The 72,089-nt window shown below is 43.3% G+C and overlaps 2 protein-coding genes across 2 annotated transcripts; both read right to left on the bottom strand.

The window, feature by feature from the left end:
• Positions 1–20,736: 20,736 nt before the first annotated feature.
• LOC308323714 (MAPK regulated corepressor interacting protein 2-like) lies at positions 20,737–32,154 on the bottom strand. The gene is made up of 5 exons (XM_080775504.1): positions 31,612–32,154; positions 31,362–31,431; positions 30,543–30,685; positions 24,046–24,153; positions 20,737–20,829 (listed from the first exon to the last, which is right to left on the bottom strand). The coding sequence occupies exons 1-5, from the start codon at positions 31,664–31,666 to the stop codon at positions 20,759–20,761; spliced, it is 447 nt and encodes a 148-aa protein (XP_080631630.1). The 5' UTR covers positions 31,667–32,154; the 3' UTR covers positions 20,737–20,758.
• A 2,507-nt stretch (positions 32,155–34,661) lies between these two features.
• Positions 34,662–39,905, bottom strand: LOC308323905 (glycerophosphodiester phosphodiesterase 1-like; the record flags this gene model as incomplete). The annotated part of the gene is made up of 6 exons (XM_080775769.1): positions 34,662–34,809; positions 35,966–36,177; positions 36,836–36,928; positions 37,297–37,402; positions 38,775–38,950; positions 39,645–39,905. 6 exons carry the CDS (start codon positions 39,903–39,905, stop codon positions 34,662–34,664), a joined length of 996 nt encoding a protein of 331 aa, XP_080631895.1.
• Between the last annotated feature and the right edge of the window lie 32,184 nt (positions 39,906–72,089).

Raw genomic sequence — 72,089 nt, forward strand, 5'->3', positions numbered from 1 at the left:
GGGCTATAGCCCATATCGTACGGCATACTATAGCGCGCCGCTTTTCATCATTTTTGAGGATTTGAAAAAAATTACGAAATGACAAAAACGATGGGTTATAGCCCATGTTTTTTGAAATTTTGAAAAAAAAAGTTAGCCTCGTTTCTCATCATTTTGGACCGTGGGCTATAGCCCATATCGTACGGCATACTATAGCGCGCAGTTTTTCATCATTTTTGAAGATTTGAAAAAAATGACGAATTGACAAAAACGATGGGTTATAGCCCATGTTTTTTGAAATTTTGAAAAAAAAAGTTAGCCTCGTTTCTCATCATTTTGGACCGTGGGCTATAGCCCATATCGTACGGCATACTATAGCGCGCAGTTTTTCATCATTTTTGAAGATTTGAAAAAAATGACGAAATGACAAAAACGATGGGTTATAGCCCATGTTTTTTGAAATTTTGAAAAAAAAACTTAGCCTCGTTACTCATCATTTTGGACCGTGGGCTATAGCCCATATCGTACGGCATACTATAGCGCGCAGTTTTTCATCATTTTTGAAGATTTGAAAAAAATGACGAAATGACAAAAACGATGGGTTATAGCCCATGTTTTTTTAAATTTTGAAAAAAAAAGTTAGCCTCGTTTCTCATCATTTTGGACCGTGGGCTATAGCCCATATCGTACGGCATACTATAGCGCGCAGTTTTTCATCATTTTTGAAGATTTGAAAAAAATTACGAAATGACAAAAACGATGGGTTATAGCCCATGTTTTTTTAAATTTTGAAAAAAAAAGTTAGCCTCGTTTCTCATCATTTTGGACCGTGGGCTATAGCCCATATCGTACGGCATACTATAGCGCGCAGTTTTTCATCATTTTTGAGGATTTGAAAAAAATTACGAAATGACAAAAACGATGGGTTATAGCCCATGTTTTTTGAAATTTTGAAAAAAAAACTTATCCTCGTTACTCATCATTTTGGACCGTGGGCTATAGCCCATATCGTACGGCATACTATAGCGCACAGTTTTTCATCATTTTTGAAGATTTGAAAAAAATGACGAAATGACAAAAACGATGGGTTATAGCCCATGTTTTTTTAAATTTTGAAAAAAAAAGTTAGCCTCGTTTCTCATCATTTTGGACCGTGGGCTATAGCCCATATCATACGGCATACTATAGCGCGCAGTTTTTCATCATTTTTGAAGATTTGAAAAAAATTACGAAATGACAAAAACGATGGGTTATAGCCCATGTTTTTTGAAATTTTGAAAAAAAAAGTTAGCCTCGTTTCTCATCATTTTGGACCGTGGGCTATAGCCCATATCGTACGGCATACTATAGCGCGCAGTTTTTCATCATTTTTGAGGATTTGAAAAAAATTACGAAATGACAAAAACGATGGGTTATAGCCCATGTTTTTTGAAATTTTGAAAAAAAAAGTTAGCCTCGTTTCTCATCATTTTGGACCGTGGGCTATAGCCCATATCGTACGGCATACTATAGCGCGCAGTTTTTCATCATTTTTGAAGATTTGAAAAAAATTACGAAATGACAAAAACGATGGGTTATAGCCCATGTTTTTTGAAATTTTGAAAAAAAAAGTTAGCCTCGTTTCTCATCAATTTGGACCGTGGGCTATAGCCCATATCGTACGGCATACTATAGCGCGCCGTTTTCATCATTTTTGAAAAAAATGACGAAATGACAAAAACGATGGGTTATAGCCCATGTTTTTTGAAAATTTGAAAAAAAAAGTTAGCCTCGTTTCTCATCATTTTGGACCGTGGGCTATAGCCCATATCGTACGGCATACTATAGCGCGCAGTTTTTCATCATTTTTGAAGATTTGAAAAAAATTACGAAATGACAAAAACGATGGGTTATAGCCCATGTTTTTTGAAATTTTGAAAAAAAAAGTTAGCTTCGTTTCTCATCATTTTGGACCGTGGGCTATAGCCCATATCGTACGGCATACTATAGCGCGCAGTTTTTCATCATTTTTGAAGATTTGAAAAAAATTACGAAATGACAAAAACGATGGGTTATAGCCTATGTTTTTTGAAATTTTGAAAAAAAAAGTTAGCCTCGTTTCTCATCATTTTGGACCGTGGGCTATAGCCCATATCGTACGGCATACTATAGCGCGCCGTTTTTCATCATTTTTGAGGATTTGAAAAAAATGACGAAATGACAAAAACGATGGGTTATAGCCCATGTTTTTTGAAATTTTGAAAAAAAAAGTTAGCCTCGTTTCTCATCATTTTGGACCGTGGGCTATAGCCCATATCGTACGGCATACTATAGCGCGCAGTTTTTCATCATTTTTGAAGATTTGAAAAAAATGACGAAATGACAAAAACGATGGGTTATAGCCCATGTTTTTTGAAATTTTGAAAAAAAAACTTAGCCTCGTTTCTCATCATTTTGGACCGTGGGCTATAGCCCATATCGTACGGCATACTATAGCGCGCCGTTTTTCATCATTTTTGAGGATTTGAAAAAAATGACGAAATGACAAAAACGATGGGTTATAGCCCATGTTTTTTGAAATTAAAAAAAAAAAAGTTAGCCTCGTTTCTCATCATTTTGGACCGTGGGCTATAGCCCATATCGTACGGCATACTATACCGCGCAGTTTTTCATCATTTTTGAAGATTTGAAAAAAATTACGAAATGACAAAAACGATGGGTTATAGCCCATGTTTTTAGAAATTTTGAAAAAAAAAGTTAGCCTCGTTTCTCATCATTTTGGACCGTGGGCTATAGCCCATATCGTACGGCATACTATAGCGCGCAGTTTTTCATCATTTTTGAAGATTTGAAAAAAATGACGAAATGACAAAAACGATGGGTTATAGCCCATGTTTTTTGAAATTTTGAAAAAAAAAGTTAGCCTCGTTTCTCATCATTTTGGACCGTGGGCTATAGCCCATATCGTACGGCATACTATAGCGCGCCGTTTTTCATCATTTTTGAGGATTTGAAAAAAATGACGAAATGACAAAAACGATGGGTTATAGCCCATGTTTTTTGAAATTTTGGAAAAAAAAGTTAGCCTCGTTTCTCATCATTTTGGACTGTGGGCTATAGCCCATATCGTACGGCATACTATAGCGCGCAGTTTTTCATCATTTTTGAAGATTTGAAAAAAATTACGAAATGACTAAAACGATGGGTTATAGCCCATGTTTTTTGAAATTTTGAAAAAAAAAGTTAGCCTCGTTTCTCATCATTTTGGACTGTGGGCTATAGCCCATATCGTACGGCATACTATAGCGCGCAGTTTTTCATCATTTTTGAAGATTTGAAAAAAATTACGAAATGACAAAAACGATGGGTTATAGCCCATGTTTTTTGAAATTTTGGAAAAAAAAGTTAGCCTCGTTTCTCATCATTTTGGACCGTGGGCTATAGCCCATATCGTACGGCATACTATAGCGCGCCGTTTTTCATCATTTTTGAGGATTTGAAAAAAATGACGAAATGACAAAAACGATGGGTTATAGCCCATGTTTTTTGAAAATTTGAAAAAAAAAGTTAGCCTCGTTTCTCATCATTTTGGACCGTGGGCTATAGCCCATATCGTACGGCATACTATAGCGCGCAGTTTTTCATCATTTTTGAAGATTTGAAAAAAATGACGAAATGACAAAAACGATGGGTTATAGCCCATGTTTTTTGAAATTTTGAAAAAAAAAGTTAGCCTCGTTTCTCATCATTTTGGACTGTGGGCTATAGCCCATATCGTACGGCATACTATAGCGCGCCGTTTTTCATCATTTTTGAGGATTTGAAAAAAATGACGAAATGACAAAAACGATGGGTTATAGCCCATGTTTTTTGAAATTTTGAAAAAAAAAGTTAGCCTCGTTTCTCATCATTTTGGACCGTGGGCTATAGCCCATATCGTACGGCATACTATAGCGCGCAGTTTTTCATCATTTTTGAAGATTTGAAAAAAATGACGAAATGACAAAAACGATGGGTTATAGCCCATGTTTTTTGAAATTTTGAAAAAAAAAGTTAGCCTCGTTTCTCATCATTTTGGACCGTGGGCTATAGCCCATATCGTACGGCATACTATAGCGCGCCGTTTTTCATCATTTTTGAAGATTTGAAAAAAATTACGAAATGACAAAAACGATGGGTTATAGCCCATGTTTTTTGAAATTTTGAAAAAAAAAGTTAGCTTCGTTTCTCATCATTTTGGACCGTGGGCTATAGCCCATATCGTACGGCATACTATAGCGCGCCGTTTTTCATCATTTTTGAGGATTTGAAAAAAATGACGAAATGACAAAAACGATGGGTTATAGCCCATGTTTTTTGAAATTTTGAAAAAAAAGGTTAGCCTCGTTTCTCATCATTTTGGACCGTGGGCTATAGCCCATATCGTACGGCATACTATAGCGCGCAGTTTTTCATCATTTTTGAAGATTTGAAAAAAATTACGAAATGACAAAAACGATGGGTTATAGCCCATGTTTTTTGAAATTTTGAAAAAAAAAGTTAGCCTCGTTTCTCATCATTTTGGACTGTGGGCTATAGCCCATATCGTACGGCATACTATAGCGCGCCGTTTTTCATCATTTTTGAGGATTTGAAAAAAATGACGAAATGACAAAAACGATGGGTTATAGCCCATGTTTTTTGAAATTTTGGAAAAAAAAGTTAGCCTCGTTTCTCATCATTTTGGACCGTGGGCTATAGCCCATATCGTAGGGCATACTATAGCGCGCAGTTTTTCATCATTTTTGAAGATTTGAAAAAAATGACGAAATGACAAAAACGATGGGTTATAGCCCATGTTTTTTGAAATTTTGAAAAAAAAAGTTAGCCTCGTTTCTCATCATTTTGGACCGTGGGCTATAGCCCATATCGTACGGCATACTATAGCGCGCCGTTTTTCATCATTTTTGAGGATTTGAAAAAAATGACGAAATGACAAAAACGATGGGTTATAGCCCATGTTTTTTGAAATTTTGAAAAAAAAAGTTAGCTTCGTTTCTCATCATTTTGGACCGTGGGCTATAGCCCATATCGTAGGGCATACTATAGCGCGCAGTTTTTCATCATTTTTGAAGATTTGAAAAAAATGACGAAATGACAAAAACGATGGGTTATAGCCCATGTTTTTTGAAATTTTGAAAAAAAAAGTTAGCCTCGTTTCTCATCATTTTGGACCGTGGGCTATAGCCTATATCGTACGGCATACTATAGCGCGCCGTTTTTCATCATTTTTGAGGATTTGAAAAAAATGACGAAATGACTAAAACGATGGGTTATAGCCCATGTTTTTTGAAATTTTGAAAAAAAAAGTTAGCCTCGTTTCTCATCATTTTGGACTGTGGGCTATAGCCCATATCGTACGGCATACTATAGCGCGCAGTTTTTCATCATTTTTGAAGATTTGAAAAAAATTACGAAATGACAAAAACGATGGGTTATAGCCCATGTTTTTTGAAAAAGTTAGCCTCGTTTCTCATCATTTTGGACCGTGGGCTATAGCCCATATCGTACGGCATACTATAGCGCGCCGTTTTTCATCATTTTTGAGGATTTGAAAAAAATGACGAAATGACAAAAACGATGGGTTATAGCCCATGTTTTTTGAAATTTTGAAAAAAAAAGTTAGCCTCGTTTCTCATCATTTTGGACCGTGGGCTATAGCCCATATCGTACGGCATACTATAGCGCGCAGTTTTTCATCATTTTTGAAGATTTGAAAAAAATGACGAAATGACAAAAACGATGGGTTATAGCCCATGTTTTTTGAAATTTTGAAAAAAAAAGTTAGCCTCGTTTCTCATCATTTTGGACTGTGGGCTATAGCCCATATCGTACGGCATACTATAGCGCGCCGTTTTTCATCATTTTTGAGGATTTGAAAAAAATGACGAAATGACAAAAACGATGGGTTATAGCCCATGTTTTTTGAAATTTTGAAAAAAAAAGTTAGCCTCGTTTCTCATCATTTTGGACCGTGGGCTATAGCCCATATCGTACGGCATACTATAGCGCGCAGTTTTTCATCATTTTTGAAGATTTGAAAAAAATGACGAAATGACAAAAACGATGGGTTATAGCCCATGTTTTTTGAAATTTTGAAAAAAAAAGTTAGCCTCGTTTCTCATCATTTTGGACCGTGGGCTATAGCCCATATCGTACGGCATACTATAGCGCGCAGTTTTTCATCATTTTTGAAGATTTGAAAAAAATTACGAAATGACAAAAACGATGGGTTATAGCCCATGTTTTTTGAAATTTTGAAAAAAAAAGTTAGCTTCGTTTCTCATCATTTTGGACCGTGGGCTATAGCCCATATCGTACGGCATACTATAGCGCGCCGTTTTTCATCATTTTTGAGGATTTGAAAAAAATGACGAAATGACAAAAACGATGGGTTATAGCCCATGTTTTTTGAAATTTTGAAAAAAAAAAGTTAGCCTCGTTTCTCATCATTTTGGACCGTGGGCTATAGCCCATATCGTACGGCATACTATAGCGCGCAGTTTTTCATCATTTTTGAAGATTTGAAAAAAATGACGAAATGACAAAAACGATGGGTTATAGCCCATGTTTTTTGAAATTTTGAAAAAAAAAGTTAGCCTCGTTTCTCATCATTTTGGACTGTGGGCTATAGCCCATATCGTACGGCATACTATAGCGCGCCGTTTTTCATCATTTTTGAGGATTTGAAAAAAATGACGAAATGACAAAAACGATGGGTTATAGCCCATGTTTTTTGAAATTTTGGAAAAAAAAGTTAGCCTCGTTTCTCATCATTTTGGACCGTGGGCTATAGCCCATATCGTAGGGCATACTATAGCGCGCAGTTTTTCATCATTTTTGAAGATTTGAAAAAAATGACGAAATGACAAAAACGATGGGTTATAGCCCATGTTTTTTGAAATTTTGAAAAAAAAAGTTAGCCTCGTTTCTCATCATTTTGGACCGTGGGCTATAGCCCATATCGTACGGCATACTATAGCGCGCCGTTTTTCATCATTTTTGAGGATTTGAAAAAAATGACGAAATGACAAAAACGATGGGTTATAGCCCATGTTTTTTGAAATTTTGAAAAAAAAAGTTAGCTTCGTTTCTCATCATTTTGGACCGTGGGCTATAGCCCATATCGTACGGCATACTATAGCGCGCAGTTTTTCATCATTTTTGAAGATTTGAAAAAAATTACGAAATGACAAAAACGATGGGTTATAGCCCATGTTTTTTTTAATTAAAAAAAAAAAGTTAGCCTCGTTTCTCATCATTTTGGACCGTGGGCTATAGCCCATATCGTACGGCATACTATAGCGTGCAGTTTTTCATCATTTTTGAAGATTTGAAAAAAATTACGAAATGACAAAAACGATGGGTTATAGCCCATGTTTTTTGAAATTTTGAAAAAAAAAGTTAGCCTCGTTTCTCATCATTTTGGACCGTGGGCTATAGCCCATATCGTACGGCATACTATAGCGCGCAGTTTTTCATCATTTTTGAAGATTTGAAAAAAATGACGAATTGACAAAAACGATGGGTTATAGCCCATGTTTTTTGAAATTTTGAAAAAAAAAGTTAGCCTCGTTTCTCATCATTTTGGACCGTGGGCTATAGCCCATATCGTACGGCATACTATAGCGCGCAGTTTTTCATCATTTTTGAAGATTTGAAAAAAATGACGAAATGACAAAAACGATGGGTTATAGCCCATGTTTTTTGAAATTTTGAAAAAAAAACTTAGCCTCGTTACTCATCATTTTGGACCGTGGGCTATAGCCCATATCGTACGGCATACTATAGCGCGCAGTTTTTCATCATTTTTGAAGATTTGAAAAAAATGACGAAATGACAAAAACGATGGGTTATAGCCCATGTTTTTTGAAATTTTGAAAAAAAAAGTTAGCCTCGTTTCTCATCATTTTGGACCGTGGGCTATAGCCCATATCGTACGGCATACTATAGCGCGCCGTTTTTCATCATTTTTGAAGATTTGAAAAAAATTACGAAATGACAAAAACGATGGGTTATAGCCCATGTTTTTTGAAATTTTGAAAAAAAAAGTTAGCTTCGTTTCTCATCATTTTGGACCGTGGGCTATAGCCCATATCGTACGGCATACTATAGCGCGCCGTTTTTCATCATTTTTGAGGATTTGAAAAAAATGACGAAATGACAAAAACGATGGGTTATAGCCCATGTTTTTTGAAATTTTGAAAAAAAAGGTTAGCCTCGTTTCTCATCATTTTGGACCGTGGGCTATAGCCCATATCGTACGGCATACTATAGCGCGCAGTTTTTCATCATTTTTGAAGATTTGAAAAAAATTACGAAATGACAAAAACGATGGGTTATAGCCCATGTTTTTTGAAATTTTGAAAAAAAAAGTTAGCCTCGTTTCTCATCATTTTGGACTGTGGGCTATAGCCCATATCGTACGGCATACTATAGCGCGCCGTTTTTCATCATTTTTGAGGATTTGAAAAAAATGACGAAATGACAAAAACGATGGGTTATAGCCCATGTTTTTTGAAATTTTGGAAAAAAAAGTTAGCCTCGTTTCTCATCATTTTGGACCGTGGGCTATAGCCCATATCGTAGGGCATACTATAGCGCGCAGTTTTTCATCATTTTTGAAGATTTGAAAAAAATGACGAAATGACAAAAACGATGGGTTATAGCCCATGTTTTTTGAAATTTTGAAAAAAAAAGTTAGCCTCGTTTCTCATCATTTTGGACCGTGGGCTATAGCCCATATCGTACGGCATACTATAGCGCGCCGTTTTTCATCATTTTTGAGGATTTGAAAAAAATGACGAAATGACAAAAACGATGGGTTATAGCCCATGTTTTTTGAAATTTTGAAAAAAAAAGTTAGCTTCGTTTCTCATCATTTTGGACCGTGGGCTATAGCCCATATCGTAGGGCATACTATAGCGCGCAGTTTTTCATCATTTTTGAAGATTTGAAAAAAATGACGAAATGACAAAAACGATGGGTTATAGCCCATGTTTTTTGAAATTTTGAAAAAAAAAGTTAGCCTCGTTTCTCATCATTTTGGACCGTGGGCTATAGCCTATATCGTACGGCATACTATAGCGCGCCGTTTTTCATCATTTTTGAGGATTTGAAAAAAATGACGAAATGACTAAAACGATGGGTTATAGCCCATGTTTTTTGAAATTTTGAAAAAAAAAGTTAGCCTCGTTTCTCATCATTTTGGACTGTGGGCTATAGCCCATATCGTACGGCATACTATAGCGCGCAGTTTTTCATCATTTTTGAAGATTTGAAAAAAATTACGAAATGACAAAAACGATGGGTTATAGCCCATGTTTTTTGAAAAAGTTAGCCTCGTTTCTCATCATTTTGGACCGTGGGCTATAGCCCATATCGTACGGCATACTATAGCGCGCCGTTTTTCATCATTTTTGAGGATTTGAAAAAAATGACGAAATGACAAAAACGATGGGTTATAGCCCATGTTTTTTGAAATTTTGAAAAAAAAAGTTAGCCTCGTTTCTCATCATTTTGGACCGTGGGCTATAGCCCATATCGTACGGCATACTATAGCGCGCAGTTTTTCATCATTTTTGAAGATTTGAAAAAAATGACGAAATGACAAAAACGATGGGTTATAGCCCATGTTTTTTGAAATTTTGAAAAAAAAAGTTAGCCTCGTTTCTCATCATTTTGGACTGTGGGCTATAGCCCATATCGTACGGCATACTATAGCGCGCCGTTTTTCATCATTTTTGAGGATTTGAAAAAAATGACGAAATGACAAAAACGATGGGTTATAGCCCATGTTTTTTGAAATTTTGAAAAAAAAAGTTAGCCTCGTTTCTCATCATTTTGGACCGTGGGCTATAGCCCATATCGTACGGCATACTATAGCGCGCAGTTTTTCATCATTTTTGAAGATTTGAAAAAAATGACGAAATGACAAAAACGATGGGTTATAGCCCATGTTTTTTGAAATTTTGAAAAAAAAAGTTAGCCTCGTTTCTCATCATTTTGGACCGTGGGCTATAGCCCATATCGTACGGCATACTATAGCGCGCAGTTTTTCATCATTTTTGAAGATTTGAAAAAAATTACGAAATGACAAAAACGATGGGTTATAGCCCATGTTTTTTGAAATTTTGAAAAAAAAAGTTAGCTTCGTTTCTCATCATTTTGGACCGTGGGCTATAGCCCATATCGTACGGCATACTATAGCGCGCCGTTTTTCATCATTTTTGAGGATTTGAAAAAAATGACGAAATGACAAAAACGATGGGTTATAGCCCATGTTTTTTGAAATTTTGAAAAAAAAAAGTTAGCCTCGTTTCTCATCATTTTGGACCGTGGGCTATAGCCCATATCGTACGGCATACTATAGCGCGCAGTTTTTCATCATTTTTGAAGATTTGAAAAAAATGACGAAATGACAAAAACGATGGGTTATAGCCCATGTTTTTTGAAATTTTGAAAAAAAAAGTTAGCCTCGTTTCTCATCATTTTGGACTGTGGGCTATAGCCCATATCGTACGGCATACTATAGCGCGCCGTTTTTCATCATTTTTGAGGATTTGAAAAAAATGACGAAATGACAAAAACGATGGGTTATAGCCCATGTTTTTTGAAATTTTGGAAAAAAAAGTTAGCCTCGTTTCTCATCATTTTGGACCGTGGGCTATAGCCCATATCGTAGGGCATACTATAGCGCGCAGTTTTTCATCATTTTTGAAGATTTGAAAAAAATGACGAAATGACAAAAACGATGGGTTATAGCCCATGTTTTTTGAAATTTTGAAAAAAAAAGTTAGCCTCGTTTCTCATCATTTTGGACCGTGGGCTATAGCCCATATCGTACGGCATACTATAGCGCGCCGTTTTTCATCATTTTTGAGGATTTGAAAAAAATGACGAAATGACAAAAACGATGGGTTATAGCCCATGTTTTTTGAAATTTTGAAAAAAAAAGTTAGCTTCGTTTCTCATCATTTTGGACCGTGGGCTATAGCCCATATCGTACGGCATACTATAGCGCGCAGTTTTTCATCATTTTTGAAGATTTGAAAAAAATTACGAAATGACAAAAACGATGGGTTATAGCCCATGTTTTTTTTAATTAAAAAAAAAAAAGTTAGCCTCGTTTCTCATCATTTTGGACCGTGGGCTATAGCCCATATCGTACGGCATACTATAGCGTGCAGTTTTTCATCATTTTTGAAGATTTGAAAAAAATTACGAAATGACAAAAACGATGGGTTATAGCCCATGTTTTTTGAAATTTTGAAAAAAAAAGTTAGCCTCGTTTCTCATCATTTTGGACCGTGGGCTATAGCCCATATCGTACGGCATACTATAGCGCGCAGTTTTTCATCATTTTTGAAGATTTGAAAAAAATGACGAATTGACAAAAACGATGGGTTATAGCCCATGTTTTTTGAAATTTTGAAAAAAAAAGTTAGCCTCGTTTCTCATCATTTTGGACCGTGGGCTATAGCCCATATCGTACGGCATACTATAGCGCGCAGTTTTTCATCATTTTTGAAGATTTGAAAAAAATGACGAAATGACAAAAACGATGGGTTATAGCCCATGTTTTTTGAAATTTTGAAAAAAAAACTTAGCCTCGTTACTCATCATTTTGGACCGTGGGCTATAGCCCATATCGTACGGCATACTATAGCGCGCAGTTTTTCATCATTTTTGAAGATTTGAAAAAAATGACGAAATGACAAAAACGATGGGTTATAGCCCATGTTTTTTTAAATTTTGAAAAAAAAAGTTAGCCTCGTTTCTCATCATTTTGGACCGTGGGCTATAGCCCATATCGTACGGCATACTATAGCGCGCCGTTTTTCATCATTTTTGAGGATTTGAAAAAAATTACGAAATGACAAAAACGATGGGTTATAGCCCATGTTTTTTGAAATTTTGAAAAAAAAAGTTAGCCTCGTTTCTCATCATTTTGGACCGTGGGCTATAGCCCATATCGTACGGCATACTATAGCGCGCAGTTTTTCATCATTTTTGAAGATTTGAAAAAAATTACGAAATGACAAAAACGATGGGTTATAGCCCATGTTTTTTGAAATTTTGAAAAAAAAAGTTAGCCTCGTTTCTCATCATTTTGGACCGTGGGCTATAGCCCATATCGTACGGCATACTATAGCGCGCAGTTTTTCATCATTTTTGAGGATTTGAAAAAAATTACGAAATGACAAAAACGATGGGTTATAGCCCATGTTTTTTGAAATTTTGAAAAAAAAAGTTAGCCTCGTTTCTCATCATTTTGGACCGTGGGCTATAGCCCATATCGTACGGCATACTATAGCGCGCAGTTTTTCATCATTTTTGAAGATTTGAAAAAAATGACGAAATGACAAAAACGATGGGTTATAGCCCATGTTTTTTGAAATTTTGAAAAAAAAAGTTAGCCTCGTTTCTCATCATTTTGGACTGTGGGCTATAGCCCATATCGTACGGCATACTATAGCGCGCCGTTTTTCATCATTTTTGAGGATTTGAAAAAAATGACGAAATGACAAAAACGATGGGTTATAGCCCATGTTTTTTGAAATTTTGAAAAAAAAAGTTAGCCTCGTTTCTCATCATTTTGGACCGTGGGCTATAGCCCATATCGTACGGCATACTATAGCGCGCAGTTTTTCATCATTTTTGAAGATTTGAAAAAAATGACGAAATGACAAAAACGATGGGTTATAGCCCATGTTTTTTGAAATTTTGAAAAAAAAAGTTAGCCTCGTTTCTCATCATTTTGGACCGTGGGCTATAGCCCATATCGTACGGCATACTATAGCGCGCCGTTTTTCATCATTTTTGAAGATTTGAAAAAAATTACGAAATGACAAAAACGATGGGTTATAGCCCATGTTTTTTGAAATTTTGAAAAAAAAAGTTAGCTTCGTTTCTCATCATTTTGGACCGTGGGCTATAGCCCATATCGTACGGCATACTATAGCGCGCCGTTTTTCATCATTTTTGAGGATTTGAAAAAAATGACGAAATGACAAAAACGATGGGTTATAGCCCATGTTTTTTGAAATTTTGAAAAAAAAGGTTAGCCTCGTTTCTCATCATTTTGGACCGTGGGCTATAGCCCATATCGTACGGCATACTATAGCGCGCAGTTTTTCATCATTTTTGAAGATTTGAAAAAAATGACGAAATGACAAAAACGATGGGTTATAGCCCATGTTTTTTGAAATTTTGAAAAAAAAAGTTAGCCTCGTTTCTCATCATTTTGGACTGTGGGCTATAGCCCATATCGTACGGCATACTATAGCGCGCCGTTTTTCATCATTTTTGAGGATTTGAAAAAAATGACGAAATGACAAAAACGATGGGTTATAGCCCATGTTTTTTGAAATTTTGGAAAAAAAAGTTAGCCTCGTTTCTCATCATTTTGGACCGTGGGCTATAGCCCATATCGTAGGGCATACTATAGCGCGCAGTTTTTCATCATTTTTGAAGATTTGAAAAAAATTACGAAATGACAAAAACGATGGGTTATAGCCCATGTTTTTTGAAATTTTGAAAAAAAAAGTTAGCTTCGTTTCTCATCATTTTGGACCGTGGGCTATAGCCCATATCGTACGGCATACTATAGCGCGCCGTTTTTCATCATTTTTGAGGATTTGAAAAAAATGACGAAATGACAAAAACGATGGGTTATAGCCCATGTTTTTTGAAATTTTGAAAAAAAAGGTTAGCCTCGTTTCTCATCATTTTGGACCGTGGGCTATAGCCCATATCGTACGGCATACTATAGCGCGCAGTTTTTCATCATTTTTGAAGATTTGAAAAAAATGACGAAATGACAAAAACGATGGGTTATAGCCCATGTTTTTTGAAATTTTGAAAAAAAAAGTTAGCCTCGTTTCTCATCATTTTGGACTGTGGGCTATAGCCCATATCGTACGGCATACTATAGCGCGCCGTTTTTCATCATTTTTGAGGATTTGAAAAAAATGACGAAATGACAAAAACGATGGGTTATAGCCCATGTTTTTTGAAATTTTGGAAAAAAAAGTTAGCCTCGTTTCTCATCATTTTGGACCGTGGGCTATAGCCCATATCGTAGGGCATACTATAGCGCGCAGTTTTTCATCATTTTTGAAGATTTGAAAAAAATGACGAAATGACAAAAACGATGGGTTATAGCCCATGTTTTTTGAAATTTTGAAAAAAAAAGTTAGCCTCGTTTCTCATCATTTTGGACCGTGGGCTATAGCCCATATCGTACGGCATACTATAGCGCGCCGTTTTTCATCATTTTTGAGGATTTGAAAAAAATGACGAAATGACAAAAACGATGGGTTATAGCCCATGTTTTTTGAAATTTTGAAAAAAAAAGTTAGCTTCGTTTCTCATCATTTTGGACCGTGGGCTATAGCCCATATCGTAGGGCATACTATAGCGCGCAGTTTTTCATCATTTTTGAAGATTTGAAAAAAATGACGAAATGACAAAAACGATGGGTTATAGCCCATGTTTTTTGAAATTTTGAAAAAAAAAAGTTAGCCTCGTTTCTCATCATTTTGGACCGTGGGCTATAGCCTATATCGTACGGCATACTATAGCGCGCCGTTTTTCATCATTTTTGAGGATTTGAAAAAAATGACGAAATGACTAAAACGATGGGTTATAGCCCATGTTTTTTGAAATTTTGAAAAAAAAAGTTAGCCTCGTTTCTCATCATTTTGGACTGTGGGCTATAGCCCATATCGTACGGCATACTATAGCGCGCAGTTTTTCATCATTTTTGAAGATTTGAAAAAAATTACGAAATGACAAAAACGATGGGTTATAGCCCATGTTTTTTGAAAAAGTTAGCCTCGTTTCTCATCATTTTGGACCGTGGGCTATAGCCCATATCGTACGGCATACTATAGCGCGCCGTTTTTCATCATTTTTGAGGATTTGAAAAAAATGACGAAATGACAAAAACGATGGGTTATAGCCCATGTTTTTTGAAATTTTGAAAAAAAAAGTTAGCCTCGTTTCTCATCATTTTGGACCGTGGGCTATAGCCCATATCGTACGGCATACTATAGCGCGCAGTTTTTCATCATTTTTGAAGATTTGAAAAAAATGACGAAATGACAAAAACGATGGGTTATAGCCCATGTTTTTTGAAATTTTGAAAAAAAAAGTTAGCCTCGTTTCTCATCATTTTGGACTGTGGGCTATAGCCCATATCGTACGGCATACTATAGCGCGCCGTTTTTCATCATTTTTGAGGATTTGAAAAAAATGACGAAATGACAAAAACGATGGGTTATAGCCCATGTTTTTTGAAATTTTGAAAAAAAAAGTTAGCCTCGTTTCTCATCATTTTGGACCGTGGGCTATAGCCCATATCGTACGGCATACTATAGCGCGCAGTTTTTCATCATTTTTGAAGATTTGAAAAAAATGACGAAATGACAAAAACGATGGGTTATAGCCCATGTTTTTTGAAATTTTGAAAAAAAAAGTTAGCCTCGTTTCTCATCATTTTGGACCGTGGGCTATAGCCCATATCGTACGGCATACTATAGCGCGCCGTTTTTCATCATTTTTGAGGATTTGAAAAAAATGACGAAATGACAAAAACGATGGGTTATAGCCCATGTTTTTTGAAAATTTGAAAAAAAAAGTTAGCCTCGTTTCTCACCATTTTGGACCGTGGGCTATAGCCCATATCGTACGGCATACTATAGCGCGCAGTTTTTCATCATTTTTGAAGATTTGAAAAAAATTACGAAATGACAAAAACGATGGGTTATAGCCCATGTTTTGTGAAATTTTGAAAAAAAAAGTTAGCTTCGTTTCTCATCATTTTGGACCGTGGGCTATAGCCCATATCGTACGGCATACTATAGCGCGCCGTTTTTCATCATTTTTGAGGATTTGAAAAAAATGACGAAATGACAAAAACGATGGGTTATAGCCCATGTTTTTTGAAATTTTGAAAAAAAAAAGTTAGCCTCGTTTCTCATCATTTTGGACCGTGGGCTATAGCCCATATCGTACGGCATACTATAGCGCGCAGTTTTTCATCATTTTTGAAGATTTGAAAAAAATGACGAAATGACAAAAACGATGGGTTATAGCCCATGTTTTTTGAAATTTTGAAAAAAAAAGTTAGCCTCGTTTCTCATCATTTTGGACTGTGGGCTATAGCCCATATCGTACGGCATACTATAGCGCGCCGTTTTTCATCATTTTTGAGGATTTGAAAAAAATGACGAAATGACAAAAACGATGGGTTATAGCCCATGTTTTTTGAAATTTTGGAAAAAAAAGTTAGCCTCGTTTCTCATCATTTTGGACCGTGGGCTATAGCCCATATCGTAGGGCATACTATAGCGCGCAGTTTTTCATCATTTTTGAAGATTTGAAAAAAATGACGAAATGACAAAAACGATGGGTTATAGCCCATGTTTTTTGAAATTTTGAAAAAAAAAGTTAGCCTCGTTTCTCATCATTTTGGACCGTGGGCTATAGCCCATATCGTACGGCATACTATAGCGCGCCGTTTTTCATCATTTTTGAGGATTTGAAAAAAATGACGAAATGACAAAAACGATGGGTTATAGCCCATGTTTTTTGAAATTTTGGAAAAAAAAGTTAGCTTCGTTTCTCATCATTTTGGACCGTGGGCTATAGCCCATATCGTACGGCATACTATAGCGCGCAGTTTTTCATCATTTTTGAAGATTTGAAAAAAATTACGAAATGACAAAAACGATGGGTTATAGCCCATGTTTTTTTTAATTAAAAAAAAAAAAGTTAGCCTCGTTTCTCATCATTTTGGACCGTGGGCTATAGCCCATATCGTACGGCATACTATAGCGTGCAGTTTTTCATCATTTTTGAAGATTTGAAAAAAATGACGAAATGACAAAAACGATGGGTTATAGCCCATGTTTTTTGAAATTTTGAAAAAAAAAGTTAGCCTCGTTTCTCATCATTTTGGACCGTGGGCTATAGCCCATATCGTACGGCATACTATAGCGCGCAGTTTTTCATCATTTTTGAAGATTTGAAAAAAATGACGAATTGACAAAAACGATGGGTTATAGCCCATGTTTTTTGAAATTTTGAAAAAAAAAGTTAGCCTCGTTTCTCATCATTTTGGACCGTGGGCTATAGCCCATATCGTACGGCATACTATAGCGCGCAGTTTTTCATCATTTTTGAAGATTTGAAAAAAATGACGAAATGACAAAAACGATGGGTTATAGCCCATGTTTTTTGAAATTTTGAAAAAAAAACTTAGCCTCGTTACTCATCATTTTGGACCGTGGGCTATAGCCCATATCGTACGGCATACTATAGCGCGCAGTTTTTCATCATTTTTGAAGATTTGAAAAAAATGACGAAATGACAAAAACGATGGGTTATAGCCCATGTTTTTTTAAATTTTGAAAAAAAAAGTTAGCCTCGTTTCTCATCATTTTGGACCGTGGGCTATAGCCCATATCGTACGGCATACTATAGCGCGCCGTTTTTCATCATTTTTGAGGATTTGAAAAAAATTACGAAATGACAAAAACGATGGGTTATAGCCCATGTTTTTTGAAATTTTGAAAAAAAAAGTTAGCCTCGTTTCTCATCATTTTGGACCGTGGGCTATAGCCCATATCGTACGGCATACTATAGCGCGCAGTTTTTCATCATTTTTGAAGATTTGAAAAAAATTACGAAATGACAAAAACGATGGGTTATAGCCCATGTTTTTTGAAATTTTGAAAAAAAAAGTTAGCCTCGTTTCTCATCATTTTGGACCGTGGGCTATAGCCCATATCGTACGGCATACTATAGCGCGCAGTTTTTCATCATTTTTGAGGATTTGAAAAAAATTACGAAATGACAAAAACGATGGGTTATAGCCCATGTTTTTTGAAATTTTGAAAAAAAAAGTTAGCCTCGTTTCTCATCATTTTGGACCGTGGGCTATAGCCCATATCGTACGGCATACTATAGCGCGCAGTTTTTCATCATTTTTGAAGATTTGAAAAAAATTACGAAATGACAAAAACGATGGGTTATAGCCCATGTTTTTTGAAATTTTGAAAAAAAAACTTAGCCTCGTTACTCATCATTTTGGACCGTGGGCTATAGCCCATATCGTACGGCATACTATAGCGCGCAGTTTTTCATCATTTTTGAAGATTTGAAAAAAATGACGAAATGACAAAAACTATGGGTTTATAGCCCATGTTTTTTGAAATTTTGAAAAAAAAAGTTAGCCTCGTTTCTCATCATTTTGGACCGTGGGCTATAGCCCATATCGTACGGCATACTATAGCGCGCCGTTTTTCATAATTTTTGAGGATTTGAAAAAAATGACGAAATGACAAAAACGATGGGTTATAGCCCATGTTTTTTGAAATTTTGAAAAAAAAAGTTAGCCTCGTTTCTCATCATTTTGGACCGTGGGCTATAGCCCATATCGTACGGCATACTATAGCGCGCAGTTTTTCATCATTTTTGAAGATTTGAAAAAAATGACAAAATGACAAAAACGATGGGTTATAGCCCATGTTTTTTGAAATTTTGAAAAAAAAAGTTAGCCTCGTTTCTCATCATTTTGGACCGTGGGCTATAGCCCATATCGTACGGCATACTATAGCGCGCAGTTTTTCATCATTTTTGAAGATTTGAAAAAAATGACGAAATGACAAAAACGATGGGTTATAGCCCATGTTTTTTGAAATTTTGAAAAAAAAAGTTAGCTTCGTTTCTCATCATTTTGGACCGTGGGCTATAGCCCATATCGTACGGCATACTATAGCGCGCCGTTTTTCATCATTTTTGAGGATTTGAAAAAAATGACGAAATGACAAAAACGATGGGTTATAGCCCATGTTTTTTGAAATTTTGAAAAAAAAAGTTAGCCTCGTTTCTCATCATTTTGGACCGTGGGCTATAGCCCATATCGTACGGCATACTATAGCGCGCAGTTTTTCATCATTTTTGAAGATTTGAAAAAAATGACGAAATGACAAAAACGATGGGTTATAGCCCATGTTTTTTGAAATTTTGAAAAAAAAAGTTAGCCTCGTTTCTCATCATTTTGGACTGTGGGCTATAGCCCATATCGTACGGCATACTATAGCGCGCCGTTTTTCATCATTTTTGAGGATTTGAAAAAAATGACGAAATGACAAAAACGATGGGTTATAGCCCATGTTTTTTGAAATTTTGGAAAAAAAAGTTAGCCTCGTTTCTCATCATTTTGGACCGTGGGCTATAGCCCATATCGTAGGGCATACTATAGCGCGCAGTTTTTCATCATTTTTGAAGATTTGAAAAAAATGACGAAATGACAAAAACGATGGGTTATAGCCCATGTTTTTTGAAATTTTGAAAAAAAAAGTTAGCCTCGTTTCTCATCATTTTGGACCGTGGGCTATAGCCCATATCGTACGGCATACTATAGCGCGCCGTTTTTCATCATTTTTGAGGATTTGAAAAAAATGACGAAATGACAAAAACGATGGGTTATAGCCCATGTTTTTTGAAATTTTGAAAAAAAAAGTTAGCTTCGTTTCTCATCATTTTGGACCGTGGGCTATAGCCCATATCGTACGGCATACTATAGCGCGCAGTTTTTCATCATTTTTGAAGATTTGAAAAAAATTACGAAATGACAAAAACGATGGGTTATAGCCCATGTTTTTTTTAATTAAAAAAAAAAAGAGTTAGCCTCGTTTCTCATCATTTTGGACCGTGGGCTATAGCCCATATCGTACGGCATACTATAGCGCGCAGTTTTTCATCATTTTTGAAGATTTGAAAAAAAATGACGAAATGACAAAAACGATGGGTTATAGCCCATGTTTTTTGAAATTTTGGAAAAAAAAGTTAGCCTCGTTTCTCATCATTTTGGACCGTGGGCTATAGCCCATATCGTACGGCATACTATAGCGCGCAGTTTTTCATCATTTTTGAAGATTTGAAAAAAATAACGAAATGACAAAAACGATGGGTTATAGCCCATGTTTTTTGAAATTTTGAAAAAAAAAGTTATCCTCGTTTCTCATCATTTTGGACCGTGGGCTATAGCCCATATCGTACGGCATACTATAGCGCGCCGTTTTTCATCATTTTTGAAGATTTGAAAAAAATGACGAAATGACAAAAACGATGGGTTATAGCCCATGTTTTTTGAAATTTTGAAAAAAATAGTTAGCCTCGTTTCTCATCATTTTGGACAATGGGCTATAGCCCATATTCAAATCTTCAAAAATGACAGAACACACGCTGCGTTGTGAGCTTGTACATCGAATATTTTGAAAAAACTAATCTAAATCACAGCTCTAGACTGCAACCTTGAGTAAAATAGACACAGACACACACACACACAGGACTTCTTGAAAACACAATTTTCACTGTATTTTAAAGCAGTATAGCCGACATCCTCTCACAGGCCAGGATCTCATCAGAGAAACGTATAACGTTCCAGTGTGCTGCCGTCTGTCCCAGACAGGGTGCTGTATAGTGTCACATGACAAGGTGTTTGTAGTAGTGTCACATGTGCAGTAGTTTAAAAAGGCTAAAAAAAAGGTTAGAGTTCAAGGGAAGCGAGTCTCTGCAGTGCTACGATGCCAGCGGCCCAGCGCTGCCCGTTCCATTTGTACCACATCACCACCCCTGTTGCTACCAGGCTTCCACTCCCCCCTCGTCTCAGCCCTAGACTTCTGGCCCCCCATCAGGCCAACAGCCCCCTCCCCCCCCCCCCCCCCCCCCAGCCCGGAGAATCCACTCAGGATAGCTTGTCTATGTTGGCCAAGAAGCGCTGAGCCCACCACTCGTCGAGGTCCATCGGCACAAAGCCTATAAAGAGGAAACGGAAATGATCAACAGATACAGAGACAAGGAAACATCCATATACGTTTTTCATATAGTTTTACCTTTTTACCAATAACGAAAATGAATATTCATTACTAAAGGTCTTTTCAGACATGGAGTGACTTCAACTTCAATGAGGGGCGTGCGTTTATTTTGGACGTGCATAAGTTGAGGAAAAAAGGTTATGGCCATTTTTGTATAACTTAATGACCAAGTGAATAGAAAAAATACAAATAAGAAGTATGTCATGACATCACAGGTCTTCTCAAATTTTGGATGGCTGGCTCCCCGTCTATAATACAGTATATTAAAGTTGCAACCTGGAATTTATATTGACGAATATACTTTTTGTTGTCCAATCTGTGGCCAATAACTCCCCCGACCAAGTGGGGTTGCATTATATTGGGGAAGTAATGTTACTTTTACAAATTACTTTTTGTAATTAATAGCGTTGTCATTCTAATGAATGATTTTAGACCTGGAATACGTTGTTATACCTTTCAAGCCGGGGATGTTTTTTCAGAAAACTGAGGTTAGGAAACGTTTTTAGGAAGGCATTTTTATACTCGGCATCAGTTCTAAATAGGTTAATTGTTCCACAAACAAGAGTAAAGCGTCACTTTTGCCAAACGTTATCTAATTTTGGAAACTTTTTTATTACACATATTGATGTCAGTATCATATCAGTATCACTTGGATACTGGATTAATTTGGCGATTCCAAATACTTAGACTGACTGTGATAGAATCATGTGGTAGCATGCTACATTTATATAGATAAAAAATAAAAGATTGACAAATTTTATTTGCCAAGATAAATAGACATGTCCTGTACTGTGTACATGTAAATCTGTCCTGGGAATGATCCAAAACAGAATCAATAGAGATGGGTAAATTTGGCACAAAACATCCAGGTTGTTGTGGAGACAGAATGACAGCAATATCCAACTACATTTCTCAATGGTGACCATGACACAGAATCATGTATCTAAATATAATGAGACAAAGTAGAATAATGGCTAATTAAAAGTGTTGAGATTGAAATAGCTACGAGCTGATTGAAGCCAGTTACAGTGAAGCTAAACTAAAAGGACCTTGCACATTGAGTCTGATGCATGCCTCTTCAAGAGGTTCTAGGTCTATGAAAGGTTCTGTGCCTTTCTTTGTGTCCGGAGGAATATGTCGCTTTCATTTTATAATGGATGGAAGTCAGTGGGGCCCTTATCCAGCTGTAACCTTTTTATAATGGATGGAAGTCAGTGGGGCCCTTATCCAGCTGTAACCTTTTTATAATGGATGGAAGTCAGTGGGGCCCTTATCCAGCTGTAACCTTGCCCAAATCTGGAGTCATACGTCCCAGATACGTCATAGAGCACTGACACCAAAATAAATCTTCAAAATCCTCCAGTTTAGCAGACCTACAAGCTCGTAGCGCTATGATCTTGTAGATCTGCTATTTTTCAATAGCTAAATTATAACATAATGTTTAAAACACCAAAAGGGGTTCCCGCCCCAAAATGGGCTAGACGTCACAGGATGGTCACATGAAGTCTGAGATGCCTTTCCCATGTGGATCCCAGGTTAATTATTTTTCTAGATATATATATATATATATATATATATATATATATATATATATATATATATATATATATATATATTTTTTTTTTTTTTTTATCCCACGATTTTGTAACCCAGTTTTCTTTTCACCCAGTGCCAATTATCTAATGTAATCCTGGGCGCTACACTTCCTCTGCCAACCTGGGGGGGCAGCGGACTGATCTCATGCCTCCTTCTATGGATGAGGAGTCCAAGCTGCTTCTTTTCACCTGACAGAGGGGAATTTCCCCGGCCGGACGTAGCGCGTGGAAGGGACACGTTATTCCGACCAGTTCCTTTCCCCTCCATCAGGCGCCCCAGCTGGCCAGGGGGAGGTAGTTTTAGAGACCAGGATTACTGCATGTTTTTGTGAGGGTATCTACCCTAGGGGACACAGGGAGAACATGCAAACTCCACACAGAAAGGCCCTTTCGCCAACCCCCGCCTCGGGTATGGGCACTGATGACGCGGAGGAGGGAACACGCCGCCAGTGCCCACAGCGTCCCCAGCGGGAATCAAACCCAGGACCTTCTAGCTGTGAGGCGACAGCACTACCAACTGTGCCACGTGCCCCGCTTTTTTCTAGATATATTTGAGGGGCGCTACAGGTTTGTCTTTAGTTCAATGTGTGTTTTGTAAACGCATTGACAATTAAGGGAAAATTTACGTCACATCATTTATGTCATATTTTCTCTTTATTGTTAATGGTGTTTAATGTTTGTGTTTGCACCGTTTGTTTTACATCACCATTACATCACCTAATCAACATGAGATAGGCCTGACTCACACCTTCGCAACACATTGATGTATGCTTGTTGTATGAGATGTATAGCTGATGCAAGCTCGCAATGCATTTATTTTCCAATGGGAGTCACATGGTTTGACACAACATTGTCATATTGTTGTATGAGGGGGTGGGGGGCAGTCGAAACACAGCCGAAAGCCGTACAACACAAATGTTGTGTCAAACCATGTGACTTCCATTGGATATGCATTGGGGCAAGATGTATCACACCCTTTGTATACATCTAGCATGCATCAATGTTGTATGCTAGATCGAAAGGTGTGAGTCAGGCCTTAGACTTTAATAGATTAGCGCCCCTCACTTCACACGGGTGTAGCTTTATTGATAGGGGACGGGAGTCGAACTCGCGGCACGCTGTCAGGCTGGCTCAGCAGCCTAGTCCAGGCCAGGTTCATTTTTATTGCATCCAAAAGAAACAAGATCGGACAGCCACACATCAGCCAGCCATTTCGGAGTGGGTGTGGCAGGTCATAGAGAAGCGTACAGTTTGTTGTATATTGTATATTTGTCATGCAAATAAAATGCACTGTGTACAAGGGGCTTAATCACTTAAACCCTACATACTTTCTTTACCGGGGTGCCCCATGGGTCTATATGCTGTACTAGGCCCCTTCCTTTTTCCCCTACACCAAAGTTGGCGATGATAGCCGATCTACATGCTCACAGCGCGTCGCAACACGAAGCATTGTAAGCTCGTAGATCAACAATTTTCGCCAAACAGTTGCCCCGGAATAAAGGCCCTAGGTTTCATGTGGTTACAGAACATATACAAACATAACAACGAAGAACATGACTTACTGTCCATGTGAGGGCTGGGGGTGGTCTCCGTGTAGTAGACAGGTCTTTGGGGCCCCTCTGGCCCCTGGCTGGGCTCCTCTTCCACCTGTTGCATGACCTCCTGCCAGGCTGACAAAGCAAACAGAATGACATTGTCACACGTGGTTGTCAGGGGTCAACAGGACAGGTGCCATCAAGGGTTGTCAAGTAATAGTGCCTGCTGGCACAGCGTTGCCCAAATAGATAGGCCCACTCATTTGAAAAGATGTTGTGCAAGGGACCCCGATTTCCAGATTTCAGAGTAGCATTTGGTTCCATTTGTACGCTCAGAGTAATTGGGGTCTTTGAACGTTTTGGAAGAATGTTTGAGACATAATATTCTAGTCTCCACTGCAACCACAATGTTTTGTGCCAAATTACCTGTCTTTATGGATGCTGTTTTGGATCACTCCCAGGATAGAATTGTGTCAGTGTAAATACTGACATGTCTATTTATCTTGGCAAATGATCTTTGATAATCTTTTTTGGGTTGATGATGCTACCACAGTCGACAAGTATTTGTATTTGCCAATTTAATCTTAACCCTTAAAGTCACTGTAATGTAAATTTCTCCACCGGGTGTACTGGACCAAGGTTCGGTTAGCCAGGATTTATGATAGTGTTGATCCAACGTGCGATAGATGCCACCAGGCTCCAGCTAATCTTCTTCATATGTTTTGGACCTGTCCAGCCTTACAGTCTTTTTGGTCAGCTATATTTCATACTATTTCAGATGTGTTACACTTACAGTTTCCCATAGAGCCATCCCCTATTATTTCCCTATTTGGCGTCCTTCCTGAGACTATCCCCCTGCCTAAATATCAATCTGACCTTGTCGCTTTTGTGACGCTTCTGGCAAGATGTCTTATTCTCATGCATTGGAAAAAAACATACCCGCCTTCACATTCCCGTTGGATATCTGACATACTGTATTTTTTTTAAATTGGAAAAAATTAAATATACATTGCGTGGCTCAATCTCCAAATTCAGTAAAACATGGCAGCCTTTTCTGTCTCATGTTGACCGCCTTACACATGTGCCCCCGATTGAACCTGTATAACTGTCGCCTGACTGGCCAACCTGTCTTGTCTGGATGATGTTTGTGACCATGATCTGCTATGTATATTGACTATATTGGATTTTTTTTTATATATATACTTTATATATTGTTTTTATTGTGTTTTGAATGTTCTTTGGTTGTCTTGATTTGGAGTTTGTGTTTTGTTATTGTGTGTGTTTTAGTTTTTTTGTATTTGTCACTGTTTTTATTTCTGAATTTACTTTAACCCATTGACGCCTGGTGCAACGTATACGTTGTTCTACCCTTGATGCCGGCCGTGCTCTCTGTGTCTCATCAGCTATTGCTATACATGTAGCAACATAACGATTAAAAAAAAAATCATCAGAATTTGAAGGTTTTCAGAAACCTTAGGTCAGGCCCTAGAAGGCGTTCCCAGATTCGGCCTCAGGCATCAATGGGTTAACAAAAAAAACCTTAAAGTCACTATGAAGTATAGGTATGGGTTAAAGTGGTTAATCTCCCTCAAGGACTCACCTGATCCCACAGATAACTACTGCATGATAGTTCACATCTGACATGATCAGATGTTATAGTATAGGGTTCAACGATATTGTAGTGGCTTGACAAGGTGAAATTATCAATAAAACATACTGTATGAACTGGCTGGGCATGATGAACCATTGAAAGAAGATCTGAATATGAAAATTCATTTGGGGAATAAATAAATAATAAATAAGGTCAAATGTTTAATTTAAGACTAGAATAGACTAACATCTTATCATTAATTCCTTTATTTAACAATTGAGCCATTCTGTATTTACCTCTCACTAATCCTACTACAATACTATATATCGACTGTAAACAATGTCAAGGATAGGATAAAAAGGCAAGGAAAATAATAAATAAATAGCGAGTGACTCTGCACGTCTTTAGGAACCTATTATTTTAATGGGTACCTGGTACCCGGCCGGCCCGGTAGCCAATCATGTTTGGTTCGTCACCTGCTTGGTCCCGAGGTTCGGGACCATCCCGAAGACTCAAAGCGTCTCCTAGAGACTACATTGGACCAGAGGCCTATCTACAATAAGGCGAGGACTGTCCAAATCCATTTTCTGCCTGCCCAAAATGCATACAATGAGAAAAAAGAGAGGACAAAAACAAGACCTGAGAACTATTAGTGGATAGCTGATTGGCCGTTGCGGTAGAGCGCGACCCTTAATCACCCATTGGAATGTAAATGCGTGCCTTTCAGCCTTTGTATCCCACTCGTCTGGCAGGTATATCTCTTTGAAAACCTTTAGTGCTACGATTGTGCGTGGGGAGACGACAATGAACACATCTTGCCTGTCCAAAATGTAACTCTTGGAAACGCCACTGCATTGGACATGTGTTTTATTGCTAATTTCCTAGAGTAGTTATATCCAAAGTTGGACTTTTATGCACCATACACTAGTGGTTTATTCAGAGCTTTACTGGAGAAGTGGCATTCTAACAATCAAAGTTGGACAACACTTTGTTGTTGAACATAGCCTTGTTTGAACACTTTCTACGTTATAACATGTTAACCACTTGACAATCTACAAGCATTACATCCACGGCGTGTATGGCTCTGGTATGTGCTTGGGTTTAGTCGGTCAGAACGCAGGTCATTTGTAAACAGCCTCAAAGCGAAATGAGGACTCCCTTTGTTTGGCCCTGCATACATTACTTAACCATTTCTGGTTAGTATTTGAGAACTTTTTGACTAGAGTTGATCATTGTTATTGCCATTGAACAGTCAGCTTTCTCACCCAACAATGATCGCCTGGGTTTCACCCTTTTCATTTCTTGTGTCTTAAAACCCATTTTGGGGCGGGAACCCCTTTTGGTGTTTTAAACATTATGTTATAATTTAGCTATTGAAAAATAGCAGATCTACAAGCTCATAGCGTGCCACTCGGTGGCGCGCTACGAGCTTGTAGGTCTGTAATTTTTTGAAAAATCTTGAAAATATGTATTTCCGAAAACTGAAATACATTTTGAGGTCAGGCCTAAACAGGTTAATACAGGTGGTCAAGAGTGAAGCTCTGTCTCCTCCACCACTCCTTGACCGCATTGAGCAGAGAATGGAGCCTGTCCCCTCTTGACACTGGGCAGCCAGGTCGTCAAATATTCTGCCATGGTGATTACTGTCTATATAGAGCCCAGAGAGCATTCAAGTGTACCATGTAATAGTGTATAGTATTGTATGACCATTAGGGATGTAAATGATGAATCAGAATCAATATGTATGTATGTATTAACCCACGGTGTAGGCTATATGGGAGGGCTATTATGCTAGGGCGGTCATAGAGGAGTGGTGGAAAGTACTGAAGTACATTCCAATACCTTTTCTTCTACTCCTCTTCTAATCTCAGAGGCAAATATTGTACTTTTACTCCACTACATTTATTTGAAAACTTTAGTTACTAGTTACTTTGATTCTTATTACAAAACATACATTAACCACTTCAGCACTATATACTGTACATTTCGGCCATTTGAAAATAGCCGATCTACAAGCTCACAGTGCGTCGCGATGTGAGAACTTGCAGTTGCAATTTTCAAAATATTTGTATACATTGGAAGACTTGAAACTGGACATTCTGCATTGAGTACTTTCTACTTTTGGTACTGTACATTTTGATGGCAATACTTTTGTACATTTTGAATTCTGACTAAAGAGTCAGAATGTATTGCAGTATTGATACTTCTATTTAAGTACAACATTCGAGTACTTTTTCAACCACTGGTAGAGAGGCTGGGAAATGGAAGGTCGACCCCTGGCTCGCCCAAGTGCCCCTGAGCAAGACACTTAACCCCTAACTGCTCCATGGATGCCATATGAATGGCGGCCACTGCTCCAAATACTTAGGAAGGGTAAAATGCATCTATCTATCTATCTATCTATCTATCTAAAAGGGATAGCAGCGGTCTTGTTTCCATTCAGGCCCTAGGCAATCAATTCATAGACATGACATGAACAATAACAACAAAATTCTATATCATCAAGGTAAAAAACAAAAAAATTATGAACGCAAAACACAGCGTGCAATTTACGTGAAATCTTTCACAGACTTTCCTGCTGGCTGAGGAATATATCCCACCCTTTTCACATTGGCCTGTTATAGTGGATTTGCCAATTGCCATCCAAGGTGTAAGAAGAAATGGCACCCTTTTCACATTGGCTTAATATAGCGCCACCAGGAGGCCACAACCTGACCTGCCCTGGCGGAGACCTGTGCCACGAGGGGCACTTTATCTACCCTATACAGTCCCATAGCGTCCTATATACCAGGTCAGACCTATAGTGTTAACCTGTTAAAAGTCCACTACGTAAACTGATACTAAGGTCACCCACCCCTGTCGAATGTTTGTATTTCAAATCATGCACCCTGCAAACACGTCAACTGTCACGTGTGTGGGGGCGGGCGTGTGTGTGTGTATATCCAGAGGCCGTAAATCCAATGGGACTGACTTCTGCAGGCACATGGCACTAGCGCGAGACTTTTATAAAAGTCAAGAGGTAACACGGTTATTTTAGGTCACGGAATGGGCCGTTTTCACAGGACAAGGTTTCCTAGATAAAACAGCAAAGGGGCGTATAGTTCTTGGACACAGAGAGAAGGACTGAGAAACAGAAGAGAGCCTGCATGCAGTGCATAGTGTGGAAAAACAACAATCATTCCATTCTCTGAGCTGCAGCATTAAACAGCCTGCATAGCAGGAGTTGGGCCTTGCTTTTTGTCCTTGTCCTCCCGCAACAAGGTTGTTTAAGCTGTTTATGGGCGGCCATGGCAGACCTTCAAACACCGACAACTCGTGACACGCCAGGCAGGGTCACCAGGAATACCAGAGACGAAAAGAAGTGGCATATAGTTGCCTGCAGAGTGACTCTCTGAATGCTAAAAGGGACGAGCGGAAAGCAAGAACTGGGTCAGGGAGTGGAGTTTGTTTCATGCAGACACAGCAAAACCTCTATTCTCTCCGCTTTTTCCTTTGTTGTGTTTGCACTCCGTGGACAGCCAATGACCGTGCCTCTTTCCCAGAGGTGATCGGTCGGTGCACATTAGGGTCAAAAGGTTGGTTTGCCTCACTGCCGCCACGTGGGCCTCCCGTATAGGCAACAAAGTTGTACAGTAGAGCGTACAGTATGTGGTGGCATGTGCAATGGTGGAAAACATACTCAGAATTCAAAATGTAGTTGAGTAAAACTATAAAAGTATTGGCATCAACATGTACTTAAAGTACCAAAAGTAGACAGTACTCATTATGCAGAATGTCCCGTTTCAAATTTTCACATCTTTTGAAAATACCAGATCTACAAGCTCACAATGTGTCACATCGCGACACATTGTGAGCTTGAAGATCGGCTATTTTCAAATAGGGCTGAAGTGGGTAAAGTATGTTTTGTAACAATAAACCAAATAAATCTACAAAGTAACTAAAGTTTTCAAATAAATGCAGTGGAGTAAAAGTACAACGTTTGCCTCCGAGGTGTAGTGGGGTAGAAGTAAAACCTCAAAATGGTCCTTAAGGGCAGTACTTAAGCAAACCTACTTGGTTACTTTACACCACTGGGCGTGTGTTTGAGCGCATGGGGCTGCTAGCGGTGATCATGCTATCAGTGACACGCAGAGCAGCTGTGCAGCACGCCAGGGCTGGGAGGGGTCACGTCACAGCCATTGGGACAGAGACAACATGAGGGGTGGTGGGTGGGTGGGGGCAGGGGAGAGGTGCCATTGTTTATTCTAGAACCCAGATAGTGATTAAACCCGCTAGTATAGCTACTGTAACTCAGCAAATGAGGTAGCTAAAATAGACTCTTAACCACTTGAAAACCCCCAGCATCCATATTTTCTTTTTTTGAGGGGTGCTAGCCTGTCCTATGAACAGCTATAGTGTAGATTATGTCTGAACACAAACACTAAATGCCATTGACAATGAATGGAGAATTTACGTCATATGTGTCTGAGCAAATAGGCTGGGTAGGTCGGTGGCCACCCTTGGCCAATGAGGGACCACCATTCTTGATGATGTATAACGATGATTAGAGCGCCCCTCACTTCACAGGGGTGTGATTTAAATTTATATATTATCACAATGCGTCGGTTTTTTTTGCAAAAAGTATACAGAGCTTTAAATGGTTAAAGGTGTGTGGATTGACATACTAACAGTCCGACAGGCATTAGTTTGACAACACTGTCGACATGTGCTGCCAGTTACCACTTACCACTAACCTGTGGCAGGTTAAAACTAACCCGTGGCTTCCTGTGAGGTTAGGTTTAGGGTTGGGTTTTGGGTAGGGTGTCAGACTCATGACTGTAGGACTGCGTCGGACCAAACACATGCACTGTGTGTGTTGACTGTGCTCAGAATAAGCTCTCACATCGCAGCAGCATTAAGCCTACTCGTATTTCCAGTCAGACTGTTCATTTACCTTCGTAGACGAACTTGACGTTCTCCTCGTGTGCCGGCGTGCCGCTCTCCTCTGGCTGGCTGTCTCTCTGCAGGGCTGGAGCTGATGGCTGGTGGTACTTCCTACCATTCAGCCGGTTGAACACGATCTTCGGTGCGGGAAGGCTGACGGACGGAGCATAAGACAATAAGACAAAACAGGCCTCATTATGTCTATGTTTTGACGATAATATACAACAAATAACACACCGTTAATACTGCAGTGTGACTTCTGTTGGCTCCTGCTGTTGTGCATTTCTATAGCGCTTTAATCCAAAGTGCTTTACATTTCACGTTTCCCATCTGGCCTCCCTATACCGGCCACTCTACCCCTGAGCCCCTGAGCTTTTTTACCTCTCTGATCTTTAGCGCCCAACCCAAGGCTGACTTTAGGTGTGAGTGGAGTGCACTGGAGCAGGGTTGGTCGGATGAGGCTGCAATTTGTTAACAGCTGAATGAAGGGCCATGTGCTTCCCTCGCCTCTCCACAAGGTCATCCTTAGTCTATGTTCAATGACATGCACTGTGACTAGACTTGGCTAGCGTGGAGGAGCAGTATATATAGATAGACAGGCTAGATAGAATTGGTAGACCTTTTCTATTTACTACTCTGCCATGATCGGCCATGCATGTCTGTCTGTGAAGCAGGCTGATGACGTGCACTGCTGCCGGGCGCATGTGAATAAGTTTGCCAGTACACTCTGTGATCATAGGATAATGGAGTTGGAGACATATGGGCCTAGCCTACTACAGTAGAACAGGTGTTTAAGTTGCCCCGATAGTTGAGTAGCTCCTATACTTACTCGGACATACACAAGGGTGTTTGTTTGTGCTTGAAGTCGTTTATTTTGTTGTCAATCTGTTGAGTGGGACCTTGGGAAAGGGAAAATAGAAATAAAAACACATAAATGTATAGCTATGCATTCTACTATTAAAAGACAGTATGTTGTTTCATGCACGTGTATCTATCTGTATAATAATGACAGTTATATGAAAGTTGCCTCTGTCAACTTGTGCGTGTTCAGATCTTAGACGCAGCACAAAGTGTCTCACCTGTTCGTCGCTGGGTAACAAGTTTGCTGGGTCCTCTTGTAATTGTGTACATCATGCGTGTCCAAAATCCACGTAAACTGAATATACTCCAGCACTTAGAAAGTGTCCCAAAAAAGCTTCAGTGCACCCTACAGTTAAATGTCAATTACAGCCAATATAGTTTGAGGTAGACCAACAAATGTAAATTAAAGTCCACTTTAAATTAAAAATGTTTGTAAATAACTCATATGTCCAAAGTCAGCAGCTTCAGAAGTCAAACACTTTCATTTCCAACCTATAAGTCCAGTGCGTTAACATGCAGCTTACACAACCCATAATAATACAAATCGAGCGATGGTGTGCTGCTGTCCTCTGCTCGGCGTAAAATCAGCCGCCCACTCCATATAGAGGTCCGCAGTCCCGGGAGGTTTGTTTGTTTGTTTGTTGTTGTTGTTGTTTAGTGTTGCTTTGCCCCTGATCGTCACAACGCGGTGGTGGTATAATATGCTGGCAATAACTTTTGGTCCCGAAGCGAAGCGTCCGACACCGTGCACTGTCTGTCATTCACAAGACATTGAACGGGTACGTCAAAAAAACGAACCACACACTTGTCTCGACGTCCAACACGCCTCCCTCTGCGTGTTAAAGAGACAGCGTCCACTAAGGTCCACACGCGCAGTCAAATCCTCAGTGTTCATTTAAACCCCGAGAGAGTACTAAAATGGAACCATTTTTTGGTTCCATTTGTAGTAGCCTACACTCTCGGAGTTAAAGAGCGACCTCTAGTGACAAAAGTGCAATGGAGCATTATTACTTTCAGCAGCCATGCACCTGCCCGAACGTTACAGTTGTGTTTATGCAACAAACATGGTGTGGACAATGTATACATTACAGTCATATAACACAATACTACACTGTTTATATTTCAACCGCAAACACCTCCATGAACTGGGGTGGATTCATGAACTGGCTTTCCCTGGCTACAGTGTATAATGATAATGAATAACTCCCAGCTATAGGCCTATAGGGGCCTCCAGACATTTTAAGAAAATACCTGTGGAACACTATAATATTATGGAAGGCTGAAATCACATGAAAACACAAACACAAAACACGCAAAGTCACATTGCAGGCTATACATTATACCAATTTTGAGCATTGTCTTTCTCTGCCCCATGTGAAAACTAGCAGACTGTGTCCAAGCTTTTATCAGTCTGCTGTCTATGCTGAAAGTAAACACCCCATTTAAAGCCATATTCATAACCAGTGGTGGAACGTATAGCCTAAGTAAATGTACTGTACGTAGGTAGGCCTACAAGTTTGAGCTATTTGTTATACTGGTTGTGAGCATTTCCAATTTCCAGTACTTTTACTTTTACTCCATTATACATCTCAGAGGCAAATATTGTACTTTCTTTAGTTACTAGTTACTTTAATTATTATTACAAAACATACATGAACTACTTCAGCCATACATTTCGGCCATTTGAAAATAGCTGATCTACAAGCTCATGATGCGTCGCGATGGGAGTAGTTCATGAATTTGTATTTTGTATGATAGCAATTAATGTTATATCCCCCCCCCCCCCCAATGTCAAATTATGACAGGATAGCTATATGGTATTTGCTCACACTCTCTCTCACAGAATTAAAGGATATTACCATTTCCTCATTCATTATGATATTTGATATTTTCCTTATAGACAGTTTGTGGATGCTGTTCAACTAGAGGTTTTGAGCTCTGACATAACATTGCTTCTTCAGGACACTGCATTTCCTTTTAAAGGCTCATTCATAGTGGTGAGGTGATCACCAGAGCTGAAATAACATTGAGCGGTGGTGAGTAAAAACAGAGAGAAGGGCTGGGGCGGTGGCGGTGGTTTGCTCTTCACCGCGGCTTGTGACGTCATGTTGTAGTTCGGTGGTCACCTCACTACCGAAAATCCAGATTATGAATAACGCTTCAGTCAGACAACAACAGTACACACACACACACACACACACACACACACACACACACACACACACACACACACACACACACACACAAGTAAGGATGGGAAATGTTTATTTTCTCAACTACATGATCTTAACCATGTACTTACTTTAAAATAATAAAGCGTAGAGATCTTTTTTTCCTGTTGAAATGTGTTCTACAAATAAATGAGTTCAATAGCTTCATTAAAGCAGTGGAATGAGTTCTGTTGTCACTTTAAAAGATGCACCAATAAAGGCTTGTCAAAGAGCAGTACAGTAGGTAGAAGATGTTTCTTTAAGGTAGTACTAGTGTAATCCGAAGCCTTGGTCCAGGAGAGCCTGAGTTATCGCTGCATGGTGGCAGTGATATGAGAACATTGAACCTCAGAGAAATTACTAGTACCCTGAATCAGCCTAACCCAGTCCCAACATACATGTTGGCCTTGAATTGTTTCATATGCTCTCCATTTCCCCCACCCCTCCCATAGTAAAATGCAGCTAGAATGGTGGAAAGCTAGTTGTCTTCATTCTAATGCGGGGATTTTAGTAGCTCCAAACTTTTTTTCCCCCTCTTCCCACGAATTATCTATTAATAGTGTTCTGGTACTCACTCATGCACCGTTTTATCACCGTTCATACAGAACCCAGGGCCGGGCCTTAATTCTAAACTCTATCGCTAGTTTCTGTATATGAACGACAGCTCGAGGGTAACAAACAGTGCATGTGTGAGCACAAGGCCAGCATGGATGTTGGGACAGGATTATAGGCTGATTCAGGGTATATGTGTTTTGCTGTGGATTTCTCCTTCAAAGGCCCATACCTGTTAATGTAGGTTAGTGTCCCTATTCTTGGCATGTCTTGCTGAGGTTTTCAAAAAAATTGGGAAAGCTTCTGAAAGTATAAAAATAGGGCTTAAGTAGTTAAAGGGGAAACACACTCTTTGATCTGTGTTCCTGCCAGTTTAGACTAATTCATATTATGCAATGATCTAAAGCCGGGTCCTTTTGATTATAAATGTATAATCTAAGTAGTGCCTTACCAGCTATGTTTGTGTGTGTGTGTGTGTGTGTGTGTGTGTGTGTGTGTGTGTTCGTTCAGTAGCGGGGGTCACAGTCCTCCAGCAGGCTGTCAGTGATGTAGGAGATCTTGAGCAGGTCTTGGTAGAACTGCTTTTCCACAGCTGTGTTGACGGTCCAGCCCACCACCTCCACCCCTCGCTCCGCCCAGTAATGGACGTAGTCCCTGGATGACGAGGAGAGGATGAATTAATTAATGAATTAATTAATGGATGGAGGACAGCCCAGACCAGTGGAAGAGGAGATGGGAATACAGAAGCAGGAGAGAGGGAGAGGAGAACAGAAGAATGACTAACCCATGAAGAATGACTGAGGTCGATTCTAAAAATGTCTTCTTAAATCAGTTCTTTGAAAACCTGTTTCTATATCAGTGGTTCTCAAAATAATTAATAATGTATTTGGCCGCCGACCCCATCTCCAAATATGTTGTTCCAGGGACCCCCCCCCCCCCCCCCCCCGAAGCAAAGATAGCCTATGAGTTAAAAACGTTCGCTGTGAAAGAATATATTATATTCAAAGATTTGCACACATTTTCACAATTAAAAAAAAATAGCAGATCAACAAGCTTATAGTGCTAGTGCGGCACTTGGTGCCGCGCTATGACTATGGAAATGTATATCTGCTATTTTTCAATAGCTAAAGTTTAATATAATGGTTAAAGTGTTTAAAAGCTAAGGTGAAACAGATGCATTTCAAAACACGTTTGAAACCTATCATCGCTATTCTGGCAGGAACACTCTGCAAAAATATCAGTGTCGTAATGCCACGCGATGTGAGCTTGCAGATCGGCTATCTTCTTCGGTGAAGTGATTTGGTGTAGATTGTAGATCTGCTATTTTCAAAATATTTGTATGTAATTTTAAAACCTGAAATTGGACATTCTGCATAGTGAGTATTTTATACCTTTGGTACTTTCAGTACATTTTGATGCTTTTGCACTCTTACTAGTACATTTTGAATTCCGGCACTTCTTCTACTTGTAACGGAGCATAGTTCTACATTGCAGTATTAATACGTTTACTTAACCCATTTTGGGCGGGAACCCCTTTTCGTGTTAGCATAACGTTATGCTTTAGCTATTGAAAAATAGCAGATCTACAAGCTCATAGCACGCCACCGAGTGGCGCGCTACGAGCTTGTAGGTCTGCTATTTTTGAAAAATTGAAGAATGACTGACATAGAAACATGGCTTTTTCAGAAAACAGTCAGGATGTAGAAGACGTTTTTAGAATCTGATCTCAGGTCAGAATGGGGTAAAACATTGGAGTACTGCGTTTTTTCCCCACCACTGATCATCATCCCACCCCCAGCCCTGCACCTACAGTGAGATGAAGTCCTTCTGCACCAGGAAGGCAGAGATGCCGCACAGGCGCCACAGCAGGTGGTGGTGGGCCCAGTCCAGCAGCACGTCCAGAGCCGCCGTACAGAACTGACTCCAAGACGACAGTGAGCGCGGCGTGCCGTCGACATGGCGACTCAGACTCCAGGGCCGGTGGGCCAGGGCGGTGACGACCTTGGGGTCAGCCTGACGCATCTGACAGATACGACACGGCAAAGTTCAGAAGGTCATGGTGTCACCAGGTTAGGTGGATGAAACCATCATGCTATTACATGCAGAGAAAAAAATTTAACTGCCCCAAAAGGCCTTCAGTCATAGTCATAGTCATACTGGAAAAATGCAACAATTGGATGTTTTTGTGTGTTTCTTTTTTGTTTCGCCATTTTCTCACAATTTAGTAATTATGCCAATGGGCATAATATATGCCCACAAAATATATGCACACACATGCCATGTTCCATGAGTCAGGGTGCTGCAATTGTGCATGTCGGCTCACTACACTGGAAACACTCTGCTACTGCCTACTGTACACCAGGGGGTCTCAAAGTGTCCTTGAGTGGGTTCCAAATGGCTTGAGAGTGTACAAATGGAACCAAATGGACCCGTAAGTAGGAAGAGTTATTCTGTGAGCATATAGCCCATTGACCCTTGTAGTCCCTGTCACTGTTGGTCTTGGGGAGGGTATAACCAAGCGTGTCCTCAGACACACGTGACGAATGTGAGGAGGTTGTGTAGGAGCACGCTCACCCTCCCAGTTATGCTCCATGCTGAACAGGACGCCCGACCAAGAGTTAACAGTGACAACCCCCCCCCCGCCCCTCCACTGGCTTTGTGTTTGTGAACTCAAACCCACCTTGTAGATGACTTTGGGTTCAAAGGAGCAAACGATGCTTGAGTTATAAAGGACAGGGTACTTCTTATACATCTCGCTGAGTGCTGAGGCAGCCTGGCCAAACACAAGATAATGGAAAAACGTTATCACTTCACAGACAAGGCTTCCGTACGGCAGAATGTTGTGTTTTTGTCCAATTAAGCACAAATAGGCTGATTATGAAAATGTGTTTGGTAACACGAGAGGAACCATGAGTGAGGCACATGGCTAGGAGGAGGCTAGTGAATTTCCACTTAGAAGTAGAACAACTGTTGTAGACAGCTGAGACTTTGTTATCCGTTCTGCGGAGAATGTCTGTTGGTTTAGTGTCTAACAGCTGGCTTTTAAGTGCCATAATTTCTCATAGTCACAAGTAGTCATCTAGTAAACTGTATTCTGAAAAGTGCTGCATGCCCGGTCATCATTGTACATTAATGTAGTACCTTATCAGGATCATCTTTCACATCAAAAAAGATGGTCAGCTGGTGTTTGATGCATTCCTTGATGGCCTCCTGCAGAGTGGGAACCTTTTCTCCACTGAATTTCTCCCTGCAGGCAAGGGAAGTACATAATAAGCATGCAAAAGTTTTGTTAGACATACATGCTTGTTAAACATACCAACAGTCCGACAGGCATAAGGGCCGATTCATACTCCTATTTTAGAGCTGAATAAAAGTCGGTTCGGCGCTGTAGAGCCTACAATTTGACGTCATTTGAGGTTCGGGGGGGCGGGTACCGTCCTAAAGTCGGCTCTTCGGTGCTACAGAAAATTTCTGACGAGCCGAAATCATTTCGGCACTACAGAGCCGAAACAGCTGTAAAATAGGAGTATGAATCGGCCCTTAGTCCGACAACACCATTTCTCCCGACATGCTCTGCCGGTTACAACTAACCCGGGCTGCGGGTTAAAACTCACTTGTGGCTCCCGACATGCTCTGCCGGTTACAACTAACCCGTGGCGGGTTAAAACTCACCCGTGGCTTCCTGTGAGGTTAGGTTTAGGGTTGGGTTTTGGGTAGGGTGTCGGACTCATTACTGTAGGACTGTTAATACTTCGGACCAAACACATGCACCCCTACATTTCTATGGGTCTGCTGTATTGGACGTAGTGTCTCTCCACTAAAGTGAACTCCTGTTCATTCTCACAACAGAGTTTTGCTTGTCTGTTCATTTCCCCCAAAATGTCAGCAAACCTTAAAGAGGAGTTGTCATTGCTTTGTGTCATTTGACTCTTGTTTGCTTATTGAGCCTGCCATGTCCTCTGTGTTTCAATCGCATACTATTGATTACACCTGTGTTTTTTCGCCTGAGGACAGGTGTCAGACGTTTTGGTGCAGCAGCAATGCAGGAATGGGGTCTCACATAGAAAGTGCCCACTGTGAATGTGGGGACCCATTACAGATGTGCTGACCAGCTGCCCCATATATACCGGCCACCGAATCGTGGGTTAATTGACCTAGACAATGACACACTGGACTGGCTTGCTGCAACGGATCTGGTCTAAGGACATACGACAGAAGAAGGCCTGTGTTTTGTATGTCGCTTATTCCTGCCTGAATAAAAGTACAAAATAAATGTGCTATCCTGGACCAGCTGACTGAAGAAGAAGAAAACAAAAACCTTTAAAAGTATACATTTACAAAGGCAAAGGAACAAACATTTAGATTTAGCACCATGCCTAAACTTAAACTATAGTGAGCTTGTAGATTGGCTATTTTCAAATGGCCAAAATGTATATTGGGCTGCAGCGTCCAGCCTCCTGAGTGCTCCAGAACCTACCTCAGCCTGTGGCGGGCTGCAGCGTCCAGCCTCCTGAGCGCTCCAGAACCTACCTCAGCCTGTGGCGGGCTGCAGCGTCCAGCCTCCTGAGCGCTCCAGAACCTACCTCAGCCTGTGGCGGGCTGCAGCATCCAGAACCTACCTCAGCCTGTGGCGGGCTGCAGCGTCCAGCCTCCTGAGCTGGGCCAGCTGCAGCTTGCTGACCGCTCCAGAGCCATTGGTGGTGCGGTCCACGGTCTCATCATGCATCAGCACCGGCACGCCATCGGCCGTGAAGCCCAGGTCCAACTCTACCCCAGTGGCCCCGTTCCTACTGGCCTGAGAGAGAGAAAGGGGAGGGGACAGAGAGAGAGAGAGATTTTATACCAAGCGAATGCAAAACATTGAAATATTGCTGTTTGTTTCAAAGGTGACCTTTCCTACATACCGTAATGCACAATTGTTATTCTCTTGCAATGTCTTTCTTTATTCTCTTTTAATTGTATATAATATTAATTTGTTTTGAATGTTTTGTTCTACTTTTGCTTTGGCAATGTAACCATGTTTTCTCATGCCAATAAAGCCCATTTGAATTGTATTGATTTCTGAGAGAGAGAGAGAGAGAGAGGGAGAGGGAGAGGGAGAGGGAGGGGGAGGGAGAGGGAGGGAAGACGGGGGACTTAGATTGATTGATTGAAAATGTTATTAACAGATTGCAGAATATGGTACAGTCCAAGAAGAAAGGTATAAAATCCAGAATAACACTCTGCTTATACTGTAGCTATAGAGTGGCATCATTCTTTTTTAAATATCGGCTAAATGTAACTGAACCTGATCTATGCGTCAACTTGACGCATAGACACTGTTCAGTTACATTTAGCCAATAGGCTACTTGTAGCTCTGTCACAGAGCTACAAGTAGCCTGGATAGTGGTATATTGTTGTAATAATAAACTAATAATTTCCACAGTGGCTCATCATAATTATAAGAATAACAGAATGCCCGCATCACTCTCTGTCTCTGCCTACCTCACCTCTCTGATTGCTGCAATGGTGTTTTCTGGAGCATCGTGACTGCCGGCGCATCGCGCCAACACGGGCACGGCGCTCAATGCGCCATTGGGCCGCAGTACCCGGCTGGCTTGATCCGATGGAACCTGAGGGAACCGAAACATCACCACAAAAACGTACAGGGACGCAGTGCTGGCGGACGCGCCCAGGGCGCTCCGTGTCCCCATCAGCACCAGTAGAAACAGCACCGAAAAATACAGCAGCTCATCTCCCAGCTGTAACATGATGAACACGGTGTATAGTGTATAGCGGAGACAACGTTCAAACGTCACTGTCAAGACCAATCCAATATTAGTTGATCGCCATTCGTAATTTCGTCAAATAAAAACCTCTACTTTTGGGTCGTCAGGCTGAGGTTGTGAGCCGCTCTGCTACACGAGATGAATGAAACTCGTCAGAATGCTCAGTGTGCCGCATAGGCCTAATTATACATCTACATGATCCTAAAGGAGCAGCAAAGATGACCATCCTCCTGGCCGGTCTGTTGAGTTGACAACCGGTTCAATTGCACTACAGCAAGCAATGTAGCCTACAGTAGCAAGCCTATAGTAGCCTCTACACTCGACTCAGCATCATCACCGCGACAGCATCATCACTGCACACACCGCAGGCACAGTGACACACTTAACATGGTTACCCAATACCGCCCCCATCTGGCCAAGTCAGGTTAGTTGGATTCTGGGCCCAATTAATAATAATTAATAATAATAATAATCCCATAGAAAAAGTCCTATTGGATTTTTTATTTTTTTATAGGATTATAATCCTATAAGAAAATATCCAATAGGATTTGTTCCAAATTCTTATAGGATTTTTTAATTGGATTTCCAATAGGATTTTTTCTATCGGAATCCTATTGGACTTTTTGACTAGGGTAATATTTTAAAAAGGTCAACAATAAAAATTGTTAGTTTTGTGGATTAATTTACTTTTAAAACTAAAACTTGTAAAACTAACAAACTTTATCTGACGAAACCACGTTCACCCCCACGGCTCCCGGACTAGTAGGCCACTATACCAGACAGGATCCACGGCTGTGAAGTATTTCATCCTCACTTTTAAGGGATGCATGTGAGGATGTATCGTATTGTATATCTGATATGCCATAACTTTCAAAAAAGAAAAGAAGAAAATAATATTGAGAACAACCTTTATTATGTCAAAAGACTGCCACCCTGCCTGACCTGAACTGAACCTCCCCTTTTGTCTATTTAATTATACAGTTGAATATATATGACTGCCTGGGCATGGTTACAGGAGTTGAGTGCCATGCTGACAACCCATATTCCTCTTGTTGGAAAAGCGTGTGAAGGCAAGTAAAATGCACACACACAAACAGCGGCTCTCCCAGGATTCTAAGAAATGAACAAAGTCCCCTTTCCCTCTCTCTATACGCCTTCATTCATTCCATCCCTCTTCTCCATCCCCGGGCCCACATCAATCCCTCTTTCCCTCCCTCAGCCCACAGTCCACATCCTGGTACCACTGGCTGCCCCTAGCCTCACCATAAACACAAACAGTACTTCCATACTGTAAACACCTCACCATGAATACATTACCTGCCTTTCCGTATAGGATGACACATTCATCCCTTCTGATATAGCCTACAGTATTATGTGCCTAGAATATCCTTTCTCAGAAAAGGAGCCACACAAATGGAACACATGGGAGGAATCTCATAACTTTTCAACATTTCCAGTAGTAGATTTCTACACTGATTCAGGCGCCTCAGGTCATCATTCAACCCTGTTGTTGGCTAAAATAACAGTTTTGTTTAATTAGCTATTGTATGGTCATACAATAAAGTATTTATATGCCACCCAGCACGGCTGAGATGACTACCATCTCCTCTTTTAACACCTGTGATCTCCACCCATACCAGCATGGCTACGTGTGTGGCTCTGCACCACCATGTCATTCAAGTGGAAGCCTTCTGGTAACGCACCTCTGTACGCCTCACAGTGAGATTTTCTCACCGGCTCTCAAAAGCACAATCTCGACACACACAGGCGCACATACACAAAATGTGAATTTGGGCTGGATTACATTTATAGCAAGGTTTAACGACGATATAGGCTATGTTGTATTTGACTGGGCATGTGAGTTCTAATCCTATACATTGCATTAAACGCCTGTGATTTATCTGTCTTGATTCTTTCTCACACTTCCGACACGATTGCCAGTGGAGGCTTGCAGGAGAAAAGGTTGTTTTCATAGCAGCAGGAAGCGAAGCCTCGCAACCGCCCCTTCCTGTGTTTCAGTTGTTCCTAAACGCATGCTGACAACCAGTGATCTACAACCATCCAATAAGCAAGGGGTTAATCCCGCAAGACCCATCTTCATCTTCCATGCCTCCAATTGCTCATCCTTTTTTCCCCGTTTTCCCTGTTTTTGTGCCGATGCTTGGTGTTTGATTTCCCTAAATCTGTCTAGGAGGAATTTTAATTTGTAGCTGTGCTCATGAGAGTGTGACGGGAAGCAGGGTGGGAGGAACAGGTGCAGTTGGGGAGGATAGGGTTCCCTACCACCACCAGACATGGAAAAGAACACAATTGATTGCGCTTTTTAAATTTAGAACACATGACATGCAAACCTAACACATTTGTGTATGTGTGTGTGTGTGTGTGTGTGTGTGTGTGTCTGTGTGTCTGTGTGTGTGTGTGTGTGTGTGTGTGTGTGTGTGTGCACACGTGTGCTCGTGTGCATGTCTGCTTGCTTGCTTGCTTGGCTGCCTGTCTGAGTGTGGGTGATGGAGTGTGATGGATTCCATTCTATGTTGTGAGTGCTGCTGGCGGATTCAACCAGTACAGTCTTGAAAGTCATCATCTCCTTTCAGAAATCTCCATCTCCTCGTGTCACCCCAGTGCTTTATCTTTAGCTAATAAGCAGGGCCGTGCAGAGAGCACTGAGGGGGCAGGTGCAAAACCCAAGAAAAGAGAACATGTGTGTGCGTGTGCATAGCACACAGAGTTTTGGGGGTGGTCTTTTTGTGGTGTCCGTCCCTCGTACTCAGATCGGTGAACAAATAGGACCACCGCCTGTTTTCGACCGGCAAATTACATCAGCTCGGCAAAGAGCATTAAAAAACGACCAACGCGTTTCGGCTGCCAAGCCCTCGTCAGGGTCATACTACAACATGCTTGTAATTTAAGTAGCGATATAGGAAGAAATAAAACTCAATACACACCTGATTACTGAGTGAAGAGGACACTTGATTGATTCCTGCTTGACCTCTGATTACAGGGGTTCTGGAACAGGTCAGTCTGTCCAACATCTGTCAAAAGGGTGAAATTGGTTGAGTAATGACACAGGAGGGTAATTCCCAACCCACCACCAAAGCACCTTAAGGTGCTTTGGTGGTGGGTTGGGAATCAAGTTGAACTTGAGAGCTCTTGGGGATTGGAGGTAAATGAGTGAATGTGATTGTACAATGCAGGGAACAACAGCACCCCTCCACCCACCCCCTACAGAGGGAAATAGGGCAGCTGAGTACCTGAAGCGTGTCATTCAGTTTCACCCTTCCACGACCGATAGACATTACCGGTAGCCAAGAAGCTGTACAATGCTCGCTCCAGCTCCACCATGGTGTCTCGCCCACTGACCAATTTGACTCTCGTTCTTGTGACTCTTATTTTACGTGGACTAATGAAATGTAATGACAATCAAAGACTCCAATGTAATGGGAGTCTGGCCCTCTGCTCACCATGAAAAGCTTCCCACAGCCACAGATAAGTATAATGTCTTTATAAAGTTGTCCTCCTCTGTCACAATCTGGCGCCTTGTGCGCTTGTAGCTATATTCGCTATTAAAGTATATAGTACCAGTAGGACGCCTGAGGGCGAGGTCGCGTGCACTGGCCATATATGGAGCGTGACTTGAATGTACAGGGTTTGATGCGGTCAGATCAACATATGGAATGTCAGAACAGGTCAGCTCCATATATGGAGACCTAAGGGTGGCAGCGGGGGCATGTCTTCAGTGTACAGGGTTTGATGAGGGCCCAGGTAGGGCCGGGCCTTCATTTTCGGGCCTGTTGAGAACTCTAGTTTTGGCCGGCTGCCATGAACAGATAACTTTGGGGCAGGCCCGTCTAGAGTTTAAATGGACAGGTAACAGTCAAAAGGGGAGAAACGACGGCCTGATGATGTCATAGTGATGTCACGAGACCTGGGAACAATATATGGGGGCTTTCCCTATGTATGGGGATTTTGAGTGACGAAGAACGCACAATTCCATAGTTAACTGCGACCTTTGGTCGCAATAAAATAAGACGTAAGTACTATAAGTAGTTAAAAGAAGTAACATAAATTGAGGCCGAAATGTACTTTCAAAGCAAAAATATTTAACTCCATTAATCCATCCCCACTGAAAATGAATCCAAACCTATTCATGGTAAGAAAACATAAATGCAGGCACATGGAACTGTGCCATTTGGATATAATACACAAAAGACAACCCTGTGAGAGACAACCCTGTTCTAAATGCAAACCTGTGTTTGGGTTCATTTTAAAACTTTCCAATCGGCCAGTTTAAATGTTTTAGGAAAATGTAAGCTTGCTGCAAGGCTGTTCACTATGCACATTACACAGGGAGGGGACTGGTGCAAAGGACAGGGAGACCCATGGTGAATGGGGTGACTCACACACACACACACACACACACACACACACACACACACACACACACACACACACACACACACACACACACACACAGGTTTAATGTACTGTAAGTCCACTGTTATTAAAACTCAGTAATAGTGCCTGACTTATCTTTTTGTGGCCTACAGATGGCGCCAGATACTCAGCGTTAAAGTATTGTTCCTGCAAAAAACAAAAGTGGTGTGTGCTGCTGCTACTGTTGCTACTGCTCTCTGTCATTGTATTCATTTGGGAGCACATCAGTGCACACATCTGTGTGTCTGGGTGGGCGTGGACTCCTGGCTACTGGACTGGAGTTGTCATTGGGCTGATGACATAATCTTTGAACAGAGAATGTGCCATTCCTTGGACCCCATGTGTGTCAGTTCATTGCAGTGCAAGTGTGGAAGTCAGGAAGTGTGTTGCACCCATTACAGTCTGTGGGGGAAGTTGACTCACGATGAGGATAAACACTGACCCCTTTCCCGTCCAGTAATAGCCACACACACACACACACACACACACACACACACACACACACACACACACACACAGATGCATATCTGTAGTGTTTGGCCTAACAGAAACTGCCACCTCACATAAACAAATGAAAGCTCTACATGTGGCAGTGTTTGTCTATGGCTGAAGCGGCAGATAAAGATGGAGTTGATACAGAGAGAGCGTTAGAATGTCCAAATACGTGAAAGCAGTGTAAAGCCTGATTCATAGGCTAGTTAGTTGCGTGCCAGTGACCATGCACTGAAAGCAGCAGATCTACAAGCTCACAACATGTCACCTGACACATTGTGAGCTTATGATTTCCGTTGTGCGACACCCACACGCAACTATAAATTAAGGACTCCTTGGTCGCTGCCCTCCACTCCCTCGTGCCTATAGCATCAGGGGCTTTCTTGAGCTCTGCAACAGTAGCTCTCCTGTCACACCGCAGTGTCTCTATATGTAGACGGTGTGCCTCTTTCCCCTTCTAGCTGCGCCTTGGCCACAGCTTAAGCTTCTATGCTGCAAGGACATATTCTATGTCCTTGCACCTCCACAGTCCTACATTGACTGATTTGGAATGGCATTATGGCAGGTCTCCCTACTTATATAGGCTAAGCCCCTCCCACTGGACCATACCAAACCTGAATTGAATCCACAATTACACCAGTTAAATTCACTATGTCCAGAGACATTACATTTCTCAATACACACATTTAATTGTTTAACGTTGTTTAATGCAACCAGATTTTCTGTTTGGATGCATGGGCTGTCAAGGCCAGAAAGTAGTTATTTGCCACTCAGTAGGTATTCCTGCATAACTTCCGGGTTTGATGATGATGTCACATGCATACCCTCTATTCAAACATAGTAACAAGAGCTTCTGAGTTCTTCTCACTAAATAATATAGGCCTACATTGGATCCATTGGAACAGATACTTTTTTCCATTTCCTACAAAAGGTTATTGTGTTGCTGGTTTATCTTCCTATACCTGCCTGGCCATGCTGGACATTGTGCTGGAAATCACCTAATTGGCAATGTGATTTCGACCACCATTTCCAGCAGCGATACACAAAGCAGCACTTAACCAGCGAGCGGTATCTCCCGACTGGCTGAATGGGAGCCATTCAGGCCGACAGGAATTATTTTTCCATTCTCAGATTTACTGGTTTGAAGCTCTTCAGGAACGCTCCGACAGGAAACCCCAGAGGATATAGGGAGTGTTCCGGGTATACGTACACTATATTATGATAGAAGTCACTTTATGTTATACTCAACCGGCCTCAAACTTTAATAATGTTTCCTCCATAGTGTCTCCACGCTCCCTTTCCCCTCGACGTCGGTGGCTCGGTCTCGCCAGAAAAAGAAGCATTGCATTGCATCGACACTTATGTATCATATGACATGTCATTCGACCATGTATATAGATTAGCCTGAAGTCCCAGGATAGTTTTCATTCCGACAGGCCCACCAACGCACAACGTGTCCGGGACATGGTGTGTTTGTGGGTGGGATGGAGTGGACCTGAGGCGCCCGTCTGGGAAATAGCAGGGCTGCATGCCATTAGACTGAGGGAGGACAGAAGAATGAGAAAGAGATGGAGCGAGGCAGGGCATTGATCATATACGTAGCACTGCCTCCCCCCCCCCCAAACACACACACACACACACACACGCCTGTGTACTTTTCTGCATTTCATTTTATCCGTCCTAAATGTTCTATCCATGTTTTCACTATTTCAGCCCCCTCACTCTGGAGCCTTCTCCCGCAATCAGTCAGATCTGCTGAAGCAGCAGCCGACTGCTTCAAGCAGCGCTTGCATGTTTTTATAAATGCTGTTGGTTGGTATGTTGACTGTGTACACTTTCTCTGCACAGGTTTTGTTTTGTTTACACGTTCATTTGTAACATATCTTTGTGTTTCTGTTGTGACAGAAACATTAGGTTTTAGACGAGTCTATAGAGCCCTGAGGGACTCCGTTCAACCATATGGGGTTTAAGTGGTTTAAAGTCATACTTTAGTGCCAGAAGTCTGGACACTGATCATCAGCATGAGAGGAAAAGGAAGCACTTATTTCTAATTCTGGGTTCTTTTCACAAGTCGCAGCATGGAATAAAAGATGTGAAGACCACAGACTTCCCTCTCGCCCCAGAAATATTCATTGCACTATATGGTGCCACCAACTTGTTTCAGTCTTCATCGGGGTGTTACGAGACGGAGCGTTAAAAGGGAATCTATTTTCCCTGTGACAATTTCACCCCTGCTGCTCGAACGTGATTATTTTCCTGTTAAAACGTAATTACATCCGAAGGGAGGTCTTGTGACACAGGCCACTGTGGTCCGCACTCCTACAGAGGAATATAAATGCCAGGACTAGATGAGTTCAGTGGCCTCGTGCCAAAACCCCAGGCCTATTGATGCTTATTCGAGCTCTAATTCAACCCCTCGAACAAATATTTCTTTGAGAGAAAGAAAAAAAAGTGCAGCCGGAGAGGGGAGGTCTGCCAATGGAGACGAGCTATGTATACACAGAAGCATATCACAACCAATAAGGACACGAGCATCAAAACGCCTCAACATTGGACGTCTCCCAAGAGGAAAATGCACACAGATATCATGTTTCTTCTTGCAGTTTGTTACACAAGCGCCTGAAATTGTCTTTTAGCTCTTATTTTCACCACCCTTTTCCCGCTCCCTCCCTCCCTCCCACCCTCCCTATGGTAGGAAAGCTGTGGAGGTTCAAAGAGGTCGCTGTGGTGAATCGTCAACACACCTGTACGCCTCAGAAACGGTGGAGAAATGAAAATGTCAGACGCAGGGGTGTTACCTGACATGTCGGTCGGTCTACCGTATCATTTATCGCACAGAAAAGATGAAGCATACGCAGATTAGACACAGCAGGTCCACTGAGTGGAACTTGAGGAGTGGGATGTGTTTGTTAGCTAGCTTCAAGATTCAATCATTTATTATCATTGAGACATTGATTTGGATTTGTTTTGGTTTCTTTTCCTAGCAATTATTTATTCCTCTTGATCAATCAAATAATCGAGAATCGTTTTTTTATAAAGAAATTCTAAATCAATTAGTTTGACTACATTATAGTTCTATTTTATATTTCATGACAACATACCGGTATACAGTACAACCACTCACAATGTATGTGAACTTGTAGATGCTACGGATGCTTAAATATTGTTGATTTATACTGAAATTTCAGTTTTCACTCCCAAAATCTATATCAATCTATCAAAAATCAATTATTAGCAATTACTTTTTTATTTAACGGATATATGAACTGATTAGTTGGATGAACCTTTGCAGCAGTAGTGCTTGAGGTAGATTGTTGTGTTCATACAGTATGTCACTGCAGGCTGCCCTGTTGGGTCATGTCAGTGTGGTGCCAAGTGTCCTGGTGTCTCTATAGCAATGTCACACTGACACACACATGTATGCACATACTGTACGCACACACACACACACACACACACACACACACACACACACACACACACACACACACACACACACACACACACACACACACACACACACACACACACACACACACACACACACACACACACACACACACACACACACACACACACACACACACACACACACACACAGGGTAGACATGGCTCTAGTGTCTTTGTCACCTGATCAATCATCTGGACAGCCTCTAGACATCTACAGGAGAGGCATTCCTTCCCAACAACTGGAGAACTAGAGAAGGGGACGGGGTATTGAGACATGTCAGGGAAAACGTCATAGACTAGTGGAGACTGTGACATTTCACAGTCAATTTCCATTCCATATAGATGATCTAAGTGGGAATGACTGACAGTGACCAATAGACTGAAGACAAAGTGCAGTAGGGCCTACTATGTTGAAGAGTAGGCTATAAGTAGCAGAATGGAGGTCATTTCTGTTTGGTGAAGACAGTTCACTCTCTCAATGCAGAAGGTACAGTAGCTACAGTAGATAGAGATATAACTCACGACACGTCGTATAGCTGCTATATTTGGAGCGTCCGTTTGCAGCGTTTTGACATGGTGTTTCGACGTGTCTGAAGCGTGGTGAACTTTGACCAAGTGGCAGGCATCAACCAATAGGACAGAAGCGCTGTGGTTGAACCCACTTGACAGGCATTTTGCTTGTAATCAATAATAACTACTCCAACATCTACATCTATCTATAAATGCACCAAGTCTCTGTCTGTATGTATGTCTGTGTGTGTGTGTGTAATCCACGTAACTCGAGAATGTTCGCCCCTGCATTTCCAACTTGCATCGTCCCAAGTTGGCCAGCGCCCAACTAGCACCGTTCTATAGTGTATCTAAATTATCCACGTCTCTGTATGTCTGTCAACCACGAACTCGAGAACCACTCGCCCCGCCGACTTCAAATTCGACACATGCGTTCCACACCACCACGTGGTGCGGCCAGTGCATGTCAGTGTGTGTCTCAGTCCTACAACATGGTGAGAAACAACAGTGCGTGGGAGCAGAAGAAGAAGAAGGCTTTCTTTCATCTCTGTGTTGTTGTGTTCTCTCCTCTCCAGATGACTGAATAGTATAATCCTTAAGTGACATTTTTTACATGTCCTTCTTGGGACTCCCATGGATACCATGGATTTTAACCATGGGTCATCCCATCATGTGTGGGAGCCCAAATTTGTATAATTCTTCAAAGATCCATCCACATATTGCAACTTCAGGCAGTAATGGCTTGATTGTCTTCATAGGCAGTAATTCTAGACCAGTAAGTCCTATTTGACATCACAGTGTCATAGGGAGACCACCTCCGACAACTACAGATGTACTAGTTATATTGCTTTAAGATATACAGATTGGCCAAAATAACATTTAATTCATTGATATCGGCTTTAAATGAACACAAGGGTTTCCCTGCTGATTCCAGCCACAGATGGAGTAGGTGGGGCCAGATGAGAAAGGAAGCTGTGAGCCAAATAAAGCACAGCGCTGTTTACAATCCTCTCGGTGGAAGGCCTGAAATCACAGAAAGTGTAGATTCAAACACTCCCACTCAGCACTGTTAGCCACGGGGTGGCGGGACGAGGCCTTGATCCAGCGTCCGTGATCAACGTGTAAACGCGCAGGCACAGTGGTACTGAAAACATTTCATATGAGAAACAGACACTGCGGTCTTAGTTTGATGGTTTGTTTGACCAAGAGTGTCATGAGTCGAGCCAGCAATGTCCGTCAATGCATTCCAGTCTGTATGGTAGCATTAGCCATAGCATTCCAGTCTGTATGGTAGCATTAGCCATGGCATTCCAGTCTGTATGGTAGCATTAGCCATAGCATTCCAGTCTGTATGGTAGCATTAGCCATGGCATTCCAGTCTGTATGGCATTGGTTACACACCGCCGCTCTGGTAGGGTTAGCCATAGCCACAAGCGTATAGATCCCTATTCTAGCTACTGTATGTAATAACAGGCAGACATTCTGTAAATATAGCAGATATACAAGTTCAAAATATGTCACGTTGCAATGTAAATCGGCTCGGTGTAGAGGGAAAAGAGGACTGGGCCAAGGCTAGACCAGGGGGGGCCCATGCAGTCACACATATATGGTAGGGTTTAAGTGGTTCAAATCACAGAAACACTCCCACTCACACCACTGTTAGCCACGGGGTGGCAGGGCATGAAGGCCTGATCCCTCAGCGCCCACGTTCAATGTTCAAACATGCACACGCAGTGTCACGCACTTGTACGCGCACACACATACACATGATCCTCCCCACTTTGTGGCTTTAGAACAGGACAAACATATGTGGGGGGGGGGGGGGGGGGGTGGCATGCCATGCAGCTATGCGGACAGGATTATCGCAGGATCTGACCCGCTGACCCTGTGGAGGTCATGTGTGAGGCACAGGCTGCAGCCACCAACGCCAGCATGCCTGACGTCTCAGGAATCCGCCCAGCGCCACTCTGCCTGCCTGCCTGGCCCCTGTCGTAACACACGTGGCTAATAGGACCGCACATAGCAGTTATAGGCCCTTGGCAAGAGGAGCATGAGCGCGGCGGACGACAGCTATAAGAAGGACTTAAGGAAGGCAGGGAAGAAACGGCTTGCTTGCGTGCGTGTGTGCGCGTGCGTGCGTGCGTGCGTGCTCATATGCACACTTATGTTTTCACTAAATGTGTGTATGCATGTTTCGCTCTTACTCCAGGGATTAGTGCATTATGTGTTGCCACGCCTTTAGACGGAACCCTAAGCCGAGTCCAAATAGTCATTTATGCCAGGGTTGACGGAATCCACTTATCTCCCTAACTGTAATAAATGGAGAGCGTGTGAAACACATATTTATACCATTATTATATACCGTATATCAAAGCACTAGAATGGGGATTTGGTGTGGGGGTCAGGCTTACACACAGCTGGCTCGTTGGCAGGAACAAGAGGAGAATGATATATTACATGAGGACAGCATGGTTGTACAATGAACAACCTGTCTTGTTTTGTCCTCTTTAAGACAGCTCTACACACACACACACACGCATACACAGTGCAAGTCAAAGTAAAAGAACCTCAGTTGTAACAGTCACACAGTAACAGTAACAGTAATAACCCTGATGTGGAAGGCATTGGATATATGTGAGTTGGTGTGACTTTTATGCATTTGTAACTCCCAGCGTGAACAAATGTAACGTCATCGTTGCATACTGTATGTACAGTACACTCTCAGAGAAACACTGAGGGGCACTGGGGTGGTGCAGGGGTCATGCTCCTGCCCACCAGACTATAGGGGTTTCCCAAGGTCCCGCTTTGCCCGGAGTTCCAACAAACACAACTTGCAGTGTCTGTGGGAGGGAATGGTGTTTGTTGGCGCTGCACCAGTGACATCTACTCTACAGGTCTGTCAAGGCACCTGTCAGGGGTGTTGAGGAATAGCCTGTTCCTTCACACACGCTATAGGAAGGCCTACTGTACATCCTACTGTACATCCTACTGTACATCCTCCCGGTGACGCTCATCATGGGCATGCAGGAGAGAAGAAGCGTCAGGCGCTTCCACGTATATCGGAGGAGCCGTGGTTTCAGCCATTAACAGGTACAAGTGTGTTGGGAAATCAGGGAAAGGGGTGCAACCGGCAAATAAATTCAAATGATACACTGAGGATTTTATGTGAGAGTTCACATGAGGGGAAATGGATGGTTCAGGTACAACAACAACAACAACAACAACGGTGGAGAAAGTTCATACCCGTCTAGTCAAGATCAGTCAGACGGAAATATGTGTTTCTGTCATATCACAGACTTGCAGCCTTATGCGTGCGTGCACATGCCCTGCACTCAGGCTGTCTTTGTGTGGGGGTAATGTACTCTAATTGAGTAAATCTTGAGTACAAAAGTAGAAGTAGAAAATCAGCATTGCTGAACTAATCCAAAGCCTTCAGGGCGCTCGATCTTTGGGGGAGCGGCGATCCGATTGCCTTCCAAAGCAGTACAGTACACAGTACGGTATAGTTCGCCAGCGGCCGTTCTCGCAGCTACATAAGATTTAGATTTCCCCAGACCCATCAGTGGGCGGAGACCTCTGATGGTCTGGCTATAGGAGACTACAGCATGTCTGCCCACATGGTCCCCCTGCCTCTCCTCCTCCCTGCCCTAGCATGAACCCCATACACTAACCACCACTCTGAGTGTGTGTGTGTGTGTGTGTGTGTGTGTGTGTGTGTGTGTGTAAATACATAAATGTGTGGACGCGTGTCCACAATCATGCATGCACATGCATGTGCAAAAATGTTATGTTGTGTATTAAGTGCGCAGAGGTTGTACTGGCCGGCCGCAATCACGTTTGATGGATATCTACTGTGGCTTTGGAGACCCAAAGGTTTTCCAGTGGTGACTCATGGGGCCTTTGACAGATGCCTGTACCAATTTACTGCTGCTGCTACTGGTTCTGCTCCCCACCCCTCTCTCTCTCTCTGTGTGTGTGTGTGTGTGTGTGTGTGTGTGTGTGTGTGTGTGTGTGTGTGTGTGTGTGTGTGTCTGTGGTCGTAGTTTCCAGTTCTCACTTATGGACTTTCCACTCCGCTGATCAAAAGAGTGGAAGGACAGTAGGACACAGACACACACACGCACGCACGCACGCACGCACGCACGCACGCACGCACACGCACATTAAGACACATTAAGATATAATGACTCATTTCCAGGTAGACAGAGTGACTCACTAGGATTCCCATCTTTCCATATTCTCATTCTCAGACAATCATTTCACTTCCTCAGATAGACCGGCGGAGAGAGTTATGTCAGCAGAATGACACGCCCAGGTGTACTCACTGCACAAATAAATGCCTGAGTAGTTGCCAGAACAGCGAATAAGTCTGCTTAATAACGAAAACTACAGTACGCCCGGCCCGCACTCCTTTGGAAACCAATCATATCACTGCCTCAACATGTACGACCGCCCTAAAGTCTTTGCATTGGTTCCGCAATGCTTTTTTTTCATCTCAGATTTTTTTCCCCCAAACCGTGTTAAGCCTTATATTCATTGAATTTAGATGTCACCAGACAGATTGTGACAGACAATCTTCTGGCTTCTCAAGACTATAGCAAAGCCGTGGCTCATTAGGTCACCTGGTGACTTTAACTGTTGAACTTGCGCGGTCCGGCCTGCAGCTAAAGATGGATGCAGTGGTTAGTTATAGCACAGTTGCCTTGCAATTCTGTTACCACAAATATGCTTCAACACAAGTAGTCTATTGTCCTTGACTCCTTGTCTTTTTCTCAGTATAAAGAATAAAAGACACTTTTTTACCATGTAAAACCAAACTTGTAGATCCTCTCTTAAAGGTAAGTGACGCCAAGCGACACGGCTGTACGACGGTGTACGAATGCAGCTTAATGTGCGATTGCGTCATTAACTTCACAGCTTGACAAACAGCGTGCCTCTCAAGATGAACGTGATCTTTCTTTGATACCTCCAGCAGCCAACACTTCAAAGCAGCAGACACTTCCCCCAGTAATGTGTTCTATAGTATATTTCCAAGACAAATACCAAGACAAAGGTGTGAAGTGTATTATATGTACTGTACAGGAAACGATTGTGAAAGCAATGGAGTGATATCTATGAATGGTATCGGCCAGACTCGACAAACAGGATACAGTGCTTGATTCCATGACAAATGACAACCGCATAGAACCACACTGGCTTTGTTTAATCCTGACCGAGTGTGTGTGTGTGTGTGTGTGTGTGTGTGTGTGTGCGACTGTGCGTGTGTGTGTGTGTGTGTGTGTGTGTGTGTGTGTGTGTGTGTGTGTGTGTGTGTGCGCATGCACACGTGTGCTTGTGCGTGCACACGTTTGCCTGTGTGCGCATGACATTTTACATTCTACACTGTACTATCTTCACTATAGCAAAGTACCAACAAGGATAGTAAAAACTATTTTAGAAAGTTGTGGTTCATTTTAGGATAAGGGGTAGGGATTTTGAGGTCCACACGAAGATACTGTAGTATGAGAATTCCAATGTTTACTCTCATAAATTACATTATCACTGTTAACACGAACCAGAGCCCACACACAGGCTCAGATGATCTCTCTCTGTCTATCACGCACGCACATACACACACACACACACACACCCACACACATACACACACACGTACACACACATACACACAGTGAGCTCATGGGGAAGTCCCCTACATTACAGGTAAAGAAGCTCAGAGAGTGCAGTCATGTAAAGAGGATCACACAGCTTTGTGTTTTTGTATTCTTTGGTGGGGAGGGCAGCTACTGCATTTCCACCTTAACTACCTTTACCACTATAGTAAGCCTACTCTATAGTCCAATCCAGGTGGGCTCGGACTGGGGCAAGCAGGCCCGTCTATGGAGAGAGTGGAAGATAGCTGAGCTCCCCGGATTCCACATCGCTGTAATGCATCCACCATCTTCAACAACCGCATGACTAATCGCCGACTGCTTCAAAGCAATCGGAAACTCTGTCTCAAGCCCGCGGCCTGCCAAGATGTCCCACCTGGGATTATTTCAGAGATCATGGAAATTGAACTCATCCCTCTAAACAGAGCGTTTTTCTCCCCCGTTTTTTTTCACATGTGTCTTCTTCCATTAACTAGCATGAAGTGAATGAATAAAATGTTTTGGCTGCAGCCCCCATGTGAGCGACCCGACCACCCAGTAGGTCTCCCCCGGCTCCCCCAGAAAGAAGAGGTAAATTCCAGGCCTGTTGTGTTGGTAGCCCTGCATGGCCTGGATCAGACTTATTAAATATATATACTTTTAACTACTTTCAACCTGGCATTCCAATGTCATTGTAGGCAAAAAGTTAGAAAGAAATAGCAAAAATAGCTCACACCATGTCGTGATGCGACACGCTATAGATCTAGCTTGTAGATCGTCTATTTTTGCCACGTGACTCGAACCAATCACAGCTCTCCATCTTTAAAACACACACACACACACACACACACACACACACACACACACACACACACACACACACACACACACACACACACACACACACACACACACACACACACACACACACACACACACACACACACACACACACACACACGTTAAATGAAAGGGCTCATCCTTTGACCCAAAGTCCTTGCTCCCTCATTTTCCACCATGGCCTCCTCTCCGTCCACACCTCCATGCAGAAAGGAGCCCGACACACCACAGTGACTCCTGTCTCCCACCTGGGCTATTCTGGGCTGAGGTAACCCAGGACAGGGTGCAAGCCACACCCAAATTTAGCCGGCCCGACCGCACACCCCCCCCCCCAGTTAAATCATCCCTGTTTGTCAGGCAAATAATAAATATTCATTAGCGGTCGCAAGCGATTCCACGACGATTCCTGGGATTCTTCCTCATTATGTTGTGTCGGCTCTGTAATCTGTAAAGGGATTTTATCCGCCCGGACTTCCAGAAATAATCCTGAGCTAATATTGACGTGTGCTAAAGAAGTGCGCCTGCGGTGGTCTCGTTGAGCCCGGAGGGGTCCTGGAGGCCCGGCCAAAACCTCAGGGCTACACAGAGAACAGAGAGCGGCCGGCAGCCCGGCCGGCGCAACAACGACACATCAAACACAGCCGGCCTCCACCGCTATAGCCTTGTCTGTGCATTTAACACCCAGCCCGCTGAGCCCAGACAATGTATTTTTACACTCTCCGAGTAAAAAATCCGGGTCCAATTGGGACCATTATTAGTTAATACACTCTCTGAGTTAAAATGAACGCTGGGTACTTTACAGTGTACTTGCTATTTTCAGTAAGAGCAACATGAGAGCAAACAGCAAAGCCTCCATTATAGTTGTTATCATTTCCTAACGGCAGTTTCTCAAGCAAAGACACTTTGGTCTCATTCTCGATGCCGCGCTCCGATGTGGCTTGTGTTTGTGTTGTGTGTATAGTGTGTGTGAGTGAGTATATGTATGTGATTGAGTGTTGTGTATAGGCCATGTACAGCAGGTATGTGTTCATATGCGCATGTGTCAGTGTGTGTGTGTGTGTGTGTGCGCGCGTGTGTGTGTATTTTCATGTCAAGCGTAACCAAGGAGCACACACTTGTTTTTATATCATCCCTTATATTAATATCCACGCCAGTTTAGCTTACAGTCATATTTTGTCATTTTAACAGTAGTCAGCGATGCCAGACGAGGCCCCTGGCCAGTCTGCCCAGTGCTGTTGGCACATGGTCTGGCTGACCAGAGCTGCACTTGGCCAGCCATGCCTGTTCTGGGCACCGGTCCCACCCTCACACTGAGGTGATGAAGGAGAGCTCTGTCCCCCCGCGGCCACAGAGGTGAGGAAGGCACCCAGGGGACACGCTGACTGGCGTCTAAGGCCACATTCACACGGCTGACCCGCGGGCGGACTCGGTTGATCCCAGGACACTGGTGCCAGCATGTCCTGCCCGCTGCTGCCCACACCGCCGAGCCTCTCAGCTGGGAAGTTCTCCAGAATCGCCATGGTCAGCATTTTGTCGTCTTTTCTCTTCTCTCTAATGTTTATGTTACGTGAGAAGTTGATGGCAGACCCTGAGCCCATAGACAACATACACTAACGTGCCAATCATGTTGCAAGACAGGAGTATACGGTATTTTATCCCAGAATAGCCCAGCTATGATACAAAACAAGACAATTATTTCTCAGTGATTTACTATATGGTTTTGCTTGTATCCCTTCCATCTTTGTGACTGACTGACTCCGACTGTGAGTAATATATAATACTATAATGGATAGTTCCAGGAAAGCATTTTGAGGGGTCTGGTCTAAACAGACTTTCCACAGTCGTGCTGAAATGAAATATGCCTCAACACTGTAAATATGTCTCTACTATTGATACAAACAGAAATATAATCACATTTCCATGTTAACAGATCTGTCTAGCTGCTAATCTGTCTAGCTGCTGCTTTGCTAGGCTATTAGAACTACAGTACCAAACAGCATTATATTTTTAAGTACTCGACTTGTGCGCGTTGTGGCAATAATAACAATAATAAAAATGGAATTCCTGTTTTGCACCTTTACACAGTTTAGAGAGTGACAGGAAACAGGGAGAGGGACGGGGAGTGGGCTTGGGCATCGAACCCTCGACTCACTGTCAGGCTGCATTAGAGCCTGTATGTGGTACCTGTATGCGCCACTAGGCCATTGGTGGCCCATTTGGTGAAGATATTTGGGTATGGAAAAGATGGGGCCTACTAGTACAGTATAGACCCCTGAGGGACACCATTCAATGAAGTATATATAGGGTTTCATGGTTCATTTCAGGACTCCTCTGTTGTAACCTGCCAGTGACTTCAGGAGATTACTCTCCCCTATATGTGGTCGAGGGAGGGAGCGAGAACCTTCATTCACCTTACTGGATGCTTAAACCCAGTCTCTCAACTCACCCCCTATCCACTCCACGGCCCTCTGAACTGGGTTGCACGCTTGTTTTTTAAAACACACACCGCTGTGACTTGGCTGTGCCAGCTTGCCCAGATTGCCTCTTCACAGAGAGCCTTCAAGCTGAAAGGAGCATATGAAAGCTGCCGAGCTGGCGATGCTTATGTGAGAGGGTCCTCACACATCCGGGCAGGGCCTCCTGCTTCAGAGAGCCTGTTTGTAAAAGGCATCACACAGGTTAGCCCTGTCTTTGATTTCAGTCTTAAAAGTGCAATGGTGGCGCCGATGTCAGCTGCACTGCACTCACTGATCACTGGCCAACAAAGACAAAAAGGGGCTGGGTTAACCGGGTACATTGTCCCAGGTCTTAATGGAAAACACAGGCCTGAGCTGACTGAGGATTTTGGTTGAAACGTTACTGAAGAACAGAAGAGCTGCATAAAAAAGGAAAACAAAGAGGGGGAGGCATTTTTTCTCTTCTACTTTTCCTTTTTTGTTCGGGCCGATGTTCTAAACCGCAGGCTCATGACTGGCAGAGATTACCACCTGTTCCGTGGGAAAGAAATGTCCGAGACCAGGGTTCTCGAATCCGGGCGAGAAGGAGGGGGGGGGGGGGGGGGGGGGCAGAGGTTTGGGGGGGGGGTTAAAAAAAAACAAGGGAAGAAAATGAAAAATGAAAAAAAACATTTACTTTGAGCACGCTGTGCACATTCCCAAGCTGGGCTTGGAGATTCCAAAGGCGAGCCGATGGATGAGCGCCAGCCTGGCTTCACACGGGAGGGGAGGGGGTGGCGGTATGAAAGAGAAGAGAGAAGAAGATGGAGTGAGAGAGGAAGAGAGAAACAGTGGTTGTAGGTTGATGGGGGGGGGTCTGCTGGACGACGCTGATGGACGAGGGACAGTGAGTGATGGAGGGATGGGGTGAGACGAGAGGGAATGTGCAGCTGGAGCAACTCTAACAACCCTCTCTCTCTCTCTGCCACCTCTACCCCCGCGCCTCCAACCCACTCCCACTCCCTGACTCCCTAAAACGCCTTGGTTCACAAACATTTTAGCAAATTGTACAATTTTTTTAAATAAATACCCAATAGAAAATGTGTAAACAAAAAATATATATATACATAGTTTAAGTGTTTAATTCCTCATGTATCTTTGAAAGTGTGTGTCACCGGAGAGTTTCCTCTTTTGGGTTTCACTCCAGCGCTAATAGTTTGGGAATCCTTGCCCTTATTATACCATCTTATTTTACCGCAGAACGTCAGCAAGAGAGTGGCGGACAGAAGACAAATGGCAGAGGGAGTGAGAGATGCACTGTGACTGTGCTGTTTGGCAGAGGGAGTGAGAGATGCACTGTGACTGTGCTGTTTGGCAGAGGGAGTGAGAGATGCATGGTGACTGTGCTGTTTGGCAGAGGGAGTGAGAGATGCATGGTGACTGTGCTGTTTGGCAGAGGGAGTGAGAGATGCACTGTGACTGTGCTGTTTGGCAGAGGGAGTGAGAGATGCACGGTGACTGTGCTGTTTGGCAGAGGGAGTGAGAGATGCATGGTGACTGTGCCGTTTGGCAGAGGGAGTGAGAGATGCACATGGTGACTGTGCTGTTTGGCAGAGGGAGTGAGAGATGCATGGTGACTGTGCTGTTTGGCAGAGGGAGTGAGAGATGCATGGTGACTGTGCTGTTTGGCAGAGGGAGTGAGAGATGCATGGTGACTGTGCCGTTTGGCAGAGGGAGTGAGAGATGCACATGGTGACTGTGCTGTTTGGCAGAGGGAGTGAGAGATGCACATGGTGACTGTGCTGTTTGGCAGAGGGAGTGAGAGATGCATGGTGACTGTGCTGTTTGGCAGAGGGAGTGAGAGATGCATGGTGACTGTGCTGTTTGGCAGAGGGAGTGAGAGATGCATGGTGACTGTGCTGTTTGGCAGAGGGAGTGAGAGATGCATGGTGACTGTGCTGTTTGGCAGAGGGAGTGAGAGATGCATGGTGAGTGTGCTGTTTGGCAGAGGGAGTGAGAGATGCATGGTGACTGTGCTGTTTGGCAGAGGGAGTGAGAGATGCATGGTGACTGTGCTGTTTGGCTGACGGATGCAGAGAGCGGCTCACTGTAGAAGCTGCAAGGCCAGGCAGAGTTCGAGCGGGAGATGACAAAAGACAAGCATGCCACAAGTGATGTTTCATGTTCCGTCTCTAGCACAACTGCAGTGATCGTTTCATTCCCATCCATCCCTCCCTTTCTCCATCTCTATCTATCTCTCTCTCTCCCTCTCTCCCTCTCCATCACATACACACACACACACACACACACACACACACAGAGCTTGCACACAAGCAGCTCTCCAGACCAGGGCTTGGTGTATAAATGTGCGTGCCGTGCAGAGAACAAGTGATTCTCTTTGTTCGCTGACATGCTCATCCTTCACTCCAGAGGGAACTCACTGACACACCATTTGGTCCCCTACAAGAGAGATGGATGAGGACACTTTGTACCTCTAAAGAGGGGGAGGGGGAAACAGACTGATATGACAAAGGATGAAGAGATGGTAAGCGATCTGGAGAGGACACGCTATGGAAGCAACGAGGAGGGTTAAGGACAACGGAAGGAGAATAGAACAGACAAAGCAAGACAAGCAAAAATGACACAGAAGGGAAGGAAGCAAATGGTATAGTGGCATACCTACAATGCTTTGCATGAACAGAGTCAGGGTTGAGAAAATCCCACCTAGGTTTAGGTGTAACATGTTTAGACAACGTGTTACAGGAGGTTACGTTTTAAGGTTCAAGGTTCATAGTGATTGTGTTTAGGTGTTAGGTAAGAGATGATTGTATATGTTAGATATGGCTTTGGTATCTCTAAGGCCTGCAGGGTAAGGATCTGGGAGGGCAATTAGCCAATGAGATTGTGTGAAATCAAGCTCCTGCGATATCAGCTTACATAGATATTGTGTGCCGGCCCAGTACCTACTGGAGCCACCATCAAAAGAAAACAAAATGAAAGAAGAACAGTGTGGTTCTCAAAATGGGGTGTGCAGGGAATCAGGGACCTTGTATGAAACGAGGAGTCCTCGAAAAGGTTTGAGAACCACTGCTTAATGGACATGCTAATAATGGACACACTTTTTGTCAGTTGATGGTCAGTCCAGCGCAGTACAAACTCTGACCTCAATCCAGAGACGTTGCGTCTCAGTGGACCAGATTACCGTCTCCACTGTCTCTTAGCAGGATCCCTCCAGCGGCCAATCAGCATCCACGGCGCCGTGTAACCCAGGCCATGGGAGGGCTGGGCAGGGTCAGGGGGTCGGGGGCTATAGGGCTGACAGACAAGAGAGATTGATGCTCGCTGACAAAACCTGAGCCCCACTTGGTCCACGCAGCAGACTCCCCCGAACTGTTACCCCCCCGCCGCCCCCCCTCCGCCACTCCCCAGGGACCACAGGGGGTAGACATCTGAGGTACCGTGCTGCAACACCCCCTATACCCCCCGCAGACCCAGACACCTAAATCCTGCCGCACTGTCCTGCCCGGTCTTGTTGCGGCGGGGTCCCATCGCCGCCACACACATCCATGGACTCCCCAGCGTTCATTTACGGGTCCTTTTCTATACGCTTTCAGAGTTAAATGTGACACTGTGTCAGTAAAAGGAGCGCCGTGACATATATATTGTTACATCCAGCCGTGAATTCCGAAAGAGTGCAAAGTATGACGGGAGAGAGCGTGCGCGTGCACGTGCGGCTGAGCGTCGAGCGGCCCAGAGGAGATCGCTGTGCTGTTGAGGGTGGGGGTTATTAAGGAGTGGATTGAGGCTGTAGTATAGTTGTCAATCAGGTCATTGATTGATTGATTGAAATGTTATTAGTCAGAAATGCAAATTATCGGAGATCGTATATCAGTCATAAATCATTTCCTAATCATGCACCCCTACAAAATGATATGGTTTTTATATTTAAATTATACTGTATATTTTTTCATGTCATGTGGTCTCCCCCTTTCTGATCTACAGATCGTGATAGCTTTTGGGCCGAAATAAATTACTTTTCAAAGAGATGGTTACTTTAACCATCAGGTCACGCCTCCTTTAAAAGCAGTTGGCCACACGTCCCGGTTTGGCCGGGATACGTGTCCCAGTTTCAAGCTGCGTGTGAGTGTGTGTAAGTGTGTTAGTGTGTGAGTGTGTGTGAGTAAGTGTGTGAGTGTGTGTGAGTCCTGTGTGAGTGTGTGTAAGTGTGTGAGTGTGTGTGTCCTGTGTGAGTGTGTGTAAGTGTGTGAGTGTGTGAGTGTGTGTGTAAGTCCCGTGTGAGTGTGTGTGAGTCCCGAGTGGTCTGAACCACTTAAACTTACTTAGTTGACTGGGAACCCCATGAGGGCTCTGCACTAGGTCAGCTCATTTTATTCCCCGTCTACACAAAATCTCTTGGCTGAAAATAGCCGGTATATAAGCTGGTTTTAATTTCTTATTATTTTCCTCTTTTTCTCCCCCAAGGTAGAAGTTGTTTTGCTGTTACCGACGCACCTGGCAGTGAGGAGCCCCCACTGGGAGGACGTAATGTCTCTGTTGTTGTATCCTATACCGACTCACCTGCCAGTGAGGACGTAAGGTGCCCTCCGTCCTACTCCTCCGCCCAACACTCCCTGCTGACAGGCGCTCGTGGGAGAACAATGTAATGATATCACCCTCCCCGCACGGCCTCCCTCCCCAGAACACGGGCCAAATCTCATTTGTATTCGCATCGCTGGACAAAGCCGAATGCACCACGGCGGATTCGCCCCCACACCCTCCGTGGGGGGTGGGCAGGCACTTCACCATCGTGCCACCTAAGCACCCGCGTTGTGAGCTTGTATATCTGCTATTTTAGCAGTATGTTCGTCGCCCCAGAATAGCAACTGTCGGGTTCTTGTATAGCCTCGGAAATCCAGACGTTTAGGGTTCATGTGGTCTCTCTCTCCTTCTCTCTCCCTCTCTTCCTATCTCAGTTTCATGAAGTCATCCATGCAGAATGTGAGGTGTCCTCACATTCTGTCCAACGTAGGAAATGTGATGTATGTATGTGGAAATCTGTCTGAATAACTGGACGCAGGTGTGTGTGTGCGTGTGTGTGCGTGTGCATGCATATACATATTACGTGTGTGCTTGGGTATAGGCCTACAGAAGTGAGGAATGGCATGGAAGCCAGCAAGGAGACTTGTGGTCTAGCTATGTAGTCATAAAGACAACCGGTGTTATGTAACACGCACGTACGCACGAACGCACGCACACACACACACGCACGCACACACGCGTGGTATTTTTGTTTAAGTTCGAGGACCCCCTCCACATGGGGTCTGTCTATCTCTCTGAAATCATTTCATTTGATCACTGTGTAATATCAAACCAATCGATCCCATCCGTTTCTCCTCCTGCTTTTCATGTTCAGGTCTGAAGTGGCTGACCTCCTGTCCCCCGTCTCTCTGCTAGTGGTCAGGTGATCAGGAAGGCTTTGGTGAGGAGTGGGTGTAAACAGTGGGCCCTTTGAAGACCACTGCGAGGTCACGTTCACATCCCCTGCCACTTCCACCCTGTTTCCTCCATTGATTGGGATTGTTTATCACATTAGAGGAGAGGTCAAGGAAGGAGGTCGCGTCAGAGTGAGGGGCTATAGCGGAATCCCATCCGACAAGACGGGGCCGTGATGCTGTCCAGAGCCTATCCACGGACGTGAGAAAGTGGGCTTTGGTTGGCTGGTGTCGCAGGCATAGAGGATGTCCATGATTCCAGAGAAGGAAAGGAAGAATTGGAATCCATAACAACGAACTCAGGGCACAGTAAAACTAACCTCATGTAGCCAGCCTTCATCTGCCGTATACTGTAGCAATGCATATTGCCCGAAGCAGATTAAGTCTGGCCCCTCTCAATTAGCCCTTCGCTAAATCCCACCCCAAAAGGCGATTGTCCAATGCCAATCCAAATACACTAGCAACTGTTGCTATGCAGGTCAAGCTTTCACCACCTCATAGCTGTCAATGCTATTTAGCATGGCTGTGTTGTTGAACATTTACACGGCTTAACGTCAGGAAAGCTACACGCCTGACCCACCCAGGTGATGGCAATAATACTAATGACCGTTGGGGAGGGACTAATTGTGGGAAGACTTCACGGCCGAAATGGTGACGAGCCAACCAGATTAGTCTGGAACCAGGCTATACCCAACCAGGGCCCAGAATGCAAAATATGGGGCTAACATCCACACAGTGATATTAGCATCACTATGCGAGGCTACGGTAGAACTCGACACCCGAGTGGACCTGGCGGTGCTGACGAGGCAAACCACCCCGCCGCAATCCATCATTAACCTGGCCATGCTCCGCTCCTCCCCTGTCATTTGCGGTGTCGGCCTCGGCCCTCAGATCTGGGTGACACCAACAAGAAAGCTTTTATCTGCAGACAGAGGCCTAGTTCAGGGGCCTTATACGCTGCTGTGACCTGAGAGTCTTCTCGGGGCTTATAGCCCTGCAGGGCATCCCTCCCATGGATGACAGGACCTCATGGGACCTCCCCTGCCGCCCATTTGACCCTCTCGTTGGCCTAATTGTGTGTAATGCCAGGGCCTGTGCCCCCCCCCCCCTCACTCTCCCACTCCCTCTCCATTCTCCAACAACCACCACCACTCCTTTTCCAACACAGGTGGCCCCCGGAACACTATGCTGAGACCCACAGGCTACACCAATTATTTCCCTGTTGTTGACACAGACAACCTGACAGTCTTCCTCCCACATAACCTCCCTTTTCCCTCTCTCTCTCTCTCTCTCTCTCTCTCTCTCTCTCTCTCTCTCTCTCTCAATGTCTTCCCCCCCTCTCTCTTCCCTGCTCTCTCTCCCAGGACGGACCACCTAGGTTTTCGCAGGCCTTAGCGCTGTGCTGGCAGGGTCTTCTGTGTGTGGAGCTCACGCTCGCTGCATACCAGCCGCGAGGAGGCCATTAACAACGTGGCCCCGAGGCGCAGGCGTGACAGGAGAGTGCCAGGAGGGGTCAAGAGGTCGCCCACAGTGGAGGCAAGTCATTTGTTTACATTTTGAACCGCACAGACGTTTAACCATGAATTACATGTTTAGTTATTATCATATATATATATATATATATATATATATTGCATATCAATATATCCTATAGTTTACAGTTTGCAGGTTACAGAATTACAAATGGATGAATGAACACTGAGGACTGCGGCGTGTGGCTCAGCGACGGAGAGGGTTAAATTAACGCTTTTCTTTGCGGCGTACGCCTTTACACGGTTTCTCTGATCAAAGATCAACCCATGTGCGGAACGTCACGTCACCATGCAGGCCAGGGCATTTCTTCTTCTCATCATCTCGCCCATTGTATAAGAGAGTGAAAACAAGTCCCGTTCTGCCGAGAGTGAGTGCATTACAATGTGTTCTATAAACAGAAGGGAGTGGAACCCAGCCGGCTGCTAGCTGTGGGCTCTGTCTCCTCCCAAGAGCTGTTCATGGAGGCCAGCCAAAACTCTCTGTGTGCGCGTGTGTGTGTGTGTATGTGTGTGTGTGTGTGTGTGTGTGTGTGATATGTTGATATGGGAGCTGTGATCTTCACCTTTCTTCACGCTGTCAGGGATGGGATTGGCAAGGAGGGAGAATGAAAGAGAATTTTATGATCACACTTGGATGTGAACGAGGGGGAATGCCGGGATACAGAGCCCAGAGGGACCGAGTGTGTGCGTGTATGTGCGTGTGTGCGTGTATGTGCGTGTGTGCGTGTGCATCCACACAGATGTACAATGTATACTGTGTATAGATAGACTATACAGCATTGCATGCGGGTGTCTGTGCATACAGTATGTGCACATGCACCTTTTAACCACCAAAGTAAAAAGTTTATACTTTGTCACAGAAATAACGAAAATAGGAAAACTTATATTATGACATGCCCAGAAGGTTGCGAGTGGTTACAAATTACATATAGTAATCATCATAAAGTAAACAACATCTGCAGGTGTGCAGTACTGTAAGTCTTCCTATCAACACCACCTGTGGATCCACCCACAATGCAATGGACAGGAATGGATACATTGCGTGTGTGTGTGTGTGTGTGTGTGTGTGTGTGTGTGTGTGTGTGATCACAACATGTCTCAATGAATCTCTCTCGTTCACAAAAAAAATTTGCCCCCAACCGTCCAATCACCTCGATGTCCCCTCAACGCCCTATACGTGACAGCCATTGTTCTGCTGGGATACAAATCCCACCAGGTGTGTGAATGTACGTGCATGTACATACATACGTACGTACGTACGTGCGTGCGTGTGTGTGTGTGTGTGTGCGCGTGTGTGTGTGCATGAATGCCTGTGTGTGAGTGACAGAGTGTCCATGATTTAAGGCCTCAGCTCGGTGCTTTTTAACGAGCCAGAGCTGGAGCCCACCACACAGCCAGCGTGGATATCTGTCCTGTTGGGCAGAAACCTCCTATCTCCATATTTCAACTGTTTGTGTTCTTACTGAAATTAACGCCCAATAGTTGATCATTCTACACAGCGTCACACACAAGCATCAGAAGTAGCACATCCACAATTCCCGAGGACCTCCGTCAACCTGACTGGGCTCCAGAGAACCCCCCCCGTCAACCTGACTGGGCTCCAGAGAACCCCCCGTCAACCTGACTGGGCTCCAGAGAACCCCCCGTCAACCTGACTGGGCTCCAGAGAACCCCCCGTCAACCTGACTGGGCTCCAGAGAACCCCCCGTCAACCTGACTGGGCTCCAGAGAACCCCCCGTCAACCTGACTGGGCTCCAGAGAACCCCCCGTCAACCTGACTGGGCTCCAGAGAACCCCCCCGTCAACCTGACTGGGCTCCAGAGAACCCCCCCGTCAACCTGACTGGGCTCCAGAGAACCCCCCCGTCAACCTGACTGGGCTCCAGAGAACCCCCCGTCAACCTGACTGGGCTCCAGAGAACCCCCCGTCAACCTGACTGGGCTCCAGAGAACCCCCCGTCAACCTGACTGGGCTCCAGAGAACCCCCCGTCAACCTGACTGGGCTCCAGAGAACCCCCCCATCAACCTGACTGGGCTCCAGAGAACCCCCCGTCAACCTGACTGGCCTCCAGAGAACCCCCCGTCAACCTGACTGGGCTCCAGAGAACCCCCCGTCAACCTGACTGGCCTCCAGAGAACCCCCCGTCAACCTGACTGGGATCCAGAGGAGCCATATTTTGAACTTCAGCCGATCTATATAGAGGGTATGCGCATGACATCATCATCATACCCGGAAGTTATGCAGAAACGCCTACTGAGTGGCAAAAACGTACTTTCCGGTCTTGACAGCCCATGCTGTACATCCAAACAGAAAAGTCCTATCTGATTGCATTAAACAACATTAAACTACGTTAAACTCACTTTGCCACTCGATTTGCTACTCGATTTGCTATACTCACTTTTATATGCATGCGCATATACCCTCTATAAGTTCACGCTTGTAGAATCTTCTAAAGATGTTAACTACCTTTGCTTTGGTACTTTTACTTTTAATGGCAATACTTTACTCATAGTCGATATATGAATACATTAATTTGACTTGTAACAGACAATTTCTTATATTGCGTCTTTTACAATGAAATATATGACCGTACACTGTCACTTGCACCGTCAAGAGTGACTGCTTTTCAACCTTTTAAACTACTGGTAGTCGTTGCACGAAAGTAGTTTTGCTTAAATAAAAAAAAAGACATATACCAGAGTACTTCTCCCACCACTGCTGGAGGGTGTGACGAATGGGACATGGGAGGCAGACTGTAACAGCGGCGGTGTGGTGGGTGCCCCTAATCACCCTGGCTGCCCAACTAACTGCATCACGTTTCAGATTCCAGGGGTGGAGCGGGGGAGGGGAGGGGGTTACGGGACGGCTGAGGTGTCTGGTTTTCTTTAACAACAAGAACACACAGACAGACACTCCTGCACGGTAATATCGACGCTGTAAAGATTTCCATTTTTACACTTTGGGAGTTAACCACTTAAACCCTCTACACATACCGGGGTCCCCCGAGGGGGACCATACTAGAACCGCTATAGTGTTTTCCTCTGCACCAAATCTCTTTACCGAAGATAGCAAATCTGCAGAAAATAGCCGATCGCTGAGCTCACGGCGCGTCGTGTTCCTGTAGATCGGCTATTTGGGAGCTGCTGCTGTTTCTGTACTCTAGCTGTCTCTATTTTTCCCTCGGGAAAAATCTCTGACTGTCTGGACCTTCAAAACGTCTCCATACCAGACATAGAATCTCTCACAGTCTTTGGTTTGTTACTCAGAAACTCTTTTGTAATATACTTCAGCAGAATGTTCACCCCAGAATAAGAACACACAGCAGAAATAAGCGTAAAGACAGGGTAACAACACATGCATATAAGCTTTAGCATTGGCATGGGTGCAAAACATGCACGCACACGCACGCACAACTGTTTCTGATGAAGTTACTGTACACTACAGTGCAAAGGGTGGCCAAGGGGGGAGATCAGAGACTGCATGTGGAGCACAGTTTACAAGCCTGGTCCCGGCAGCTCGCTCAACAGGTGGCAGACGACTGGAATGTCCTGAAAGATGATCATTTTATATGCTATGTGATGCCGGTCCAATAACGTGAAATAAATGGCTGGACGACACCAGCTGTTCGACTCCATTCAAATCATCGTCTTCGTCCCAGCGACTTTAAAGCCCCCATACAAGTTTTAGGAAGTATAGTATTAATGTTGTATAAAATGAATGCCGCGAGAAAACACAAAACGGCCTGTGAATAAACACTTCTCTAAACGTGTCGCTGGCAGTAAAGGTTGGCCTACTTTGTGGTGTGAGTAGAGGGGGCGGCTAAGGGGAGGCGGAGGGCAGAACCTAACGCTCTGCGATACAGCTCTCTGTTGACATTGCAAACTATCAGTTTACTGTGTTAATTGAACATCTAATAGCTTGCGTAGAGCAGATGGCCCGAGGGGTGAAACATCTCCTCTGCCCCTCCCCCCTCTCTTGGGGTTTTATTTCTGGATCAGCTGGATGAGATGGAGGTGGGGGTGAGGGCCGGTGCCTTCTGCGTCCAGGACTGAAGCCTCCCTGTGTGGACACTTAGCTATAGGACCCACTCCTCCCCTGGCCTTTGCCGACAGCAGGGCTGAATTTAGGACGAAGGGAAAACTACGCAGGGAGATATTTCAGTAAACTCTGTGTCAACAGCGATGTGTGCCAAACCAAACTCCATTTGCACTTGTTTCTCTCCTTAATCGCTCATCTAAACAAGCTTGAGGGTTTAGGGTGGAAAGGAGGAAAGGGGACGAAGTAGGAGGGAGGTGGAAAGGTGAGGAGGCAAGAAAGGGGGAGTGGATGGGGGTCTGCCAAAATAAATGCATGAATACTGTCTTTGACTGACTGGCATCTTTGAAGTGAGCTATAATTGCAGGCCTCTTGTCCAGCAGTGGAGCCTGTGGCGACCTGTGCCTCGGCTATAGCTGAGATGTCTGGCTGCAATACTGGCCAAAACGTCATGGCTTACCAATAAGTGGAGTCGCGAGGCCTCCGTGCGACGTTATGCAATGTCATGCTTTAGTGGCGGTGGAGCGGAGCCACGCAAAAGTGAATCATTCGCTGCACGGTTGTTGTTGATGACGAAGTTGACAAACCCCTGCTATTTATACCCTTCCATTGCAGCGCGGACGCCATTCCACCGATAGGAAAGCGGTTGGCGTTCCAGCGCTCAGAAGATTTCCTGCAGTGCGACTGAAAGGTGACGGCATGTATTAGTAGGTACTGTATATACAGGTTCAACTTCACAAAGCTCCTTTCAGAGCAGCTCACGTCCCGCCATTAGGTAACACTCCACTCCTCAGCTAGAAGCCTTGCAGGACATTCACAACAGCTCCAACTGTGTCTAGTGTTTCCCAAGCAGTGGGCCGGAGCCCGGGACCCATATGTGGGTCGTGGACCAATGTTTATGGGTGGTGAGTGAATATCCCTTGATTTTTTTGTTTCCTACATTTCCAGTTTTACCAGTTTCTTTGTTTCTTTTGTTTTTTTTTAAGGATAGGATTTTCTAAAGAATCCCATTAAAGCAATCCATTAAGACGTACAGTAGTAAAAATAGCCGGTCTACGTACAAGCTCACAACACGTGTTGTGAGCTTGTAGATCGGCTATTTTTTTACTAGCTTGGGTCCCGGGGTGACATCAAATTTCTCTTTTGGGTCTCTGCGAAACAGTGGTCTAGTGTACTCCACAACACTGTACATGCTTCTCTCCCATGAGCGCATGGTACTGTGTGTGTGTGTGTGTGCGTGCGTGCAGGCACTAAAACCAGATACAGTATACAGCTTGCATGCTTATCATATTTTGTGTGCTCCGCATGTGAATTTGCAGGTACAGAAACAGAATATTACCTCAAGCTTGGAGTGGCAGCCCATCATGTCACACTGCTTTATAAATACACCACTCTGAGACCCCGTAGCCAAAAAAGAATGCTTTGGACCAGGACGTGGCTGCATCAGCCCCTCTGTGTATAAGTTATTACTTGAGGTTAATCTACAATGTTGTTCCCCATCTCTTTCCTTTAATTACTACTGCCCCAAATGGCAGCGTGTATAAGATCAGCTACAGATCGGCTTTTTGTTTTGCGAAGAGATTTGGTCAAAGAGGGGGAACAGGAGCTGACCTATAGAGAGCCCTCTGAGGGACCCCGGTCAACTAATTCCACGTGGTATAAATTCAGGTTCTGCATCATGGCATGTTTTGTTTGAGGAGCCACACGAGACAACATTTCAACCGGCACTTTCAGCATGCAGTCTGTTTGACGTAACATTCAGTCATTCTACTTATCAAGGCTATATGGTCCTTGAGGTTAGAGTTGGGGGCCGGCAGGCGTCATGCGAGCCGGATGAAGTATAGGGAAAATAGCCGTCTCTGACCACACTGACGTTTTTCCACTTTGGGGGGGAAGTGATGTGACAGGGTTACTTGGCTTGTGATTAATATACAACCTCTTGATGTCCTATTTAGAAAATAAACTCAAACGGCCGCCTTGATTATTAGGCTCAGCTCCCCAAAGAATACATCATACAATGCACCTTTCAGCGTCTCTTTTTCCCCCTAACAAACTGATCCCCCCCCCCCCCCCCTTGTAATAGCCATGGGTGTGTTGTCGGTGAGTTCTATTTTTTTTAATATGTTCCACAGCACCTTGTGAAAAGGGGAAAACCCAGCCCGGTATTGCCTTACACTACACTTCAGTGTACATACTTGTATCTTTGAACTGCCTTCTTTTTTCTATGTTTAAAACTTTTTTCTTTTTCTTTTTTTTACTGGAAAAGTAAGCGGGAGGGGAGGATCAGTTAGGTGTTGCGGGCAGCCATACAGTGCTTGTTGGGGCAGGGATCTGAATGGCTCCTAGGGGCCCTCTTGTCTTCTGTTTGATTTCCTACAGTGACGCGGATCCTGGACAGCTCACCTAGTGTGATGTGAAGGCTTGGAAGGCCGGTCACCTTCGGGCGGCTTTTTGATGTTTTTTTTTTGAGAATCTGGGCACTGTGCCAGACGCACATTCCTGCTCCCCCGGGGTGGGTGGGGTGGAGGGGGGTGGGGGGGCAGTGCCCTTCTTTGCCCAGGGGTCGTTTTTGCAGCCCTGAGAAATGCCAGCCTCTTTTCTACCAGGTCTGGTTTCAATGAGCTCCCAACCTCTCCAGGGGTATCTATTGTCACTCAAATTACCCCATAGGAACCATATGGGCCTCTCATGTGGGCCGCATAGCTGTGGTAACCATGAGGTCAGTAATTCTCCAACCATAAAAATCATCTTCCAGAGCTCTTTGATGGTTATTCCACCATTCCTTGCCCACACACACACACACGTGACCCGCTGTACTGTACAGTAAATCTGACAGTCTCCCCAATCTGCTGCATGCATCCTCTCTCTGCTATCTGTAGCAGAACCCCCCCCCCCCCCCTTTGCATGCGAGCCCCTGCTGCTGCTGACTGAAGAGAATCTCAGCCCGAGTTTTGGGGGGGGGGGGGGGGGGTAGCGGGTGGACCTGGCTACCGTCCAGCAGCTTGAACCCCAAGCCCCCCCCCCCCCCCCCCCCTCCCCTCCCTCTATATGCTTCAGAGTACACACACCTGCGTCTGTGTACTGGGCCTCTTCGGCCTGCCAGTCTAAACCCCGGGAGGGTCTGATCCCGTGGATTACGCAGACCGTTTGATCCGTTTGCAATCTGACGCTCTCACACTCTCAGATGCTGCATGCTGCTGGTTCTGTGCGGTTCCAAGTTCTGACCAAGACACTTCTTGAGGTGCAGGAATGTGTGAGACGTGCGCACACATGCATCGCATGCACACACACACACACATACACATTCATGGTGTACA

The sequence above is a fragment of the Protomyctophum bolini genome (assembly GCF_963924005.1).
Source record: "Protomyctophum bolini genome assembly, chromosome: 11".
In the NCBI taxonomy this organism is placed as follows: Eukaryota; Metazoa; Chordata; class Actinopteri; order Myctophiformes; family Myctophidae; genus Protomyctophum; species Protomyctophum bolini.

What these genes read in the sequence shown, in the direction of transcription:
- LOC308323714 (XM_080775504.1), bottom strand. Translation starts at nt 31,666, where the DNA reads ATGATGTACACAATTACAAGAGGACCCAGCAAACTTGTTACCCAGCGA. An exon ending in ACACCCTTGTGTATGTCCGA is followed by an intron (nt 30,686 to 31,361) that starts GTAAGTATAGGA and finishes TCCGTCCGTCAG; the next exon opens with CCTTCCCGCACCGAAGATCG. An exon ending in CCCCAGCCCTCACATGGACA is followed by an intron (nt 20,830 to 24,045) that starts GTAAGTCATGTT and finishes TCCTCTTTATAG; the next exon opens with GCTTTGTGCCGATGGACCTC.